Source organism: Mustela putorius, unplaced genomic scaffold (genome assembly GCF_011764305.1).
Source record: "Mustela putorius furo isolate JIRA1106 unplaced genomic scaffold, ASM1176430v1.1 tig00000174_pilon_pilon_pilon, whole genome shotgun sequence".
Classification (NCBI taxonomy): domain Eukaryota; kingdom Metazoa; phylum Chordata; class Mammalia; order Carnivora; family Mustelidae; genus Mustela; species Mustela putorius.
In genome coordinates, this window is record NW_025421304.1 from 6,883,539 (window position 1) to 6,954,984 (window position 71,446).

General features: G+C 46.1%; 1 protein-coding gene and 1 long non-coding RNA gene across 8 annotated transcripts in view; one reads left to right on the forward strand and one right to left on the reverse strand.

The window, feature by feature from the left end:
* LOC101677709 overlaps positions 1-3,744 on the forward strand; it is a 7,500-nt gene extending 3,756 nt beyond the window's left edge. The window contains exons 2-3 of one of the 2 annotated variants that reach the window (XR_001181646.2): positions 1-1,307; positions 2,429-3,744. The exon at positions 1-1,307 is cut by the window's left edge and continues 2,810 nt beyond it. This is a non-coding gene — a long non-coding RNA (uncharacterized LOC101677709). The remainder of the gene's footprint in view (positions 1,308-2,428) is intronic. The other variant, XR_006605568.1, reaches the window with a different exon arrangement.
* A 22,708-nt stretch (positions 3,745-26,452) lies between these two features.
* On the reverse strand, positions 26,453-35,576 carry POP4 (POP4 homolog, ribonuclease P/MRP subunit). Of its 6 annotated transcripts, none has more exons than XM_013062880.2 (8): positions 35,343-35,574; positions 33,034-33,086; positions 31,276-31,499; positions 29,886-29,963; positions 29,659-29,720; positions 28,183-28,345; positions 27,936-28,037; positions 26,453-26,983 (listed from the first exon to the last, which is right to left on the reverse strand). In XM_013062880.2, the coding sequence occupies exons 1-8, from the start codon at positions 35,347-35,349 to the stop codon at positions 26,893-26,895; spliced, it is 780 nt and encodes a 259-aa protein (XP_012918334.1). In that variant the 5' UTR covers positions 35,350-35,574; the 3' UTR covers positions 26,453-26,892. The 6 variants fall into 6 exon arrangements, with proteins under 6 accessions (XP_012918334.1, XP_012918335.1, XP_044931950.1 ...); XM_013062881.2 differs by lacking the exon at positions 35,343-35,574 and adding an exon at positions 34,920-35,334; XM_045076015.1 differs by lacking the exon at positions 31,276-31,499 and having other exon boundaries at positions 35,343-35,576.
* Between the last annotated feature and the right edge of the window lie 35,870 nt (positions 35,577-71,446).

The window sequence follows — 71,446 nt, forward strand, 5'->3', positions numbered from 1 at the left end:
TTATTCACACCTACTTTCTTGAAGAGGGTAAAGCCGAGAGGCCTCTGACAGCAGGGGATTGTGAGGTTCCATCTGGGTCATGCATTCATTCCACAGTTCCTGGACACTGTGCATGGCCAAGCGGTGGAGGCAGAGATCAGTGGGGCAGGGCCTCTGCCCTTGGGAGGCTCGCAGTGGATCAGGGTACAGAATTGTGAGAATATGTTCATCCATGAGGAGCCAGAACTGCTCACTCCGAGCAGAGGGCATCTCAGGGGAGAACTTCTAGGTTGGATACCACATCTTGGAGCACAATTTTGGCACCAAAAAGTCAGTCCTTGTGGCCTGACTGGCAAAGAACTCTTCATGTGCTGCATTTAAGGCAAGACAGGAATTTTAGGGACCGGGAGGATGGAAGCTAGAGAGAGAAAAGGAGGCCCAGTTCGTGGTGTGGGAGAGGTTAGCGGAGGCTTTCTGGCTGAGGAGTGGGCCTGGGGCAGCTGAGAAAGGCTTCCAAGGACAGGGGCGGGTGATATTCCATTTGAATTACTTGCTGGACTGCCCGAGATGCCCCACGTTTCGGGCCGTCACCCCTCAAAGCTTCACGAAATCCACACCTTTGCTGGCAGATGCGAATGATTATATACAACTTCCACGGCGGCCAATGTGGCAACATCTGTCACTTTGAGAAAGGCACCGGCCTTTCTGTCCTGCTAGTGTTCTCCTAGAAACTTATTCTTAGACATTATTGTATTTGTGCAAAAGGATATATGCTCATATGTATTCATTGCAGCTTCACTTACCATAGGAAATAATGGGACAGCCTAAATATCCATGGACAGAGAGCTAGTTAAATCATGGACCTCCACAACGTGGCAGGGCTCAGTGCAGTGAAAGGGAGGAAGGCAGGAACCTATGACCCGATGTGGAAGGATTTCCAGGACCTATTGAGCGAAAAGGTAAGGTGCAAAGTGTGTGTATACGTGTGACTTCCTGCATGAGTATGTGTGAAAATTATTGCCGGCACAGTTGGTGAGAAACTGGTCCCAGCAGTTTCCTCTGGGGGGGCAAACGGGCGGTGTGGACCTGTGGTAGAGGGACTCACATCTTTTACCCTTGCTGATTCCTTTCCACACTGTACAGGTGACCCTGTGTAACCAGCAGAGATTGTGGAGATGACCGCCTGTGACAGTCCACCCTTCAGTCTTGCTGTCTTGGATCACTGGCTTCAGGGGAAGGCAGCTCCTTGGACCTGAGCTTGGTCGAGCAGCCCTGGGGAGATGGCCGCCTAGTGAGAAACCTTTGCAGCAGCTGGCCAACCCTGTGAGGTATTGTCTGGCCCCCGGGAAGCTCTGAGGAGACTGCAGCCTAGAATGACATCTCAATGGCAACCTTCTGAGCGACCTTGAGGCAGAACCATCCAGCTAAGCCCCTCCCCAACTCCTCACCCACAGTAACCATGTGACATACCAAATGCTTATTGTCTCAAGTCACCAAATTTTGAGACAGATTGCTGTGCATCAGTTTGTTCTACGTGCTTTTATTCCTTCTAGATGTTGTACCTTGTGCATCTGTGTGTGTCCAGACAGTGGACAGACCATCATGCTGGTCATAATCCTAACTATCTACACCACATCGACTCTGTGTGTGATACTTCAGGGTGATCAGCACTGGGTAGTTGTGGGGTGCAGAGGTGGGAACCAGTGTAGAGCAAGGAACCCTTCCTAAGTAGAACTCCCTGTAAGTGCTCAGTGAGAGGGGAGAGGAGGCTGACTTCCATGTGTGTGTTTGTGTGTGTGTGTGTGCATGCGTGCGTGTGCAGCACAAAGCAGAAGCTTCATACCAGCTGCCTGCAAGTCCACAGACCCTTTCAGTTTGGCTGGCATCATGGATTTTAAAACCTGAACTTGACATCCACCAGATTTGCTAAAATTGTTAATGTTGACGATGTCAAGTGTTGGCAAAGACATAAAGCAAGTGGATTTTTATAGGTTGCTTGGGGGAGTATAAATGGACACAAGTGCTTTGGAAAACCCTTTGGGAGAGTCTACTGAGCTCAAGTTTGAGCTCAAGTTTACTCCCAAGTGTGTATCGGAGAGGAGAGAGGCCATGAGTCCCCCAAAGTCAATGTGCAAGAATGTTATTCATAATAGTAGATTAATCAAAGCCAAGGAGGGGCTCATTGAAACCTCTGATCCATAACCAATCATCCAGCACAGGTGACAGCCTGAATTAGTGACTGGTGTCTGAGGTGGGACAGGGTCAGTCTTCTGGGACTGGGTCCTTAACCTATAGGATCTGATGCTGTCTCCAGGTAGATGGTGCCTGAATTGAGCAGAATCGTGGGACACCCAGCTAGTGTCTGAGAATTGCTTGTCTGGGAGGGGGTGGGGAACCCATACCTTGGAACTGGGTGCAGAATGTTAATGCCCTGTTCATCCTGCTGCAGGGATCATGGTGGATGGATGGTTCAGAAGCTGCTTTTCCATGCCAAGACCCTACTTCATCCAGGCTGCTCCCAGCCGACGTCTGAGCATGCAGGGTGCCAATACTGGTCTGTTCCCGTGAGATATGGGACCTTGGGCGATGTATTAGTTTGGGCTGCTGTCACAAGTTATAGACAGGGAGCTTAAGAAGTAAAAAAAATATATCTGACCCTCCTGGAGGCTGGAAGTCTGAGATCGGGTGCCATCATGGTTTAGTTCTGGAAGAGCCTTCGTCTGGGCTGTAGACTGTCGTCTCTTCCTTGTACCCTCACATGGGGGAGAGGGCTAGTTAGCTCTCTGCCCTCTTCTCATGGGGGCACTAATCCCATTCATGAGGGCTCCACCCTCATGACCTGTGTACCTCTGAGAAGACCAGATCTTATCACATTGAGATTAGGTCTCAACGTATGAATTTTAGAGGCGACACACTTAGTTCATGTCAGGCTATGTTGGCTTGGGGATTCCCCCATTAGCCTGGTGAAGCTTCCCTGGCACTGTTCTGAAGTTTGAGACTTTTTCTACCCAGCTCTTCTTTCTTCCTCTCTTTCTGGATGTCCCACCAGCAGAGTAGTCTGCAGGCTCTCCCTAACTTTCCTGGAAACCTCTTCTTTATCCTTCATGGTCTTCCTTCCAATTCATGGGCTGCATGTCTGCTCCCATCTTAGTGTCTGCTTATTGGAAGACCCCAACTAGACACAGATGTACCAGTGGTCCCCCCACCACCCAAGACCCCAGCCTCCAGACTCTTCAACATCTCCAGACTCTCTGTCTCTGCTCTGCCCTCCTTTTGCTTCCTGTTTTCAAACCCTCACCTCTCTTCTCCTTTACACTTGAGGTAATGGAAAAGCATTAATTTCTCTTCACATCTCAGGGAAACTTTTTTCTCTTTTTTTTAATTAGAATTTTTTAAAAATTAGTTTTTAATTTTATTTTTTAAATGAGATATAATTGACATATAATATTGTTATTTTCAGGTGTACAACATAATGATTCAATATTTGTATATATTGTGATCAATATACTGAGTCCCACCTCTTTACTTTTATTTTTGTTTACTTTGGTTTTGGTGTCAGATACAAGAAATCATCACCAAGACTGATACCAAGGAGCTTAGCACCCGTGTTTCCTTCTAGGACTTCCATGGCTTCAGGTCTTACAGTCAAGTCCTTAATCCATTTCGAGTTAATTTTCATTTATAGTATAACACAGAGGTCTAGTTTCATTCTTTTGCATGTGTCTGCCAAGCTTTCCTACACCATTTATTAAAGAGATTGTTTTTCCTGCATTGAATGTTCTTGGCTCCTTTGTCGTAAAATAAGTGATCATTTAGGTGTTAATTTATATTTGCACTCATGATTCTGTTCCACCGATCTATGTGTCTGTTTTTATGCCAGTACCATACTCTTTTGATGACTATGATTTTGTAATATAGTTTGAAATCAGGGAGTTTGATGCCCCAACTTTATTTTCCTTCCCAAGATTGCTTTGGCTATTGGGAGTTTTCTTGAAACAGAAAAATCATCACCTCTCTCATGATGCATTCTATTCCTGTTTCTTGAGAAAAACTCCAGGGGGCATTTCTCCAAAAAATGGCTCATCAAATTTCTGTGCTTAGGCTCCACAAAAAAGGATGAGGAGGGACAGTGTTTAATGGTGCTGGAAATAACTACATGTCCAAATGCAAAAAAACCAACTTCTAGCTCTATCTCATATCTTATACAAAAATGTACTAATGATGGATTGGTGATCTAAATGTAAGGCATTGAACTGTAAATCATGTAGAAGAAAAAATTGGGAAAATTTTTGAGCTTGGGCTAAGCAAAGAGTCCTCAGATAGATATAAAAAACATGATCCAGAAAGACAAAAAATGAAGAATTGGACTTTGTCAAAATTCAACTTTTGTTCTGTGAGATATACTTTTCAATTCAAAAGAAAAGCCTCAGGCTACGGGTGTGTATTTGCAAATCACATATCTGACAAAGGGATATATATTCAGAATATATAAAGAACTCCAAAAACTGAACAAAGAGGGAAAAAACTGTCCAATACAAAAATGGTCAAAATATTTCCATAGATGCTTTATCAAGGAAGATATAAAGATGGCAAATAAGCATGTAAGAAATTTTCAACATCTTTAGACATTAGGGAAATGCAAATTAAAACCATAACAAGATGTCACTACACACCTATTTGAATGGCTATAAAAACCAAAGCAAGGGGCACCTCGGAGGCTCCATCAGTTGGGCATCTGGCTTCAGTTCAGGTCATGATCCCAGAGTCCCCAAATTGAGCCCCGCATCGGGCTCCCTGCTCAGTGGACAGCCTGCTTCTCCCTTTCCCTCTGCTGTTCCCTCTGCTCATGTGCTCTCTCTCTCTCTGCCAAACAAATATATAAAATCTTAAGGGGTGCTTGGGTGGCTCAGTCATTAAGCATCTGCCTTCAGCTCAGGTTGTGATCCTAGCGTCCTGGGATTGAGCCCCGCATCAGACTCCCTGTTTGGCAGGAAGACTCCTTCTCCCTCTCCCACTCCCCCTGCTTGTGTTCCCTCTCTCGCTGTGTCTCTCTCTGTTAAACAAATAAAAACTTAAAAAAAATTAAAATCTTAAAAAATAATAACTAGCTAACTAACGAACGAAATAAATAAATAAAATCTTAAAAAAAAAAAAAAAGAAACACCCAAAACAAACAATGACAATACCAGGTACCGATGAGGATGTGGATCAGCTGACACTTTCATACTTTGCTACTAGGATTGCAAAATGGTACAACCATTTGAGAGACAGTATGACAATATCTGGAGAACTTAAACATACTCTCACCGTATGGCCCAGCAATCTCAATCATGCTTACTCAGGAGAAATAAAGACTTTCATTCACACCAAACCCCTTAACAAAAGCATGTAACAGCTTTATTCATTGGGCCAATTGGAAATGGCCCAATGGCCTTCAGGTGGTGAGTAGATGAACAAACTATGGTATATCCATACAGTGGAATGAAAGGGAGCTCAGTCCTCCTAAGGCACAAACTTTCACGGACCCAGCAATAAGGCTGCATCACGAGGGGGTTGTGCTAGAAGAAGAATCCAAGACTCAGAAGTTCCATCCTGCATGTTTCCATGGATAGGACATCCTGAAAGGCAAAACTATAAGACAAAGACCTGACAGCGTTGTTTCTAGTTAGGTGTGGACTGACTGCAAAGGACCAATATGAGGGTAACTTTGGGAATTTTGGATGTGCTTTCAGATTCTCATTGTGGTAGTGGTTGCAATGTCTACCTTTACCAGAACACATGACACTAGCAGAATGACATTTAGTGTAATTTAAAAAATAAAAACAAGTATTAGTAAAATACACAGTTGTGTAATCTGTAATTTCGATTCTCCTAGCACGTAGAACATTTCCCACATTAGTTCTTCAGATGGTTGCCAATTACACTGGAATTTGTGTGTGCGTGTGTTTCAAAAGTTTAATGTATTACATTTTTTTTTTTTAAAAAGGCAAAGTCTGGGAGTTGGGGTTTGGCAGCCATCTAGGTATTAAAGGAAATCATGCTGGAAAACTTCCAAGTTGCCTATTGTTAGAGAGGATGAAAAAAAAGTCCAGCTCAGTCTTCTGTTTTCAGGAGCTTCTTACATTCAGGGGGAATTCTTCAGCTATTTCCTGACTGGGAGGCCAGGATAGGAACTTCACTCCCCTTCCTTAAGCCCCCAGAGGGAATTTCCCAAGTAGAGCCTCACAGTCTCCCTCCTCCAAACCCTGAGAAGCAGAAGGCAGAATAAATCAAAATCAGTCCGTAAAATCAAAGACAACTACAACGACAACAAGCAAAACCTCACACACCAAATGAAATAAAATACAACTAGGAAGAAACAACAAGACCAAACAATACAAAAACCAACCCAGGCATAGAAACAGCCTTACGAAGGCCTGGGCAAAGTAGCACGCCAAAATCCTCCTAAAGGGGGAACTGGAGTTATGAGAAACAAGATTCAGAAATGAGCCTCGTTCTTAACACTGCCCTGACCTCTCTCCCCAACCCCCAAAGCTGTAATGGGGAAGAAAGGGAGAGTAGGAGCCTGCTGGGACAGTGATACCATCCAATCAAAGACAGAAAGACTGAGGCCCTGAGTGGCTCAGGGAAGAGATGCAGCAATTATTAGCGGCCTCCACGCCCCCACAGTCTCCAGGGACTTATGGAGGCAGATCGGACCACCTGGCCTTGCGTTGATTTTTCCTGGCTGGGAAGCACAGCTAGAGATGGAAGACAGAACAATCATGTCATATCACTTTAATTTTCTCCAGCCACACATTCCTCAGGGACTCAGAAACGGATGGCTGCCTCTGGGTCTGACCAAACCTCGGAATGTCTTCCCACCTAGAGCTGCCCTGTACTTTGATTTCCTTTGATGATAATGAAAAAAAAAAAGAATTCTAGACCCCAGAGGCAAAACTGCTCCTATTTCCCACCAAAGTCAGCCCTGAGCTGTACCCAGGACCTACTTGCCCTTGTCCACCTGTTGATGGTGGGAACTCACCATCCCAGCTGCTTTGCCATCCAGAGCAGGCATTGCCTATTTGGTATCCAGGGGCTTTGCTTAGAGACTCTGGCCAGGTCCCTGCAGGAACTATAGGGGATCCAAAAGTCCACCAAAGGGAGAGACATTAACCCATCGCTGAAGCCCCCCTCACCAGATTGCCAGCTCACAGGGTTGCCTGACGTTATGGTATTAAGAGAAGAAAGTACAGAGAACTTAAAACACCTTTGCACTACATAAGGGCCCTTTACAAAGTGTCTGTGAGTGTGTGTGTGTGTGTGTGTGTGTGTATTTGTGGGTGTGTGTTAACAAAACTTTAAAATACTGTAAAACAGACCAAAAAAAAAAAAAGGCAACAACAACAACAAAATCCCCCAAATGCCTCATAAATTTAAATTGCAAGGTTTAAAAGTATGGAAAGAACCTAAATGTCCATCAACAGATGAGTGGATAAAGAAGATGTGGTATATATACACAATGGAATACTATGCAGCCATCAAAAGAAATGAAATCTTGCCATTTGCGACAACGTGTATGGAACTAGAGCGTATCATGCTTAGCAAAATAAGTCAAGTGGAGAAAGATAACTGTCATATGATCTCCCTGATATGAGGAAGTGGTGATGCAACATGGGGGCTTAAGGGGGCAAGAGAAGAATCAATGAAACAAGATGGGATTGGGAGGGAGACAAACCGTAAGTGACTCTTAATCTCACAAAACAAACTGAGGATTGCTGGGGAGGGGTTGGAAGAAGGGGGTGGGATTATGGACATTGGGGAGGGTATGTGCTATGGTGAGTGCTGTGAAGTGTGTAAACCTGGCGATGCACAGACCTGTACCCCTGGGGATAAAAATATATTATATGTTTATAAAAAATTAAAAATTAAAAAAAATTGCAAGGTTTAAAAAACCAAACAGTGCAGCACGCAGAGGCTTACCTTGCAGTCCCTCCCTCATCTCCTGTCCTCCCCCAGCCAGCCACTTGGCTTTTTTTTGGCTGGTTTGTAAGCACCATGCAGGCTTGTTAAAGCCTTGCCGTCAGTCTCAGCCAGACCTGCATGTTCTGAGTCCCTCAATCCCACGGGACTGGGCATGAAGTTAAAGACTGAATTTGCAGTGTTTTCGAAGAAGAGATCAGCAACCCCTCAGAGCATGTGGACTAGTGAACCAGAAGCGTTGTTTCTGTCCTGCATTGTGACCAGGAGTGATTTTGGAATATCTATGTCCTGTTTAAGAACATGGGTCCCTTTTGGTTTTCATTCTCTTGTGCTAAACTGCCCTCAACTCCTTGTCCCCTTGTCCCCACCCTTCGTGACAGGAGCACTGGCCACATGGGGCTCTGGCTGCAGTTGTGGTGGATTAGACACAGGGTTTCACCTGGCCAAAGGGGGTTTGACTATCTAGAGTTCAAACCTTCTTGCTAGTTTTACATTCTGTCCTGAATTCATCCTTTAAAGCATAGAACAGATTTTCCCAATGGGTAGTGCTGCATCTAACTAAAACCTGGAATTTATTTATTTGCCTTTAGGTTTGGACTATTTCCCAGTTCTGAGCCCAGAAGGCAGTTTCCTTTTCAAGGTCATAGCATACAGTTGGGTAGGTTGTTCACTGCACGAAGAGGCTCAGCAGCGATGAGAGAGAGCCAACATCCAACCTTCACTGCACTTTATAAGCTGTGTCCTATAGGCTGCACCGGCCCAGAGGGGGTGCCCTTTTTAAGTTGTTAGTCTAGAAAGGGAATTTGCAGAGGATGGAGATTCTTTTTCTATCCACTACCCACAATAAAACCCCCTTCCAATTATTGTAGGCTTTGACGTTAGATAAAGCAACCCTTGATGCTTTTGTGGGCAGGTCATTCTCCTGGGTCTCTTGGAGAGCAGCCTGGAGATGGTCTTCATGAAATTCATCCTTAGAATCAATGGATCTTGACTGGGGACAATTTCTGTCCCCAGGGACATTACCCAATGTCTGGAGACATTTTTGGTGATCACAAGTTGGGGTATTCCTGTCTTCAGTGGATAGAGGCCAGGGATGCTAATAAATATCCTACAATTCACAGGACGGCCCCATAACAACAAATTGTACAGCCCCAATGTCAACAGTGCTGCTGTTGAGGAACTCCATCCAAAATGAACATAACAGAATCATCAACTAAAGCAGATTGTCCTGTTGCCATTCTAGGTTCCTGGCTCATTGCCAACTGCAACCACGATGGCAGCTGTCCCCATGCCTATGTCTACGCTTATTTCCCCTTCTGCTGCTGCTGCTGCCCAGCTCTTAGGAAGGTCTCACCTCCGTGTTGGAGCCTTGGCCTGTGTCCTATCTCGGGTCAGAGTGCAGGGAGTGACCAGAGCCCTTCCTTATTTCCATTGCCTTCAGAAAGGGCTGCAGGAGACAGTGAAGCCCCCCAGGGGAAGGTGAGTGGGGGGACAGGGGCAGGAAGGCTCAGCTGCCTCCACCATGTTGGTCTCCTCACCCTGCACCCACCTTGCATCTCCAGAGTTGGACCATTGGGGAGAGCTGTGGTTTCCACGCACACCTGTAGCCCCTCAAGCTGCTCCTTCCTGAGCCCTCAGAGGCTTGGAAGCCCAAAAGCCCAATACTGGATTTTGGAGTGGTTCTTTGTCGTTAGTCACACTCTCCTTTTCCACCCACAGCATCCCTTGTGGTCCCCGGTCCTGCTTTGTGGCTCAGAGTCCTGAGTCTTTCTGTGACTTGGCCTCACTGGAGACATAGGCCCTGAGGACAAGGGCCTGGGGCCCAGTCCCCATATGCACACCCACAGTAATTGTTTCCGTTGATTTGAATTTCCCCTTAGAAGCACAGCTAGAGTCAGAGAACACAATAGAAATGTTCTGAGGCCAACTGCCTCCCTCAACCACACTCCATAAATATAGAAGCTGTTTTCTCTAAGAAGTATCCTTTTGACTCTTGACTATCTAGAGTTCAAACCTTCTTTAAAAGCACTGGCGTCTGTCTGCTATTTATGGGACTTGTTTCCCTCTGAGGTCTTCTACTGGAGAAAGAAACCTCATGTCCACACCTCAGCTCATGGTACATGCAGGGTTTCCTGCTTATCTGAGGACAAAAGTTCTCAGAGAACAATCCCTTAATGAGGGTCAACTCACAATCACAGAAAAATAAGAAAAGGAAAAAGTAACTGCAACTTCAAAAATGAGATAAAATTCTCAAAGTGTTTATCTTCCATTTAACAAAACATAGGTCACGCTTGCAACTGCCCAATGTTCTTAGAATGATCAAAGCTTGAGTCACGTTGCTTTGGTGAAGGCATACGTTTCTGGACACAATCTGTGATTGCTCAATGTGATATCCTTCGCTTAATGTGTGACTCTTCTTTCTTCGTCATAAGAGTCAAGTTTTGCAAACACATTTAATTATTTTATCAATTTTCTTTTTTTAAAAAAAGATTTTATTTATCTGAGAGAGTTATATAGAGAGAACATAGGTGGGGAAGAGGGGGAGAGGTGTGGGGCTCGACCCCGCGACCCCAGAGATCATGACCTGAGCCAAAGATAGAGGCCCAACTGACTGAGCCACCCAGGTGTCCTTATTTTATCAATTTTCTGAACCCATTGAAATTGAGATCATTCTCTTTTGAAGCACTTGTCATATTATTAACCTAAATGATGTTCTTCAACTGTTATCTGGTCTATTTTTTTTTTTTTAATGAATTGTTCATTTTATCAAAGTGAGACAGTCTTTTAAAAAGGATTTTACCTTGAATTCTATTTTTTAAAGCTAATAACATTATACTCTACCCTTCCCATTCTTAGTGTTTGCTAAACAGCTTTTAGGCACACAAATATTGCCCAAACAATCTTTTCTGTTGTTTTAACTTACATTTTTTTTTTCTAGCATGAAAAGATAGTGAATTTCTCATCTAAAAACCACCTTCTTCATCCCCATTCTCTACCTCGGTACCACAGGGCACAGCACCAAGGCTCTTCCTAGTCCATCCATCCTCAGGGGAGTCCCAAACAGACCTTATGGTCCCCACAAGCCCCACAAGCATGACCTCCGACTTGCAGGTCAGAATTGCGGCCCCTTAAACATGTGTTTGATCAGAATCCTCTTAAGGTTCAGGCAGCTCTACATTAACAATAGTAACACCATGGAGCACCTGCTGGGCCTTTCTGTGCTCTAGGCCATGTGCCAAGTGCTCTGGCTGATAGTTCACTCGAGCCTGGCAACATCCCAACAAGGACAGACCCATGATCAGCCCCGTATTTCATCTCATTTTGCACTGGGAAAAGGGAGGCTCAGAGAGTTTACAGGACTTTGCAAAGCCATCCTCTAGAGAGTAGCAGAACGGGCGCTCTCATCCAGGGCTGTCCGACCCAAAGCTCTTGCTCCTGGCTGTTTACATGTACGAAGGAGCCCTTACCTTCCCTGGGTTGGCCTCGGCTTCTTTCCGGCTGCTTCTGATTTCCCACTCGTATATTGTATGGATGGTCCTAACGCTTGTCCTAGGGATTCCTGTCTGACCCTGCCATCTCTAGGTCTCCCAATATTGCCTTCATCTCGTTAGTGTAGCTCAAAGGTAAGTGGGGTCCCACGTGGCTCCGTTTGTGTGTGCGTGTGGCAGTCACAGAAACATGGAACCACAGTCACAAAGTACTTCAGAGAACTTCCAAATCCAGGCTCAGATGCTGGAGGAAATGTTACAGGAGAAAGCACGATCTCACAGTCCAGCAAAGGTTCAACACTCCTCCTCTCCATCACCACTCCTTGTGCCTCCTAACACAGTGACAGCTCCCCAAGACTCCCTTTCTCCCCCACTCCCGTCTCCTGGCCCTCCAGATTCTCCCTGACACTCAGCCAGACGCTGCTGTTCCTTTTCTTCCTCATCTTTTCCCATCGCAGCTCTTTATCCTGCGACCAACCTCCCCTCTCAGGTGTCTTCAGTTTTCTCTTTTCCTTTGTCTACTGCCCAGATCCAGCATGTCCAACGGTAGGTCATTGTCTGACTCAGAAAGTGAGACTCCTTGCCCTGGGAGAGAGAGAGAGATTGATTGAGGAAGGTGGAATACTTTTCATCTCTGGGGCACCAGTGAGTTCTGAGCTGGCCTGAGAATGAGGCTGATGGCTTGTCGCTCCTTGCAGGAGAGGAGAAAATGTCTCCAAGTCAGATTTCCTTGCATCCGCCCCCCTTGCTTCTCTGTTGAGACGTCCTATTCCCCGTGCACAGGACCCACTTATTTGGAAAGCTGCCAGCACCCACCCAGCCTGGCAGGCCACCCCTGGGTTCCGCCGGGAGCAGGTGTGGCGGGGGTGGGGCGCTCAGGCCCCATGGCTGCCCTGACAGCGTTTACATCTTCTCAAAGCAGCCAAGCTCCCCTCCCGCCTGCAGACTTTTTATAATCGCAATAAGACAACTCTGGGGAAGATCATCTTGTGGGAACTCCGGGGAGTCATCATCTAATCACGTTCTGGGCTGATTTGAGGCACTCATCTGGACCAAATGCCTCCCCAACACCCCGGGAGCGGCTTTATGAGGCAGCAGCCAGGCCCCATCGAGCCTTATTGCTTAATTAAAAACAAATTCCTGAGTAATTTATTTTTCTGTTTTTTATTATTTTTTTATTTTTTGTCTTCCCATAAAGCCGCCAGCCACACAAAGGATGAGGGAGAAGCCCGGGAGTTGGGAAAGGAAGCGGAGATTTACAGCTCTGGCTGCTGAGTTAGCCACCTTGGCTCTCACTCGGGCTTGACATTAAACCATTAAATGAAAAGCCTTCCTGGGAGGCTGGGCCTCTAGGGTCTTAGGGAGCAAAGAGCAAAGAGGCAGGCCTGTGGGCGGGACACCTGCAGTGACTACCTGATACCATCCCTCAGCCCCTGACCTCGGGGTGTTGGTATTATTGCTCGGGGCTGTGCCAGACCCTCCAAAATGCCACCAGCTAATTGGGCTTTAATCTGCCTGTCTTGGGCTGTTGGAGAAGCCAGTAGTGGGGCCTGGCCCCTGCTTTGGGCCCTCCAGAGGTGTGATCTGCACCCCAGGCAGACCTGCCCACCACACGTGAGGTGGCTCTGGTCTCGGGTCCCTCCCTGGGACAGGAGGGACAGATTCCACTTGTGTTCCAAGGTCATAGGGGGATCCAGATGGACAGAGGTGCCAGAGAAGCTGGGGTTCCCTCCTACTCAGAGAAGATGAGGAAGACCGTTTCAGAGGAGTTTTGGTTTTAAACAGAAGACGAGAGTCCCAGCTTCCCCAGAGGGGCTGCGAGAAGGGAGGTATTCTCTTACTTCTTTGTACCAGGACGCACCAGGGTGCACAGCCTCGGGGAGAGCCAGCAAACAGGGCTGTGTGCACTCATGCCTGTAGGAGTGCTGGGGCAGGTGTGCATGTGTGTGGGTGGGTGTCAGTGTGTGTTTGCACAGGCCCAGATGTCCCTGTGCCACATAATCTGGGGCCAAGCTTCAGGGGTTCAAATCTCAGCTCCACTTGGGCAAGTGACAACCTCTCTGGGCCTCAATTTTCTTATCTGTTAAATGGGAATAATGATAGCATTGACCTCACCAGGTTGCTGCGAGGATGAAAGGAGTTAATATGTGCACAGCACTCAAAATAGTGCCTGGCAAGTGCTTCCTAAGTGTTCGTACACCTGTGAGCATGTGCAGGTGACTTCTTAAAAATTACGTATAGAGAAACCTCTCCAACTCAATTCACATTTTCCCATAGACCTTCATTTCAAAAATTAGGGACGAGACTTCTAGAAGAATTTTGTCCCTATGATAAACCAAAATTGCCAAGAAATAGGGGCTGATCTTCACAAAACAAGTCAGTATTTACGCAGAATGAGTGCCTCATATCAGGTTCAAACCAGGGATCAATTGTGCTTAGAACTGAAAAGAAAACAGAGTTCTTTTGCCTACTGCAATTCTGAGAGCCGAACCCCTGGAATCGCGTCTTCTACAGGAGAGCGGAGCCCCGAGTGTGCCCCTTCTCACTCTCCTCTCCTCCCACGTCCATCAACACTTCAGAAATAAGAGCCAAGTGGCCAAAATCAGTTCTGGGAAGATTGCAATCAGGAGCGGAGATCTTAAGCCACTTCAGAAAGGGGGAGCCTTTCTGGGAAACGTCAGGTTCGTTCATTAGCATCTGCAGAAAAACATGCCTGAGAAGAAAGTCTGCATGAATCTGAGGTCTCAGAAGGGAAGGCCTGCCTGCTGATCACAGGGGGCACCCCAGGGACCCAAGACGGGGGAGACCCCACAGAGTGACCATCAGCAAAGGCGGGCCGCTGGAGGGTCACTGAAGTGATTGCTTAGTTTCCTTCTCTGGGAAGCCTCAGGTGGACTACAATACCCTGTGGGATTTGTGGGGGTTGGTGGAGAAAGCAAGGAGTCCGAGCCAGGCTTCTGGGGTCCAAATCCCTGCCCCACTCTTCTTCCCCCTGGATGTATCCCTCCCCTCCCGGCTGTGGGGTTGGTGAGGACTTGACACAACAGTGATATTGCCATCCTCATGCCCAGCCTCCTCATTGAAACCAGGCACCGCAGGCCGCAGGCCTGCCTATGCTTACACAGCTTTATCTACTACTTTTGTAAGCCTGGTAACCTTTCTCCTTTCTGGAAGAAATTCCTATTATCTTTGGGGAACTCCACCTTTCTCTCTCTCCGGTCCTTTGATTCAAGGAAGACGGACCAAAGTGTCAGCCCAGAGATAGACATGAGTCTGGACGACCAGAGCCCCACATTCTCTAGCAGCATAGAGCAAAGACACAGCAAGAGAGAAGCAGTCCTATAGATGGTTCATCCTCTGGATCAAGCCATCCCTGAAGGCTGTTCTCTTCTGACACTTCAATTAATGGTGGTTTGGGGACATACACATGATCCAGTCTAGGCCAACGAGAACCCAACACAGGCCCTTGGCTTGCAAGTGGAAATACATATCCTTGCACTGGGAAGTTCAGGCTGCTCACACGGGAACCAGATACTTCCCGCCATCCGTTGGCAGGATGCTGAGTGAGAGTAAGTAGACGTGGAAGAAAATATAACTGAGGAGGAGAAAGGGAGACTCTGGACAACACCGTTGGGTCCCTGAGACCAGCCCTGTCTGAAGTTACAATTGCCCCACCCTTTCCAGTTGCAGGAACCATTATCCACCCCTCCCCCACCACCATTTCTTCATAAGCCAATTTTGAGTTTGGTTTCTGTACTTCAACTGGCAAATGCAGTTGACCCTTGAGCAATGTGGGGACTAGGGGCGCCGGCTACCTGTGCCGCTGAAAATTTGTGTATAATTTTGATTCCTCCAGACTTAGCTACTGATAATCTCTTGCTGACCGGAATTCTTATATAACATAAACAGTTGAGTAGCACATATTTTGTATGTTATATGTATAGTATACCATAGCCCCATAATAAAGGAAGCAGGGGAAGAGAAATTGTTATTATGAAGATGTAAGGAAGAGAAAATACATCTACAGTATCATTCCATATTTATGGGGATAAAAACACATGTAAGTGGACCTGTGCAGTTAAACCCATGTTGATCAAGGGTGAATCATGCATAATTCAATCCTGCTTCACTTTCTGACTGGGAGGACAGAATCTGTCTCTGTGTCTCTGGGGTGTAGGTTCCTCATGGGCAAAGTTGCTTTAAAACCCTCCAGGAGTTGCCTGAGGAAGAAATGTGTCCATTACATTGATCGGTTAAGATGTTTTCAGCTACAAGTAGCAGAAACTCGAACCTACGTCGGCTTAGACAAGAAGGAGTTTTATTTCACATCCCAGCAAGCTAAGAAGTAGAAGAGTCTGCTGGGTTGTTGACTCAGGGGTTTGGCCTTGTTGCCCAGGATCCTGTTTCTCCCCGTTCCTCTGCCCGGGGTCCCCAGGGTGCGAGCTTTCCCTCAGACTGGCCTGGTTTCAAGGTTGCAGCTGATTTCCAGGCTTCCCTCCCCTATCCAGCACCATCTCGAGGAGGAAAAGGGACTGACTGGCTGTCTTTCTATGCTTCATTCCTACGAACAAACTGCTCCCTTACCACCAGTAAAACTTTGTAACCGGATAAATGAGGTTACACAGCTGTAACAAGAAAATCTCAACATCTCAGGGACTTTAAACATCAAAGCTTTACTTTTCACTGACGCTACAGGCCATAGCAGGTCAGTAAGGGGCTCTGTTTCCAAACCCTCTCAGGAACCCAGGCTGAGGCATCGGCTGCTGTCTTGAACGCTGTTGGTGATTGTGCCCAAGGGAAGAAGGTTGGAGGGTCTCGTACTCACAGTCAAACACTCTGGCTTAGAATGACACACATGGCTTCCGCTTATGACTCATTGACTTGGGTTAGTTTTATGGCCTCACCTGACTACAAGGAGACCAGGAAATAAATATTTCACTGCCCAAAGTGGGGGAGAACTGGAAACACTGGACAGATAGCACAGACAATCAGAACAACAGCTCTCATGGTCTGGCATGGAGCCCCATGCCCCTCTCTACACCAGTGTCCGGCCAGGCGAGCAGGATGACCGTGCTGGGCCCAGAGCAGTTGTTGGGATGGGGCACGGAGGCTGGCCAGGCAACCCGGAGGCCCCGGCGGCCTGTGAGTGCACCTGTCACTAGTGAGATACACATGGTGAGGGTATTGTCAGAAGAAGCCAGAGAGGGAGCTGTGGGGAAGATGGTCTTAGCCCACATCATCTGTGTCCTGAAGAGGGTGAAAGCTAGTTTCAAAATGCACATGGGAGCTTGGCTGACGTCGACCCCCTGACGGCACCCGGGGTGACCATGGGAGTCCCCACAGCAGGGGCAGCAAGGCTGCTCCTGCCATTGGTCTGTGTGTCCTGCCTGTGCTCACCAGGACGTTTCAGAGCAGGCAGCTCAGGGACTGTTTCCGTCAGGATTCCGTCAGACGAGCAGAGCCACTAGGAGATTTTGTGTCCTTAAGGATTCGTTATAGAGATTTGACCTTACCACATGTGGGAGCTGGTTAAAGAGCATACATGCAGACTCTGCTTCTCTGCCAGGGCCTGGAACCCACAGCCTGAGGGGCAGGAGATAGGGAGGGAAGGAAGGAGGGAGGGGAAGTGGAGGACACAAGGACAGCGGGGACCTGAGAGGCTGGCTCCGCATCAGCCCCTCCTGGGCTCCCAGCCTCCCATTTCACCCATGAGGGTGTCCTCCAGGAGGTGCTGGCGCTCTTCTTCATGGCCCAGGGCCAGAGAAGCTGAAGGAGGTCACAGCCTCAGCTGGAGGTGTTGTGGGCCAGGCTGCTGCCCGCATCCGTCCCATGACCCAGCAGATCTGCTGAATGTGAGCAGCATCAGCACCTGGAACCCTGCACCGACCTCTAGGACCCTGAGAAGGACCCGCTGCCGGCACACTTCCGCCTCCCAAATCAGGGCAAGGTTCCCTAAGGGCCCACCCAGGCTAACTGGGAACAGGGCTTGGGAGAGAGTGCTGGGAAGTATGGGTCCAGCTGGGGTGAGTTGCCATGACATCAGTCCGTCCCATGAACCCTCTGCTACATGGCACCTGTTCCCTCCTTTGAGAGCTCAGTGCAGTGGACGTGTATTACTATTATTACCGCCAGCATTATCCATCCTCCCTTCTTTTAAAGACAGCACCTTGGTGCCTTTGGAGGAGCAATCTCTTTCCCCCAGTTAATCCACATGTTGTCAGGGCGGGAGCATGTGATCCAGGCCTGGCCAATCTGCCCCTCGGATGTCTGAGCCAGAGTCTGATCAGATGGTCAAATGAGGGTGAAGGAATTCTAGGAGGGGAGGAAGGGTACCAGGAAGAAACATGTCCTTCCTTCCAACAAGATTTCAGCTAGACTGAGAGAGTGTGAGCGTTGAACACGCACCTTGCTGCTGTGAAGAGAGAGCCTGTCTGAGCAAGGAGGCAGCACAGAGCAAAGATACAGCCAGAGAGAAGAGGTCCTAAAGACATTCATCCTCTAGATCAAGCCATTCCTGAAGGCAGTTCTACTCTGACTTTTCAATTATGGGGGACCAATAAGTGCTCCCCTTCAGTAATTTACACTGGGATTTATGTTACTTGCAACCAAAGTAGTTCCAATGGATACACTTAATGGCCATAGACAAAATCAGTGTCTCTTGGTGTGACAGCTCTGGGACAGCTCTGATTTCATGGGACCATACTGGAGAAGAAATATGCACCACAGTGCTCCTGAGCTAGAGAAGATCATGGGCTTCTGCAGAGGGGGGGACAAATCAGGAGCGGGTAATGGAGGAAGAAGCCCAGGCTGGCGTCCTGCTCTCTGCCTGACGATCCATGACACCTTGGACGGCCCCTTCCCTCCTCCCAGCACCGTTTCCTTATGCACACACCTGTCATCATCTTTATGCCAGGGGCTGGTGCAGAGCTCCCTAGCTTAGACCCAATCTGGTACTCCTTGTGTCCAGAGACGCTCATTTCTACAGAGAGCTGAAGGAAAACGTAAGGCAATAAAATGACCAGATGTATGTGTGATTCGCTTTGGTACTTTATCCTACAGGCTCTTCTACTTCGTGAAGAGAGAGAGAGAGCCCTGATCATCACGGGATATATTGAGTGGAAGACTCATTCGGGTTGTTTGGAAATGACTTTTAGGAAACAGCCCCATGCACCCTCTGCAAGGCATGCTGGGAAGGGCTCCAGCCTGTGGATGGGCCAATTGGTAAGGGTGTCAAGAGACACCTCTCAGAAGCACAGTCCTGCCACAGAAGTGGCCCTGAAATGACCACACCAGCCGTGGGCACGCTCGCTGATTCACTTGCTCATTCTCTAAATGCTGACATTGAGCCCACCTTCGTGCTGAGCCCAGGACTCCAGGGTGGATTTCTCAGACTCCTGGTGGGGAGACAGCCATGTGTTTACTGCGTAGTGCAAAGGGGTATGGCAAATGTGGGTACCTGGTAGTGCAAAGGGGTATGGCAAATGTGGGTACCTGGTATCTGGGCTCTGGGCGGAGAGGCCTTGAATATTGGGGCCACATTTCTGCCATGACAAGGCACCACAGATGGCAAAGCTCAAGCTCTCAGGCTGGCTCTCGGAGCTCAGGAACCAACCATTCAGCAACAGAAAGAGCCAGGACAGAGCATAACCTAATGAGACTTACTCTGTGCCTGGCCCTCTTGGCTTCTTTCTACATGGGATAGATATTCCTATTTTCAACAAGGAACCCCGGACTCCCAGAGGCCAAGTGACTTGCCCAGGCCCATGCGGTGTTTGAGCTGGGAATTGAACACAGATATTTCTACCACTGAGTAAAAACCTACAGATACCTGGGTCCCGCACCCAGGGATTCTGGTGTAGTTTTAGGGGATGAGCTCTGAGCTTTGGTACTATTTGAAAAACTCGCTACAGGGTTCTACTATGTGGCCAGGGGTGAGGAGCAGGGAGGGGACTGACTAAGACAGACTGCCTGGAAAGGCCTCTCAGAGAAGGTGGCCTTCAGTGTGATCCTTGTCCCCCCAGGAGCTAAAACGAGCTGGATATTGAACCAGAGAGAGCATCCTAGCAGGGCTGGAGTAGGATGGCCAATGGTCCCGATTTGCCTGGGACTGTGCTAAACCTGACTGTTCCCAGCAAACCTGGCCTGCAGCTCCAGGATGTGGGCAGGGGGCAGTCTGGAGGAAGAAGGCCTGGCCTTACAGGCCTCAGAGGATTGTATTAAGTGCAGAGACTAGGGCACAGGCTCCTGGGCCTCCCTGCCAGAAGCGCGAGTGTCTCTTGCCCCTTGGGCTTCAGGGCACAGCTGAAACTTTGGGTCTGAGGAAAGCAGCTGGGAGGGAGTGTCTCTGGTTCGGGGACTGGAGCCCGAGCCGCCTGACTCCTGGGGACTCATGAGCACTCTGTCTTCATTATGTAGGGCCGTGACTTACCTGTAACTCAACCAAGCCAGAATGGGGCTGCCCCCATAAATGGCCCTGGAATGGGGCCCGGGAGGCTGGCAGGGCCTCCTCAGAGAAGCATCAGCCTCTGTGAGCGGACAGTAACTCTCATTTGCATTAATTAGGCAGCCATGTAATAGAATGTTCAATAGTTATTGCGGTCTTTAAATTCCGCAGCAAGCACCGCTAGGAGCCAGCAGCTGGCAGGGGTCCTGTCTTGCAAACCAGAGACCTGTCCTCACCCTGGAAGATAGTGGGGCTTGAAATTCAGAGGGAAAGGGAGCCCTATGGGTTCTGATTTGGGGAGGGGGCCTAGCCACACCTTGGCTGGGTGATCCTGGAACGGGGGATCTTGGTCAGCACATAGGCCAGTAAGGCTGACTTCTTGGGGGATATTCCAAGGCTCCACCAAGAGTGTGGGCTTGGAGGGGACAGCTTTGACAAGCGACAGGTCCCATGTGTTTGGAAGAGGAGACGGGACACTGTTGAACTCCGCGTCTTCAGATGAGACCACGTGGTAAACCTTGCTCCTTTTGCTTTATTCAGGAGACTTAAACTTAACAGATGAGGACACTGAGGCACTGGGAGGTGCTTGCCTAAGGTCACAGAGCCAAGCCAGTGAAGGACACCCCGGGGACGTGCCCACACCACTCCCCATCCCTGGCCCAGCTCTGCCATCGTCCTCATTTCTGACCCTGGACTCCTTCCTCCTTCCTTACCTGCCGATCCGCCCACCTGTCCCCTCTTCTTTTCTCGGAGAAGACCTCAGTGGCTTCCCCTACCTCCTAGGCCCCGCTGGTCTTGCTCTCACCCCCTCTGTGTATCAGCCTGGCAGGCTGGGGTCGACCTCTGCTCACCCAGCTGGACTCCAACCTCACAGGCCACGTGGCTGTGAGTGGATGGTCAGGTGCAGACCTAGGGGGAGGCATGTGAACCCAAGATCTTATTCGTGGGGTGGTATATGCACCCCTCAAACCTGTTTCTGTGTATCCCTGAAGCCGACACCGTGGGTCAGGCCACAGATGGCCCTCACAACCCTCAGCCGCCTTACTGGTCTCCAGCCCTCACTCTGGCCCCTCCCTTCCCTGGCTTCTGTCACCCTGCCCAGTGCCCCAGGCACTAGCTGCCAGTCCCTGCTGTCCCCTCCAGGCCCTACTTCCCACCTCAGGTTCCTCTGCAGGGGGTCCCTTTCCTGCCTGAAGCCCACTCAGCTCTCTGGCCTCATCTTAAAGTCACTTCCCAAGGGAAGCCTACTCTACCTCCAGACCCGTCAGGTTCCCCTGACATGGGCACTGTGTCCCTCCCCAGCCCAGCCCACACCCCTCATGGCCGCCGTTACCAGCACTCATTGAGAGCCTCGTGCGGACCAGGTCTGTGGCAACCACTCCTTTGTGACGGGATTGCTGACGTCATAGTCCCTGGAGGTCCAGGGCAGAGAGGTGGGAGATGTTAAGAGGGTGAATTTCAGGGCATAACGCCCCCGTGAGCACTTTGGGTTTCCCTGCTAGAAACCCCTGATTCTCAGGCAAGAGCCATGACGGTAACGGGCATGGCCATCGGAAGCAAGACACCAGCACAGAGAGACGCTTCCCTTTCGGATGCGAGGAAGCAGCCACACCGCGGACTCAGCGGGTCATTGACAAGCACAGTTTTAATCCAAGTGTAACACACACAGCAAGGTCACGAACCCTAAACTACAGCCCGATGAGGTATCCGCCAGTGAGGTGCTTGTGCTCCCAGCCCCCAGCCCTGGACCAGCACACCACTGGTTAGCGGCGGTGTAACTAGGAACTGCGTTCTGCTCACACCCCTTCCAGGGAGATGAAGAGCAACCAGGGGTGCTTCTCCTTCTCCTTCTCTTGTGGGGACAGCCACCACAAGGCGGATGTCCCCGGAACAGAGGGGCAGGCACCTGTAGCTCCCTCCCTCTCTCCTGACAGGGGCTGCAGTTTAATTCCTGCAGATTCAATGAATCTACCGTAAACACCACACTCAGCCTTGTCCCTTGTGGTTGAAAATGAAAGTCAAGAGTAATTTGACTTTGAACTTGGTTTTCCTGAGTGCCAGGTTCCTGATTGAACTCAGAGACTCCAGGCTGGGTTGCCCAGCACCAGCCCCGCCTGCCTCCCCCTGCACCTTGGGTCCAGTGGGTAAAGTTGGAGATGACAGAGGGGCTTTGCCACGCCTGCTGCAGGTCACAGCTGCCCGCAGTGTGTAAGCTCTCACCTGGCTGGGATGCGAGAAGAACCCACACGGTGTCCAGGAACTGCTGCTGTCTGGGGCACCTGCCTGCCTGAAAGGCTGGGGTGGCCTGGGGGTCACAGGACACGGTGCTGTTCTGCTGTGGAAAGCCACAGTGGGGGAAGGCTTCTGTAGGGGCCAGATGGGGGTCACCATGGCTGGGTGTGGCCACCCTTAGCTACCATTAGGGCCACACCCTCGGCTCGCTGTCAGACTAGAAGTATTTAACGGAACACTTAGTACATGGAGGGCAGTGCTCTAAAGGGCACTGAGGGACAAGGGTTGCAGGGGTGGACGAGCCAGGCCAAGTCTTGGAGTTCATGACGCGTACGTTCTGCTGGAAGAAAACAATGACCCAGCAGGGAAGGTTACTGACAAGCGCTGTGTCCAGTGTGAAGTGAGGTCACATGCTAAGGGACCGCTGGGGGACCGCTGAGAGGGAGGCCGGCCAGCGGTGCAGAGCTGAGTGCAGAGCAGATGTCTGAGTGCAGACATCCATTAAATACCATCCATTAATACCGCACCCTCTTGCCTTGTGCTCACAGGTCCCGGGAAGGTGGGAGTGGTCTGAGAGGGACAGCGCTGTGGAGAAGGCACGGGGGCAGGACACTGGGGAGCTGGGAGAGGCAGGCTGGGCTTAGGTCCTGGGGGGCCCTTGATGACCCTGGTCAGACACTGGGTTTAGTTCTAAGTGTACTGGGAAGTCACTTGTAGGTTTTGAGGAGAAGAGTGACACAATTGGAGTCCTGCTTCACAACGGTCACCTGAGCTGTGGTGGGGCCACATGTGGAGGCAGGGAGGCACGAGGGGTGGTGGGAGGGTGGGTGAGAGCCGGCGCAGGGGAGACAAGGGAGAGCCACCAGCACTTCGTGAGAGACCGGCTGGGGGCAGGCGCCAACACCAGGCAGGGGTAGGAGGCCTCCTGCGTTTCTGACCTAAATGGAGAGACAGAGGCTGTTCACGGAGATGGGGTCGAAGCGGAGCGTCCTCGTGGGAGAGAGTCCTTGATTCTTGCCCAGCCTCTTCAGGTCAGGAGCCCGTTACACTCCCAGGGGTTTGGTCAACCAGCCGTGGTTTCCACTCCCCCGGCAAATGTTCACTGAGCACCCATTCCAGGTCAGCGAGTGCTTCTAGATCACTGGGGACACATCAGCCATCAAAACAGAGCCACCGTGAGCTCAAAGGAGCTCCCACTGGAATTAGGGGAGGCCGACAAAGCTCCAGATTCGGCAGTGGGGTGGGGGAGAAGCAGGGCTGCCAACACGATCTTCTGAGTCAGGTGTGTGGGGGTTGTGGGTGGGACCAACTGAGGGGAAAGGTGAGGAGTCCAAGGACGGAGATCAGGGCGTTCCAACATTTAGAAGCTCGGAGGAGGAGGAGGAGGAGGTTCCATAAAGGACAGAGAGGGAGTGGCCGGGGGGGGGGGACTGTCAGGGAGTGTGGGGACACAGGTGCCTTAGGAGGGAGGCAGTGGTTAACAGTCAGCCGCCCTGAGAGGCCACCTGGGATGTGGAGATGGGGAACCCAGCCCTGGGTTTGGGAGTGTAGTTCACCCGAGGGAGACTGCTCCGCGGAGTGGTGGGGAAAATGGGCCACTTCCTCCCCTCTTACCGCACTCCACCCCCCAGCCCAGCCCAGCCTGCCCCATCCTGGTCTGTCCTGTCTCATGTCTGTTCCATCTCAATGCGGGGCATGCGGAGACCCGGGGTTTGGGTCCCTCTTCCTCCCTCGCTACCTTCTCCTCATCAGAGCTCGATCTGACAGCTCAGCAAGCGCCGTGTGTGGGAGGTGCACGAAGGGGAGGCCAGGACACAGAACGGCTGAGCCCGACCTGGGGCCTCGTCCGTGCTGCAGCCCTGCTGGGGACACCAGCCCCCACACTCCTCTGTGCAGCCCGTCTTTGCGTCTGTCTACTTAGCAACACTCGTCCTTCACAGCTCAGGAAAAACTACCAAGAATGTTATTGACTCTAATTTTAATTTGTCTAGCACTCTTGTTAATGATGTCTATTTAAGACATCCATTAAAGGCCCACGAGGTTAATTAAATGGACAATTCCAATACAGTTCTATTAGAACCCCCCATCAAATTAATATTATAGACATTTAACAGATGTCTTAATTAGACATTATAGCTAAGAAATGCAAACTAAATTAAAATGAAAGCCATTGTCCAGAAAGACAGCTTTTTACCATAATTTATGGGTTTTTGGGGGAATGTTCATGTTTACTCTTCAGAACCTGAGAGATCTGTCACTGAAAATCTTTTCCAGCATCCGGAAAACCCCATCCCGAGAGTCCCAAATCTCAAGTCACAGTCCAGGTGTCAGAGCTGGAAGACACTTGCGCCACCATCTGGGATCCACGATCCTCACACTTCAGTGACCGGAGGAGCCAGCTGGGGTCTGACAGACCCACGAAGTCGTCTAGGCCCCTGGAGTCTGACAGCAGCCCAGGAGCTGGCTGCTTCGAACGGGTGTCCTGGTGACACTGATGCATGTGCTGGAAGTCCCAGGATCCCCCTTCAGGAAACCCTCATCTGGTCTCATGGCCCCACTTGCCAATTGGTGACACGGAGGCCCCCAAGCATGTCAGGACTGGGCGAACGGGTCAGCAGGATTCCCCACCTTGCCCCGTCCCAGGGGCTTACAACTTCTCTAGCACCTCTCCCCTCCCACGGAGCCAGGCAGGACCTGAAGCACCTCCTGTGGGTTTGGGATCGGTAGCCAGAGCTCTGCCACCCGCTCCTACCTTCCTTCCTGCTGGCCCTGACTCTCATGGGCAGGCGCTGTCCTGGGGCCTCCATGACTGCTCTGCCAGCCTGGTCCTGAGCCTCAGGACCTCTTCACATCCCACGGCAGCCTGGATCGAGCCCCCTCCTCCAGGGAGCCTCCCTGTCCACCCTGCCCCGTGTGTGCGTCTCCTCCCCCACCACTGTCCCTGTGCCTGAAGGGAGGGAGACGGAGGAGCTCAGTGGTTTGCAGAAGCGAGGGAAGCCGGCAGTGGAGAGGCCGCTGGACCTAAGCTCCTGGCTGAGCCAGTCATGGGACCCAGTGTTGCGGGCTCAGGGCTCAGGGCCCAGCCCCTGGACCAGCTGAACCGGCTAGTGGTGCCAGCAACCTAGTCAGGGCTGCAGGCCGGCCAGGCCAGTGTCTGAGGACGGGAGCCAGGCTGGCTACTGCAGCCTTTCTGAGGGGCTCTGCTAGGGGCTCCTGTTCTGGGTGGGCAGCTCCACCACTGTTCTGGACTGAATCATGTCCCCACAAATTCTGTCAAAGCCCTCATCCCCAGTGTAACTACACTGAGAAACAGAACCTTTAAGGGGACAATTACAGTGAAATGAGTCATACAGTGGAACCCTAACCTACAGGATGGGTGTCCCAATCAGAGGAGGAAGAGACACCAGATGGCTATCCTTCCCTGCAGGTGTGCACTGAGGAAGGCCACACGAGGACACAGCAAGAAGGGGCCAAGGAGAAGGCTCTCACCAGACCCCAGCCAGGAGGGCACCTTAAACTCGGACTTGCAGCCTCTGCAGCGGTGGGGAAGGATGTTCTGTTTACACTGCCCGTCTGCAGTTTGGTTAGGGCAGCCCCAGCTAATGTAGCTAACGCTTCCCCCTCCAAGTGCTTCGTCCTTTTCTTCCCCTGGAGGGGTTCTGGCCTGTCCTGTCCCTGCAGGAAGGCCCGGTCCCCCACACGGAATCGGTACCGGGGAACGTAAAGGGCCCACGGGCCCACTCACTTTTTGGAGAACAGTGGGTGCCTGGGCTGATGTGTCCTGGCCTTGTGGCTCCTGAGTCCCATCCCCAAGTGGTCACCATTCTGCTGCTCCGTGGGCCTCTCTGGTTCCTCCAGTGCGTGAGACCAACAAGTGAGGCTGACGTAGCTGTCTCCCACAGGCCTACACCTCCAAGGCTACAGCTCTACTGGGGCAGTGGAGGTAGGAGCCCGGACTGCAGGCTACCAAGCACCCTCCACAACCAGCCCTGTGCCACAGCTGTGGGGACGTGGCCAGCCCTGGTCCACCGCCGGAGGCCTCAGCCTTGTTCTGGGGAGCAGCTGGTGTGGCCTTATTAGGACGTTCACCGAGAGCCAGTATCCCATCTGGCCTGGGCCCTCAGGGGCACAGTCCTCAGGGCACAGGACCCAGTGACCCCAGGTGGGCTGTGGGGACAACAGGGCATCCTGGAAACAGGCGGGCAGTGGCAGCTTCATGGCAGGTGAGTGTTCTTGTCAAGTGTCCTCGGGTAAGTGGGGAGAGAAGGCTACTAATGAAACTACCATTTACAGAGAAACTTGAGTCTAAGCCATGAAAAACATTTCACAAGCCAAGTGGCACCAATGGTTCTGGAAGCAGTTGTATATTTACACGTTGGCCACCATTTCCCTAAAGGGGGGTGGGCAGGAGCAGGTGGATTAGGGAACCGTAGCATCAGGCTGTGCCTGGCGTGGCACATTCGGATGGGCGGAAGAATGAGCCACTTCACGGGGAAGGCAGCGACTTCCTCAGTGGGAGCAATGCATACCCGTCATCACCTAGAAACAGACACTCCTCCGTTCCCTGACTTTGCTCAGTTAGGCGCATTTCTTCCTGGATGATGAACTATTATTAACTCCGGTGTTAACGGGCTGGGGGTGATCTAGAACCAAAACCAGCTCAGCCGTGTCTCTGCTGAAAGGCGGGCACACAGGTCTTCCCGGTCTTTGGGGTCCCAAACAGCCGTCTCCGCAGCAGAGAGCTACAGGTCAGCTGTTCCCTTTGCTTTGAATTTCTTGGCAGATCGCTCACTTGACCGAAGCTGGAATTTGCTTCCATAAATGTAGGAGATGAAGCCATCGATTTCCACTGCAAACACACAGTTTAGCTTGGGGATAACTGAAAAATAAAACAGGAGAAAAAGGACAAAGCAAAAAAAAAATCCTGACGGTTAAGCTCACACTAAAGCACAAGACCTTCCTAAAATCTCTGCATTAGAACATAAGCTAGTAAGGAACGGAGAGTCTGCAAAGCTCAGCAGCACAGGACGACAGGGCATTTTTCTGCCATAAGACCGATTTATTCAGATTTTAAATAAAACTCAACACTAATTTTTAGGGTCAAAGGCTCTAAGCCAAACTCCCAGAAAAAGTGCAAGAAACAGGTCTCCCAGCATGGTTTTCAGACTAACTCATGGCTTTATGCCGTGCGTGAGGGCACCCACACACCACTTTCTGAGGTTTAAAATGAGACAAGAACATACAAGGAAACTGAAGCAGAGAGAGAGAAAACAACAACAAAAAAAACCACAAAAACACCTCCAAAATAAAGGAACAAAAAACTCCCATTGTGGTTTTGCAATCTCAGAATCTCAAGAGCCCAGGTGCTTATGCTCTTCTTTGCCAGAACAAGGAGCTCTGGCACACCCAGCAAAGGAGGCTGCACTTGCTTTCCTGGAACCCAGAGTTACCAGAAAGGGCCAGATCCTGGAACCCCAGGGACAAGCACTAAGCTAGTTTCCCTCAGGGTCTGCATAGCTCCACTCCTTGGCGCAGGGCAGCAGGTTGGGGCAGGGGAGGGTCTCAGTCATGGAAACAGACCCTCATATCTGGAAGCACAGCCCAGCAGCCCTCTCTCCAGTCCCATCTGGCTGCGGCTGCTGGCTGGGCTCCAGATGCCCTGGGGAGAGCCGTGAGGGCAGGGGCGCTCTCAGCAGGCATGGGATGCAGGGTCAGCAGGGATCTGCAACCTGTGCTGACCAGAGAGGCCAAATGGACCCACTGAAGCCACGAGGAAAGGGCCGATGAAGCCGGGGAGGCCACAGGCCACATACCCTGAGACAGTTCCGTACCTTTCAGGCGGTCTTCTTTGGTGAGGATTTTGAAAACGTGCTTTGTTTCCTGTAGGAGAATTCCTGTAACACCCACATAGGACGGGCATTTGGATTTCGTGACTGCAAAGGAAAAGGGCATTCAAGGCCTCAGCCTCGGGGGTGCTGGGCAGCCACAACCAGTTAGTGGGTGGGGGTGGTGGGGAGTGGGGGGCTCCTCAGCTGGACAGGGACCAAGCTGAATGAGTCTGGGGTCCCAATCCCTTGCCTATGGCTCTGGAGCCTCTGGGCTGTTCTGACAAGATGTCCTTTGGGGGGTCTGCAGCCACAGGGGTCTTGGGAAGGACTCTGGAGCCAAGAAGTCACATGTGTGTCCAGCGCCACCAAGATCCACAGGTTGCTGGGATGGGGCCAAGTCTCAGCGATGGGATCTGAAGGAACACCAGCGCATCACATCCTTCCCATGACCCACCAAACTCTGGCCAGAATGGGATCTTGCTACAGGCGGTGAAGCAGTGACTGAGGCAAACTGCCACCACAGGCAGCCGGCCCCTTGGCTCTCTTGACCCATGGCCCCATGTAGCCTCTAGACAAGTCACCAAGCACCTGCCACGTGCCTGGCACCATCGGAGATCAGTGCTGGGTGTGAGAGTGATTAAGACTCTTCTCGGCTCTGCTCTCAAGAAGCTGATGTTCTAAAGGTAGGAATATGTGCCACACCAGACAACTGCATTTTCTGATCGTGATAACTGTTATGAAGAAATACACAAGGTCATGGAGAGAAGGTTCACTGTTCGTGATGGTAGGCCCTGGGGGGAAGTGACGTGTGAGTAGGGGCCTGAATACTGAGAAGCAGTCAGTCTGTGACACACAGAGCTCTGGGCAGAGGGAAGGAACAACAACAAAGGCCCGATGAGGGGCCAAGCCTAGTGTGTGAGAAGCAGAAAGCAGGCCGATGTGATTAGACCTGGTGCTCAGTAGAGCCAGAGGGTCCTTTTAGACCTAGGTAAGGAAGCAGAAGACAAACATGGCCCGAGTTTTGGTCTAAAACCTTCCTTCGGGCTGCCTGGTTGGGAAGAAGCAGTGTGCCAGCAGGGAGAGGGCTAGGCAGCTTCTACCAGAATCCAGGGGCAATGGCGGTGGCTTGGATTTGGGAGCTAGGATGTGCTGATGGATGGTGCTGAGGAATCAGGGAAGAAGAAAGGTGTTACCGCCCAGGTTTTGGGTGAACAACCAGAGTAAACACTGGTACCATGAACGGAGCTGGGAACACCAGGGCAGGGGCTGATGTGAGCAGGCTGGAGTTGTTCTGGGTATGGACAGGTCGTGATGCCTGCTGGACAGGGGGCCAGCTGTGTGCAGGGCGGTTGGATGAATGACGATGCTCAGGAGAAGGTCTGCCCTGGACATGACAATGGGAGTTGGGGGAGTCCATAGCTGAGACTGAAAGCAGGGGAAATGGGTGAAAGGGACTCTCTGCTCAGGGCTGAGGACACATGCCAGCAGCTGCTGTGCCCCGTGGGAGAGCAGCAGGGGTCCCTGTGTGGAAAGGCACACAAGCCATTTAGAATGTATCCAGAAAGTGGCCAGAACTGGCTCAGGTAGCAAGTCCTCTCCCACCCTCAACACTGGTGATCTGGAAACGTCCACGTGACAAGCAGTGTGTCTAGCCCTGTGGCACAGAGCCATGCTGCTGAGTGATGCTGTGGGTGTTTGGGGGACCGTGGGCTCATAGGCGAGGTACCTGAAACGAGAGCCCCGTGAAGATCTGCCTTCAACAGCTTGGTCTGAATCATGTGCGGCTGCCTAGAAGGTAAGCAGAAGGCCTCAGAGTTGACCATGAGCGAGAGTTCTGAAGGGGCACACAGGTCTACAAACTTCTGCAGCCAGCTGGCTCTGAAGGTTGCATTCACAGTCATCGTAAGCCTTGGGTTCTGCCCCAAAGGGCAGGGTTGCAGACATGCAACTCACGTGTCTGGCTTGAGACCACCGCACAGGTCCCGGATATACTGCTTCCAGAGTTCATGTAGAGGGAGAAAAAGACTGTATCTGTGGCAAAGGTAGAAAGAAGTAAAGAGTTAGGCGACCTGAGCTTGGGATTGTGGGCTCAATAGGGCACAGAGCTCAGCCTGATGCCAAGGACCCCTACCTGGGTCATGGGGAACTAGTGCAGATCCTAGTTCCACAGCAGATAACCTGACAGACAACTTCGTCCCTCTCCTGAACCTGTTTCCGCTGCTAGAACCCTCCTGGTGCCCCTACATCCTTCCTGCTGGCTACATGCAGCCTGGATGGCCAGCACTCCAGCAGACCCCTCACACCACAAGGCACCCTGCACAGATGGGAGCAGCCAGGTGCTCCCAGGGCAGCACTGCCCAAGTCTCGCACACCAGCCCAGGGGGCAGGACGTGCTCATCTGGACGGCTTTTCACGAACTAAACTTATATCTTGCTTCACCATTGCTCTCTGAGATCATCTGCTACAGGAGCCAACCCTGAGGGGAGCAGAAAGGAGCTGCAGGCTGCCATACACGTCCCCACTTAAGGGACCAGGTGTGTCTGAAAGGTAGGCCAGTGTTGGGATGCCAGGGAGAGAATCTCAGAGGCTTTCCTCTGGGGTCATTATTATGGGTCCTGGTGCCTCATGGGGAACCTGTTATAGGAAACTGTTGGGAAACCTCAGGCTCAAACTCAAAGTGGGTTCTACCTGTGTAGACACCAGCAAGGGAAACCTGGGCAGGCAGTGGCCCCTTCCTCCACCTGCAGCGCAGCTCTCTTTGCAAGCGGGGTCCCAGACACAGTGACTGACTGTGTCTGTGGGAGGCTATTTGGCTGCAGCTCTTGGAGCAAGATCTACAAACCGGCCGATGACAAGCATGTGCAGAAGCATGACCAAGCAGGGATGCAGTGTCAGCTGGAGGGAAGAGCACGTCCTCCCAGAGTGATGCGTCCCTTTCAGAAACTTCTGAAACATGTGGGCAGCATGTTCTTTGGCAATAAACCCAGGGGATGATTCTGCCTAGTGCTAGTAAAAGCTATAAAGAGTATATAGTAAGATCCATCAGTTCCTCTTTCTCTGGGAAGGCCGAAAGACAAACAGCCTGTTGTCATGGGTAACAGACTCACTTCCGGTAGGGGCTCATTAGTTAAGGCTAGGACAGGAGCCAGACAGTCAAAGAGCAAGAGCCTGGCTGTGCCTTGCTGTGAAAGCCAAGTGCAAACCCAGCCTGAGTTAGTAAAGGGAGGCTGCCCCCTTGTGGCTGCAGTGGGAGAAGCTCTCTTAGCTTCAGGGGAACTGGGTCTCCCAAAGACACCCACTCCAGGAGAAGGAAGCTGCCTTTGGGAGAAAGGCCCTGGCATACCTCTGCTGCTCTGGCTTAATGTCAAAGAGGTGCAGCTCTCTCCTCTGCCTAGCAGAGAGGCCCTTGGATTTCTTTCTCTTCTCCTTGCGCTTCCGGCGAGTGGCGTACTCCAGGACCACAGCCTTGCGTTGCAGCTGGTCCTCCCGGGCCTGCTGGCTCATGTGGGGTGTGCTGCGCTTCAGGAAGGCCCTCACGAAGGCCTCGGCCTGCTGGGCTCCCAGAAGCTGCATGGGGACAGGGTGGCACAGCGCCCACTGTTCTGGTGGGGGCAGCCCCAGGCCCCAGGCCCTCCTAGACACCGCAGATGGGATGCCTTCCCTGACCCATCTGTCTCCCGACTGAGCCCCACACAGCTTCTCATCTGTTGAAGATGAGCTCCCCACAGCTGTCCAGATGTGAAAGGCACCCTCAAATACCAATTCGGACACCAATTTGCACAAAACAACCACATCAAAATTCAACTTCCTACTATACATCTCTGAGGTTATTGTGAAGGGATTACAAAGAAAAAAGCCCCAAACCCTTCACATTAGGAAGAACAGGCTTCTCTGATCTTTGGCAGGGTGGAAAGCTTGAGAAATGTATGCTAACAATACTTATTCAGTCACGACCAGATGAAGGCAAGCTATGGCCTCAAAGGGATTATCCTAACACTTGGCGAAACAGTACCACCTGATGCCCCAGGGTGGGCCACACCTTGGGGAGCAGGAATGACATGGTGCCCAAGTGGCAATCCCCTTTACTTGGGTTTGACCCCATGGATGTGTCATGGCTACTCGCTAAGTCTGTTCCCGCAGCACTTGGGGAAGAAGTACCAGTGCATTTCAGCCTCCTGGGTTCACTTTCTCCCAAGAGCACAACAGCACTTGACCGTGACTCAGCACAGACTCCTAGCACATGTGGGCAAAAGAACTGCCCTAATAGTGTGAAATTCCTGAGAGAACTCCAAATGTCACTGCCTCTCATGTGGGGAGTTCCACTGGTCTACTCCTCATTCAGCTGCCTGCGTCCTAGGTCGGCCACAGCCCAGGCAGCACTGTCTATGCAGGTCCTGCCTCTTGGCTGGGGATTTCCTGACCCCCTGCTGCACTAAGCAGGCTTTTTACCCTGGGAAGCTAATGTGTCAATAATCACACTCTTCCTTATGGAGAAGCAGGCGGTGAAGGGATGATGTGATACACTCGACCTTCAAGGCAGCTCACAGTCAGGAGGGCAGTCAGCTTCGACTTTGCACCTTAGATACTAACTAAAGATTCGTTATCGCCATTATTATTACCATGACATGGCAATTACTTACTTTTTTTAAGTACCTAAGTGGCCTTCTTCATGAAGAAACCAAATGAAAGTGTATCAGTCTTTCAGTCCCCAGTGGAGCTTCTGCCAAACTGACAAAGCATGTTGGCAGCATCCAGATATAACAGAAATGCCACTTAGGAAATGTGATCGCCTGCCCTCTTCAAGAGTGAAGGGGGCACAGTGACAAAGCCAAATAACAGTGCTCATCAGGTGGGCATAGCCAGTATCCCCTACACAGTGGGAGAGGACACAGGATCAAGAGGTCCCAGTTAACCAAACAAGGGAAAAAGAGGCCAGCATCTGGAAACAGGCCATCAGAACAGCAGATCTCAATGGAGCCCAACACATCTACTGGAAGGATGAGGAGTAAGACATGGGAAGGACATCTAAAGCAGTGTGAGGGGATCGAGCCATCCTTGTCATCACCTCTGCTGCTCCCCGACTTCCTGCCATGTATTGTACCTGAACGTCGAGCTCTTTGGCCTCTTTCTGAGAAAAGGCATGGTAGATCACACCTGGGGGATTCAAACAAACAAGATATGACCAATTCAGGTTCGGCATGACTATAAGACTCATGACTTTTCTAACTATGAAACTAACTATGGTTATTTAGAGGTAGGAGAAGACAGGAATGCTACAGAGAGCACAGACTTCTAAGCTTTCCTGGATGCCTCTTATTCTACCCTTTTGTCACCCACCCTAAGTTTCAAGAATGTGCTTTCAAACAGTGTTTCTCGGGATGCCTGTGTGGCTTAGTTAGTTGAGTGTCCAACCCTTTATTTCAACTCAAGTCATGATCTCAGGGTCCTGGGATTGAGCCCTGTGTCTGGTTCTGCATTCCAGGCGAGTCTGCTTGAGAATCTCTCTCTCCTTCTTCCCCACCCCTGTGAGTGCTCTCACTCTCTCTCTCTCAATTAAATAAATAAATCTTTAGAAAGAAATATAAAACAATGCTTCTCAAATATTAATTTATGTAGGAAACTCTAGGTTCTTATTATATGTAGATACTTGGGTCCTACTCCCAGATCTGGCATCTCTTTCTTTTTCTTAAGACTTTTTAAAAAATTCATTCACTTGAGAGAAAGAGAAGAGAGAGCCTATACAAGCAAAGGTGAGAGTCAGAGAGAGAAAGAGAAGCAGACCCCCCCCCCCCCACACACACACAGAGTAGGGCTTCTGAGAAAGAAACTCCCCACTGAGCAGGGCATCTGATGCAGGGCTCCGTCCCAGGAACCTGGGACCATGACCTAAGCTGAAGGCATAGGGTTAACCTGCTGAGCTACCCAGGCGCCCTCAGACCCTGCATCTCTAACAAGTTTCAGATGCTCCTGCAGGTCAATAGACCACACGAGGAGCCGACTGGTTTAATCTACCGCAGGTTAGGGCCTTGAACAGTCGCTCTGTAAGTCTGTGTAACTCATAATAACGTTGTATCACAGAGCTTCCCAGGACGCAGATGGTTGCAAATATTACATTTTGTTGGCTGTAGGATGTTTAAAAAAAAAAAAGACTTTTCACATTGCAATATCTATGAAATTGGGGTGTATCATACAATAGATGGTGTCCTACACTGATAAAACACAGTAGGTCTTTCTTCAAGCTCAAAATATATATAGATCAATGTGCTTTCGACCTCTAAAAACTCCACATGTCTGTTTCTTACTTCATGTGTGTTAAGAAAAACATGGTTCTGGGGATAGAGTACAGGTGTAAATGTAGTAAGTTTAAGACAAAGGCCTGGTTTAAGGGTCAAAAGACTAGAAATTTGGTTCACATGACACTCTGTAAATTCCATCCCAGCTCGCTTGTGCTTCCTTGAGTACATCTGAACAAGCAAACCAAAGTGTTTATATTATATAATATACACAGTATATTATATTATATACATATCATATTATTATATTATATACAGAGTCTGGTTCTCCTTCAAATGCTAGAGTGGCATTAAAATCTGTTTCTAAAGAGCAACCCCAGGAATGACTTTGCTTCACCTGTCACGGGTGCTCCAATTAGACTTGGAAGTCTTTTCTGGAACAATCCACATCTAACAGTTACTGAGCACTCATTACTTGACATGCACCTGGCTAAGAGCTACACATTTTATCTCATTATATTCTCTGAACAATCTTTATTCCTATAAGGCACATGAGAAAACTGAAGCTCAGATTTGCTGAGACACATAACTTGATTACAGAGATAGGAAGTGGCAGTGGTGGATAGGCACATACTGGTCCAAAGACCAATTTTAACGGTGTCTACACTCCCCTGCTTATAACTGCCCTGGGCGCTTGCTCCCTCCCTAGGCACGACTCTTCTCCTCTCAACTCCCAAAGTCCGGGGAGGAATACCATTCCTCAGTATGCTCCCAGCGCTTTCCACCAGACAAGGGACGTTCACAGAACAGCCGGCGGGGCAGGAACCACCATCAGCACCTCACAAAAGGGGAAACCAGGTCGCAGAGAGGATCGGAGCCTTAACCACCGTCAGCAGGTGGCAGGCAGCGGCCAAGTCGGCCCAAGGCCCTCGGCCCTCCTTTAGCACACTGAGCGGGCCCCAGGGGACCTGCCGCCAGCTCTGACATCAATCTTCAGCGCAGAGACTGCGCCAGGCCAACGGGGACTCCGGGCCTCGGTTTCCCTTATGCAAGGCGGGACAATTCCCCTAGCAGTTTCAGTCGGTCTCCGCTGCGAACCGGTCCACCTACCAGCACCAAGTTCCCGACCCTTTACATCCCACCCCTCCCCGGCTCACAGGCCATCAACCTCGCTTACTCTTCATCCTCCAGCCGCTTCCGGTGCGTTCTGATGACGTTTCCTGCAGGCGCCCCTCTCTTTACCTCTCTTCACTTTTCTCAGCAGCCCTCGGCCATCAAAACTCTCGTTAAAGTTTGGGCTGGAGGGAGGTATTGTGCCCGAGCTCGCGCGCCACGCTAAGTCGCCAGACTGACACGCTGCAACTCTCACCTGGAGTCGCATGCGCGCGGTGGCGTCTTCTGTGACGTCACTGACGCGCGCCGATCTAGGTGGCGCATGCGCCGGGTGGCGGCTCCGCTACACCATGGGCACGGCTAGACTGGAAGGTGTCTATGCTTCGTGGGACGTTCTCAGCTCCCGTGTACTGTAGGCGCGGGAAGGCCAGAAACCTCGGGGCTGTGGTTCGGGCGTGTGGACTGCTTGTGAAGAGCTGGAGCAGAGCAGGGCCAGTTGACCCGAAGAGGACTCCGGGGACTTTGGGTATCGGGGGGACTACGGAAGTGGGACAAAGATGGTGGGAATGAGGTCCATGGGGTCACTCATCAGCCGTGTCTGCAGAGTAGCCGAGGCCCTGAAGTTGGCATGGACGGCTTAGGCTCTAGTTTTGTCCTTCTGCTAAACTAGCTGTGTGACCTCGCTTAAGGCACTTCCCATATCCAGCGTCCCTTTTCCCATCACTGTGAGTTGGGTCTGATAGTCTGAACGTTTTCTTGAGACCCAGAATGTTAGTTTCTGTCAGGAAGTCAAAAGGCAAGGATCTGATGCCCATTGTTCTGGGGAAAGGTCAAGAATTGCGGCTGGGAGGCCAGTGCAGACGTCTCCGAAGTGACCTGGTGTGCAGCACGGTGCAGCCTTCGTTTCTGCGGAGTGCGGGTCAGGAGAGCAGTATAGCCCCTCCACTTTAAGACAGTGGGTCAAACTTCCAGTAAGGTATAAACTCCTTTTAAGGGAGCAGGAATTGTCTAGGAACCCTGAGGTTTTATGTCCACAGATCCTAGTTTGGGAAACATTGATTTAATTGTTTTTGGGTGGTGACCTTGAGCCATTTTGATCATCAACATAGGACTGCAGGCTCTGGAATTCAGTGGCTATCATGTGCCTTGTCGTGGTGAACGTGAACCTTGTATGTATATTAACGTCAAAATGGAATTACATTTAAATGTATTGCGCTTGTAGATGCATGAGAATAGTTAGGGGTCTATGGGAGTAAGCTTGAAAAACTGCTCTTGGGGACCCATACCATGTGAACTACCAAATATGAACTTTAAAAGAGCAGCATGAGACAGCAGAAGATAGTAAGAGCCAACTTCAGTGCTGTAGTCTCAAGGGGGCCCTTTTGAGAGAAACTTTGTGATTATTGTGAGCAGAGGGAGGCAGACATCTCCCTTCTTGAGAGCTGCTTTTTTAAGGGTTATTAGGACTTTTTATCTCCCAGTGTACCCCTTCTGAAGTAGTCAAGTCAGCTGGGAGGACTGCCAGTCTTCCATGGAGTTCCCTGCTTGTGGTGGGGTGAGCACTGAAAACTGCAGTTAATTTACGATTCCATGATCACTAAATGGTTTTTTAAAAAAAACAAACAAACCACTCTAGTATCCTGGGGAAATAAATGTCTGTGTATGAAGATTGGTACCTGTCCTTACAGATATTGGTATTATTGTGATTATTGTTTACAATAGTAAAAAGCTTGGAAATCGCTCCATATGCAACAAGAGTGAATTAAATAAATGAAGTATGTGCTAATTAATTAAGAAGGTTAATTAAATGCATTGCAATCACAGGGTAAGCCTCAAAAATTCAGATTCCTTAACATCCCTGGAAATTCTTATTTAGTATGTGGGTTCTAAGAATCTGTATTTAAAAAAATTTTTTTTTCCCAGGTGATTTAGTTTTGGGAACTATTGTATGGTACATTTATAAAACTTAATATGGTAGAACACCACATAGCCATTAAACAAGTTACAAGTTTTAAAAGGTTTACAACATATTAACACAAAACTAAATATACACAAACAGGATTGAAAAGACAATATAGAGGAAGTTTTTAATGGCTGCTTTAGTGAGCTTATAAGAGATTTTTCTTTTGTCTATTTTCTAAATTTTATTCAGAGAAAATAAGGCTTTGTTATTTTTTTCTTTTTATATCTATGAATGCTAAACTTTCAGACATGGTTACACATGTGTTTTCCCACTAGTGGCTCTGTGAAACTTCCATAGGAAGTCAAAGTTCAAGAGCAGTATTGAAATGATCATCGCCTTCCCCTCGAACAACTTGTGAAAGATTTCAAAAGTGCAGAAAAAATGGCAAGAATTCTACAGTGAGCACCCATATGCTTTTAAGTTCTATAGTTTTATATTTTGCTCTCATTTGACAGGTTTCTTTTGATTGCTGCTTTAAGATGGTCAGGCTGTTAGATTGAATACTCAAAAATTTTCTTATTTAAGCTCAAAAGATTAACCCTCAACTACTATTAAATAAGTGCATATCTAGGAAAGTTGGGGTCTGGGGCACTTGGGTGGCTCAGTCATTAGGTTTCTGCCTTGGGCTCAGGTCATGATCCTGCGGTCCTGGAGATGATCCCTGCATCCGGCTCCCTGCTTTGTGGGAAGCCTGCTTCTTCCTCTCCCATCCCCCCCTGCTGTGTTCCCTCTTTCTTTGTGTCTCTTTCTGTCAAATAAAGGAATAAAATCTTTAAAGAAAAAAATATTTAGGACCTGCCTTATAAATAAAAACACAAATATGGCATAGAGTGAGATGATGCCTATGTTACAGGAGAGCCTGCGACAACACAGTTGGACAGGACAGCCATCATTATCTGTAGTCTCATAAAACTGGCATAGTCCCTGAGGCTCAAGATTAAGAATGTCTCTCACCCCTTGGTCTGTCTGTTGGTCCAAATGTGGCATATTGATTGACAAGTGGTGGTGGTGGTGGTGGGAGGGGACCTGGACACAGTGGCACCAGCAGTCATTCCTCAGGCTTCATAGTGCTGTAGGAGATTCTCTGTGTGACAGAGAGTGAGGAGAGTAGGCAGTAAGGTTCCAGTTCTAACGCTGGACATTCCTGCCAGAGAAGCCCTTTCCAGCTAGGTGATTGGGTGTTTTGGCTAAAAGAATCAAAGAGCTGATGCTCCTAGGAAGATGAGATACCAGCCCCTCTGGCCAAGAGACAGCACTGAGCTCTAAGTCGATTTAAAGCCAACCATTTACAATTCCAGACAGCAGGGACTACAATGCTTAGCATGTATGGCCAAATATCAGTTTCTGAAACCCAGGTTTGTCAGTCTTTCAAAATCCAAAGTCACTCTTCAAGGCCACTTTGATCCCAGATGTCTAAAATGCAAAGTATAGATTCTTCCAGTTCCCTGAAGAACTTTCCTTCTCAGCTGAATCCACTGAGGAAAGCTCATTTTTGCTTTTCATGGTAGAGTGTCTGAAGAGGAGGCTTTTTGGGACCTAAGAGATCTCCTTCACTGGACTCAAGGGGTAGTTGCTGAGTCATTTGAAGGATTTGCAGGGAAACCTCTGCAGGCTTCATACAGCATGTATCCATGCAGCTCACACTCCCCCTCCCTTGTTCTGACCTGTGCTCAATGTTGGGGAAGCAGCCATGGACTCCAGGCCTAAGAGCTGTGTGTTAACATGTCTGAGTCCATTCTAGGCCAAAATATGGGAAAGTGGGTGGGAGAAAGGAGCTGATATAAAGTCACCCAAACTGGAATTAGGACAAGGCTAGAAACCTGGGTTTTCTGCTATTTGAGTCCCAAAGACCTGCTGGAGGTAGGGGACAGACTTCCCTTTCAAGATATTTGAAGCAAGAAGGGGACCTGAAACTGTTTAAATATCTGATTTAGTGAAGAGGTCAGGCCCTCAGCATAGCTGCCTGATGGGAAAAGGTGTGAGAGATGGGTCTACCTTTTAATTTCCTTCAGTCTCTGTTCTTTAATACACAACATATAGCTTAAAATTTGAAAAGCAGTATATCTGCAAAGAGGCAGGAACTGTCCCCCAAAATCAAAAGAAGAAATGTCACCAGAATATGCCAGAAATGTCACCTTTACAATGCTGTTACAGGAGGAGGAGTCTTAGGTGTCAGCATAGGACAATCCTGAACTCACCTGTTCCCATGGACACCCTGAATCTATACCTACATGCAGAAGAATTCTTGCTGAAGAAGCAACCAAGGGCAGATGGAACAGCTGCTGCACAATGAAGGATAGAGGGACCACATAGATAATGGCAGGAGAAATGGAGACACAGTAATGTTGGGGACCCCACTCATGATGCCATGAACTATGATAGGGACAGCACCGAGGGACCCAGGTTGCCAGATCTGTGGCAAAGCAACATCTCCCCTCCTCTCAAAACAACAACAACAACAACAACAACAACAACAAAAACCAGTGGTTTCAAGGGCAATTAGACTATAAGTAAGGAAACACATTTACTAGTACGAGAGGGTCCACCTATGTTGGGGAGCAACCTCTGGAACTGTCTCTGCGCTTGGCAGCACTGGCGATCACCACTTATGTTTCCTCTCTGTTGATAGCACAGATGGGAGCAGCACCCAGACATTCTGGCTGGCCCACCACCTCAGTGAACCTTGGCTCCTAGCCCACACTGGCTCTAGCCATTTCCCCTAAGAGGCCTGCCTGCCCATGCTCTCCCCAGCTTCAGCCATCCCACCAGCATCCCACTATGCCTGTGGCATAGAACACCCTGAGGCCCACTGGCCCATGCCCACTTCAGCTGCAGTGGTCCCACAAGTGCACCCCCTACATGGAGGGATCCAGCCTGTATCCACCTCAGCTCTATCTATACTGCCAGGGTGGCACCAACCTGGAGCATTCCAGGACCACCTGGGCCATGCTTGTTCCACTTTCAGCTGTTTTGCCAAAGTGGCCCCAGTATGGAGTACCTTGGAACTCATACTAGCCCCCATACTAGCTCCAGATGTTCTGTCACCATGGCCCTATGGAGCATCACAGGAGTACCTGGCCTGTCTTTACTCCCGTTTTCATCTGTCCTGCCAGGGTGGCTCTGAGTTAGAACCCCTGGAACCTTTTGGCTCATACCTACTACAGCTCCAACCATCTCAGCAGGGTGACCCTGGACAAAGTGCCCAGAAACCACCAACCTCTGCCTATTCCAGCTCTAGCCAGCCAGCCAATGTTGCCAGGCACATGTAATCTACACAGGGGACATTCCTACACAAGGCTACTCCTTCAACACTGGTAGAGTTAGCTGTTCTGCTTAATTCACAGAAATAAACACAAAATGAGGAGATAGGAATATGCTTCAAATGAAAGAATAAGGCAAAACTTAAAAAAAAAATGAACTAAATGATATAGAGATAGGCAATCTACCTGATACAGAGTTCAAAATAATGGTCATGATGATGTTTACCAGACTTTAGAGAAGAGTGGATGAACTCAGTGAGGACTTCAACAGAAGAAAGGGATAGATAGTATTAAAATAAACATCAATCAGAATCGAAGAACACAACAATAGAAATTACTTAGAGGGAACATACCTCAACATAATAAAAGCCATATATGACAAAGCAACAGCTAACATACTCAATGGTGAAAAACTGAAAGATTTTCCTTTAAGATCAGGAATAAGACAAGAGTGTCCACTCTTGCCACTTTCATCCAACAGAGTACTGGGAGTCTTAGCCATAGCAATCAGACAAGACAAAAATAAAAGGAATCCAATTTGATAAGAAAGAAGTAAAACTGTTACTATTTACAGACGACATAAAACTATGTATAAGAAACTCTAAAGGGGCGCCTGGGTGGCTCAGTGGGTTAGGCCACTGCCTTCGGCTCAGGTCATGGTCTCAGGGACCTGGGATCGAGCCCCGCATTGGGCTCTCTGCTCAGCGGGGAGCCTGCTTCCTCCTCTCTCTGCCTGCCTCTCTGCCTGCTTGTCATCTCTCTCTGTCAAGTAAATAAATAAAATCTTAAAAAAAAAAGAAACTCTAAAAACTCCACAAAAATATTAGAGATAATGTTTTCAGTAAAGTTGCAGGATGCAAAATTAATACACAGAAATCTGTTGCACTTTGACACACTAAGAAACTAGCAAAAAGAAATTTAAAAAATCTTTTTTATAATCACACAAAGAAGAATAAAATACCTAAGAATAAATTTAAGAAATTGTAAGACATTTACTCTGAAAACTATTAGCCTTTCATGAAAGAAACTGAAGGTGACAGACAAATGGAAAGATATATATGCCATGGATTGGAAGAATCAATATTCTCCAAATGTCCATACTACTGAAAACAACCTAAAAATTCAATGCAATTCCTATAAAATAAAATAGTTATTTTTCACAGAACGAAAACAAATAATCCTAAAGTTTGTATGGAGCCATGAAAGACAATAGCCAAAGTAATCTTGTGAATGAAGACAAAGCTGGAGGTATCACAATCCCAGATTCAAACTATATTATAAATTTACAGTAATCAAAACAATATGATAGTGGCACAAATAAACACATAGATCAATGGAACAGAATAGAGAGCCCAGAAATAAATCCACACTTATATGGTCAATTAATCCACAAGAAGAGGGATAAGAATATACAATGGGGAAAGAGCCTCTTTTCAATAACAGTGCTGGGAAAATGATACATATTTGCGTATGTACACCATAAACAAAAATAGATTCAAAGTGGATTCCAGATGGAAATGTAAGTCCTGAAACCTTAAAAATCCTATAAGAAGACATAGGCAGTAATCTCTTATATATCAGTCATAGCAGTATTTTTCTGGGTCTGTCTCCTCAGCCAAGGGAAACAAAAGCAAAAATAAACTATTGGGACTACATCAAACTAAAAAGCCTTTGCATAAAAAAGTAAACTATCAGTAAAATGGAAAAGCAATCTACTGAATGGAAGATGTTTGCAAATGATCTATCTCCTAAGGGCTTGATTTCCAAAATATACAAAGAACTCATACAAGTCAACACCAAAAATACAAACAATTCAATTAAAAAAATGTACAGAGTTCCTGAATAGGCATCTTCCCAACAAGATATACAGGTAACAACAACAACAACAACAACAAAAAACTGCCTAAGTTCTCCTCTAAGGATTTTGATGGATTTCTGTCTTATCCATTTTGAGAAGCTTCTGCACAGCAAAGGAAACAGTATAAAACTAAGAGGCAACCCACAGAATAGGAGAAGATATTTGCAAATGACATTGCAGATAAAGGGCTGGGATCCAAGATTGATAAAGAACTTCACAAACCCAACATCCAAAAAACACATAACACAGTCAAGAAATGGGCAGAAGACATGAACAGACAGTTCTCCAAAGAAGACATACAAGTGTCCAACAGACACGTGAAAAAATGTTCAACATTACTAGCCTTCAGGCAAATACAAATCAAAACCACACAGCGATACCAGCTTACACCAGTTAGAAAGGCAAAAATTATGCCAGTATCATGCTGTCTTGGTGATCACAGCTTTGTAATAAAGCTTGAAATCAGGTAACGTGATGCCCCCAGTTTTATTTTTGTTTTTCAACATTCCCTTAGTGATTCGGGGTCTCTTCTGATTCCATACAAATTTTAGGATTATTTGCTCCAGCTCTTTGAAGAATACAGGTGGAATTTTGATCAGAATGGCATTAAAAGTCTAGATTGCTCTAGGCAGTATAGACATTTTAACAATGTTTATTCTTCCAATCCAAGAGCATGGAATGGTCTTCCATCTTTTTGTGTCTTCTTCAATTTCTTTCATGAGTGTTCTGTAGTTCCTCGAGTACAGGTCCTTTACCTCTTTGGTTAGGTTTATTCCCAGGTATCTTATGGTTCTTGGTGCTATAGTAAATGGAATCGATTCTCTAATTTCCCTTTCTATATTTTCATTGTTAGTGTATAAGAAAGCCACTGATTTCTGTACATTGACTTTGTATCCTGTCACATTGCTGAATTGCTGTATGAGTTCTAGTAGTTTGGGGGTGGAGTATTTTGGGTTTTCCATATAAAGAATCATGTCATCTGTGAAGAGAGAGAGTTTGACTTCTTCATTGCCAATTTGGATACCTTTTATTTTTCTTTGTTGTCTGATTGCTATTGCTAGGACTTCTAATACTATATTGAACAAGAGTGGTGAGAGTGGGCATCCTTGTCTTGTTCCTGATCTCAACGGGAAGGATGCAAGCTTTTTCCTATTGAGGATGATATTTGCTGTGGGTCTTTCATAGATAGATTTGATGAAGTTCAGGAATGTTCCCTCTATCCCTATACTTTGAAGCATTTTAATCAGGAACGGATGCTGGATTTTGTCAAATGCTTTTACTGCATCAAATGAAAGGACCATGTGGTTCTTCTCTCTTCTCATATTAATTTGTTGTATCACATTGATTGATTTGTGAATTTTGAACCATCCTTGTAGCCCAGGGATGATTACCACCTGGTTATGGTGGACACATAGACCAGCAGTGGAACAGAGTAGAGAGCCCAGATATGGACCCTCAACTCTATGGTCAAATAATCTTCAACAAAACAGGAAAAAATATACAGTGGAAAAAAGACAGTCTCTTCAATAAATGGTGCTGGGAAAACTGGACAGCTATATGCAGAAGAATGAAACTCGACCATTCTCTTACACCATACACAAATATAAACTCAAAATGGATAAAAGACCTCAACGTGAGACAGGAATCCATCAGAATCCTAGAGGAGAACGTAGGCAGTAATCTCTTCGATATCAGCCACAGCAACTTCTTTCAAGATATGTCTCCAAAGGCAAAGGAAACAAAAGTGAAAATGAACTTTTGGGTCTTCATCAAAATCAAAAGCTTCTGCACAGCAAAGGAAACAGTCAAGAAAACAAAGAGGCAACCCACGGAATGGGAGAAGATATTTGCAAATGACAGTACAGACAAAAGGTTGATATCCAGGATCTATAATGAATTCCTCAAACTCAACACACACAAAACAGACAATCATATCAAAAAATGGGCAGAATATATGAACAGACACTTCTCCAATGAATACATACAAATGGCTATCAGACACATGAAAAAATGTTCATCATCAGTAGCTCTCAGGGAGATTCAAATTAAAATCACATTGAGATATCACCTTACACCAGTTCGAATGGCCAAAATTAGCAAGACAGGAAACAACATGTGTTGGAGGGGATGTGGAGAAAGGGGGAACCCTTTTCCACTGTTGGTGGTAATGAAAGCTGGTGCAGCCTCTTTGGAGAACAGTGTGGAGATTCCTCAAGAAATTAAAAGTAGAACTTCCCTATAACCCTGCAATTGCACTCCTGGGTATTTACCCCAAATATACAGATGTCGTGAAAAGAAGGGCCATCTGTACCACAATGTTTATAGCAGCAATGGCCACAGTTGCCAAACTGTGGAAAGAACCAAGATGCCCTTCAACGGACGAATGGATAAGGAAGATGTGGTCCATATACACTATGGAGTATTATGCCTCCATCAGAAAAGACGAATACTCAACTTTTGTAGCAACATGGACGGGACTGGAAGAGATTATACTGAGTGAAATAAGTCAAGCAGAGAGAGTCAATTATCACATGGTTTCACTTATTTGTGGAGCATAAGAAATAGCATGGAGGACGTGGGGAGTTAGAAAGGAGAAGGGAGTTGGGGGAAATTGGAAGGGGAGGTGAATCGTGAGAGACTATGGACTCTGAAAAACAATGTGAGGGGTTTGAAGTGGTGGGGGGGTGGGAGGTTGGGGTAACAGGTGGTAGGTATTATAGAGGGCACGGATTGCATGGAGCACTGGGTGTGGTGAAAAAATAATGAATACTGTTATCCTGAATTAAATTAAAAAAATAAAGAAAAATAAAAAAGAAAGAAAGGCAAAAATTAACAATGTAAGAAACAACAAAAATTGGCAAGGATGTGGAAACATGGGAATCCCCCTACACTGTTGGTGGGAATCCAGGCTGGTACAGGCACTCTAGAAAACAGTATGGAGGTTCTCCAAGGTGTTAAAAATAGAGGTACCCTAATACCCAGCAATTGCACTGATAGGTATTTACATAAAAGATACAGATGTAGTGGAAAGAAGGGACATGTTCACCTCAATGTTAATAGCAGCAATGTGCACAATAGCCAAACTGTGGAAGGAGCTGAGTTGTCCTTCCACAGATGAAAGGATGAAGAAGATGTGGTCCATATATACAATGGAATGTTACTTGTCCATCAGAAAGGATGAATACCCACATTGCATCTGTATGGATGGACCTGGAGGGGATTATGCCAAGTGAAATAAGTCAAGCAGAGGCAGACAATTATCATGTGGTTTTACTCATATGTGGAACATAAGGAATAATGTGGGAAGGGAGGGAAAACTGAATGGGAAGAAATCAGAGAGGGAGATGAACCATGAGACTCTTGACTCTGGAATACAAACTGAAAGTTACAGAAGGGAGAGAAAGGTAGGGATGGATTAATTGGGTGATGGCTATTAAGGAGGGAAGATCCTGCAATGAGCACTGGGTGTTATACGCAGCTAATGAATTGTTGAGCACTACATCAAAAACTAATGTACAATACATTGGCTAATTGAACATAATAATAACAAATAATAATAAAAAGAAATACCATAGGACCCAGTTTTCCATTTCTGGGTGTTTACCTAAAGAAAACAAAAACAGTAATTGAAAATTAGTGTTGAATATTGCAGCATTATTTACAATAGCTAAGATATGGAAGCAACTCAAATGTCCATCAGTCCATGAATGGATAAAGAGTATGTTCAAGTTGAATTTTGAACAATGCAGAGGTTAGAGATGCTAAATCTCTGCACTGTAGAAAATGTGCACCTGTACTCTTTGCAACCCCAGAACTTAATTACTGAAGTCTCCTGTTTCCCAGGAGCCTTACTGATAACATAAAGTCAATAAACATATTTTGTAAGTTATGTATATTATATACAGTATTCTTACAATAAAGTAAGCCAGAGGAAAGCAAATTACTTAAAAATTAAGGAGTACAAAATACATTTAAAGTACTTCATTGTATTTATTGAAAAAATCAATGTATAAATAAACCTATATAGTTCAAATCTGTGTTGTTCAAGAATCAACCATGATATACAATGGAATATTACTCAGTTATAAAAAAGGATGAAAACTCATGATTCTCAACAAGATGGATGGATCTAGAGGGTACAAGGGTAACTGAAATAATCGAACAGGAAAAGACAAATACCATATGATTTCATTTATATGTGGAATCTAAAAAAAGGCACAGAAAAAACCTGGACTATTAAATATAGAGAACAAAACAGTGGTTCTCAGAGAGGAGGGAATGTGGAGAAATGGGCCAAATAGGTGAAGGAATTAAGAGTTACAGACTTCCAGTTACAGGATGGAAACTACAGAGTAGGAAATATAGCCAATAATGTAACAATTTTGTATGGTTACATATGATGGCTATACTTCCCATGGTGAGCATTTTGTAGTGTATAGAATTGATGAATCACCATGTTGTACACCTGAAACTAGTATCTTGTAGGTCAACTATACTTCATAAAAAATACGATTGTAAGTACATTGAATAACTTAGAGGAAAAGAGGGACAAAGTGGGTAAAAAGAGGAGGAGTTTCAGCAGAAAATTTCCATAGCTGAAAAATATTTTCAGCATTTCCTGTGACGGCAGGGTCTACTTGTGCAAACTTAACCTTTTCATAACTATTCAGGCTATATCCCCAGACCACACACACTTTCCTTTTTAATCATTTGATAAATAGATATTTGTCTGTTGAGAGCTCTCTGGGCCCCTGTGTCTTGCTTGTTAAATGAAAGGTGCCCTGGGGACACTTACCCGCCCCCCTGAAGCCCCTACTGCCGTACTGGAGAGAAGTCATCTCCCAGGAAATGGTCTCTGTGAGCTCTGGGTCCTGAGAACTGTGTCCCAGAGCCTCAGGCATCTGTACATCTGGGATGTGGAGCTTGCCAGCTGGAGAATAGCTCCAGGGCCAGGCTGGACTCTGAGTCATTTTCTGTCTTCTCAGTAGCCAAGTCTGACCTCATTACTGAGGGTCGTTCGTGTTTGTCCATGAAGTAATAGGAGGACCAGCTCCACTTTATCCCCGGTGCTGGCCTGCAGAGCAGTCAGGACCTGAAAGGGGACAGCAGCCTTCTTTGGGAGCTTGAAGGGGCTCCTCCATTTATCACAGTCCTCTGGACCCAGTGGAGACACCAGGGAGTTGTGAGGGTATTGATGGTAGATTCATCTCTAGCACTCCTGGAGGCCTGCTGGTCTTTGCTTTTGGTGCACTGATGGCTGTGAGGGAGACCCCCACACCTGGCTCATGGCCAAGAGCAGAGCCCAGCCCTTTTGACACAGGGTTGGGTGGTCTGAGGTGCCAATGACAGGACTCACTTCAGATTCTTGACAAACATTGAGTCAGCTGTGAAATCTCTTTTCCTATATAATGAGGTTCTTTGATGCCTGAAGAAGAACTGATTTTAAATCAACCATTTAGACAGGTTATATTGGCATCTGTTATTTATTGGTTTGCATTTTGGGGAGGAGGAAGGTTTTAGAATGTTAGATAGAACACGAATATAACATGCTATCTTGGGTCCTCAGCTGCATACCCCAGTGTGTCACGAGATGGCAGCCTAACGCAAGGATTGAGTCAGTGGCTGGCGGCCTCCTCCAGAGTCTTGGAGTCCTTTTCCTCCAAGCCTGTCAAAAACCCGGTTTACCATCCACTTCAAAGAATTGCAGCCTGGGTACTAAAAACCACGACCATCCAGGAGATGGGGTTATTTCTCTCTAAACAATGTAGCTTGATTCTGATCAACACTTTCCCTGCCAGAACGGATGGTGACCGAGTTAAGTGGTTTAAACAAGATAGAGATTAAAAGGAGAGAAGAATGATGAGATCCTGGGGAAGAGACGTGATTATGGCTGACATTCAGAAATTGATGGCACAGCAGGTGAGGAGCAACTCTGCTCGCTGGATTTCGGGTAGATTGCAGCGAGTTCTAGGTGGGGCTGCTTAGAGGAAGGTGCAGTGGGGTTTGTTTTTTTGGGGAAGTGCCTTTTTTTCTTTTACTGTGGAATGATTTTCTGTCCAGTGTCCTTGTTGTTACCATAGAGAGAAACACTCCTACCCACAGAGTAAGTGATACAATATGGGGTAGTGATGTTTAGATATGGGCTCATGAATTTCATGTGATAATTGTCCTTTTCTTACTTTTTTTTTAAAGATTTTATTTATTTATTTGACAGAGAGAGAGATCACAAGTAGGCAGAGAGTCAGGCAGAGAGAGGCGGGGGCGGGGGGGGGGAAGCAGGCTCCCTGCCGAGCAGAGAGCCCGATGCAGGGCTTGATCCCAGGACCCTGAGATCGTGACCTGAGCCGAAGGCAGCGGCTTAATCCACTGAGCCACCCAGGTGCCCCGACAATTGTCCTTTTCTGTGTTCATTAAGACAAAGGGAGCTCAAGCTACTTAGCAAAATTGCTACCAATTAAGTTTTATTATTTTTATAATTTTTTTGATGTTGGACTATCTGGTGACATTTGTTCATGACATCTGGGTTAGGAAGAATTTGATTGTAGTTTTCTCTCCTCATCAAGGGACAGCAAGTGTTTATGGAGGGGAGGCAGAAGGTGGTGAGGGCAGTGGAATGGGATGCTACCCCTTGTTATTCCAGGCTGCCTGTGGGAATTGCGGGATCCACAGTGTGGGAATCCCAAGGACATGCAGAGAGTGTCTTTGAAGAGATGCATGAATGACTGTGTGTCTGCAATCCACTGAGAGGCACAGAGAGGGGCTGCTTCATGCTTAGACAGAAGAGGTTACTTCCTGAGCAGTGGGAATCCAGGGGTACCATAAAATGTCCCTGTGGGTACCCCCACTCATATAGTAACAGGAATATTCCTGCTTGGAATTCCAATGGGGAGTCATTCCTTCAGGGGAGCCTTGCTTTCTCCAGAGTTTTATTTTGAAATGTAAACACTAATTGAGGGTAGTAAAGAAACTCTGCCATGTTACAAGTGAGCCCCTCACCTGGCAGCTGAGTCTGGTCTAAGGAGTCAGAATGGGATGGGGATGGGGACAAGGGAGGAGATAAAAAGTGAGTTGGCTCATTTCACCCTTTTGCCTTCACAGTGAAAACGTACTTAGAATTTTCATCTGATGGAGCACAGTCCTTAGAGCTTGACTTATTTTGGTTGACTGTAACTGGGGAGAAATAAAATGTTTTCCTTCTTTATTATTTCCTGGCCTTGCTTCCACTGAGGATCTTGATAAAACTGTATGCAAAACCACTACAGGTGGAGGTGTGGGTAGCCCTCCTATGCCTGCCTCTTCTTGTAAAGTGGGCCACCTTGCTTCACCTATCTATTCCAGGCACTAAGTTCTGTGTGCCCCAAGGCTGACTGCTTTAGGAGGTGATTCCCCCTCCCTCTTGGAGACACACATGATTTCCTTGAAAGAACAGAGCACAAATTTCTCATTGTGCATGAAAGTTATCTGTTCTTATGCAGAGTCCTGAACAGAGAACCAGTCCTGGGGTATAGGTGTGCTGCATTGGAGGTATATAAATTCATACAAATGCTGAGGCCCTTCCTTTATTTTTCTTTCATTAGGTAATTGATCAATAGAATTGATCAGAAAAATTATGCCTTGTTAGTTATATTCTCAGATGAAGATCACTTATTCTTAGTACATCAATACCTGCATCAGGCACTAATTGGAAGGGATAAAGCTGTGCAATGTGTTACTGGATGAGACCTGGGAGAGCCACACCTTCAAAAAGTTACCAGGAAATTTGATTTTATCAACTTATAATAAAACGGAAATTGTACCTGGTGGATCGAGATTTAAAACTGTTCCAGTCCTTTACATGAATTCTAATTGATGTTCCCTAGGCATCCTTTCTGAGAAGGAAAAATGACAGAGCTGGGGGCAGCCCCTTCTCCTTGTGTTGTAGATACGAGCCTCCCCTACCGTCCCCTCCAGCATACATTTTCTTTTCTAAACCCCATATCTTGTCATCATTGGGGGAAAACTTTATTTTTTAAAATTTTTTATTTCTTTTCAGTGTAACAGTATTCATTGTTTTTGCACCACACCCAGTGCTCCATGCAATCCATGCCCTCTCTAATACCCACCACCTAGTTCCCCCAACCTCCCACCCCCACCCCTTCAAAACCCTCAGATCGTTTTTCAGAGTCCATAATCTCTCATGGTTCACCTCCCCTTCCAATTTCCCTAAACTCCCTTCTCCTCTCCATCTCCCCTTGTCCTCCATGCTATTTGTTATGCTCCACAAATAAGTGAAACCATATGATAATTGACTCTCTCTGCTTGACTTATTTTACTTAGCATAATCTCTTCCAGTCCCGTCCATGTTGCTACAAAAGTTGGGTATTCATCCTTTCTGATGGAAGCATAATACTCCATAGTGTATATGGACCACATTTTCCTTATCCATTTGTCCGTTGAAGGGTATCTTGGTTCTTTCCACAGTTTGGCGACCATGGCCATTGCTGCTATAAACATTGGGGTACAGATGGCCCTTCCTGTCACTACATCTGTATCCTTGGGGTAAATATTCAATAGTGCAATTGCAGGGTCATAGGGAAGCTCTATTTTTAATTTCTTGAGGAATCTCCACACTGTTCTCCGAAGTGGCTGCACCAACTTGCATTCCCACCAACAGTGGAAGAGGCTTCCCCTTTTTCCACATCCTCTCCAACACATGTTTTTTCCTATCTTGCTAATTTGGCCATTCTAACTGGTATAAGGTGGTATCTCAGTGTGGTTTTAATTTGAATCTCCCTGAGAGCTACTGATGATGAGCATTTTTTCATGTGTCTGATAGCCATTTGTATGTCTTCATTGGAGAAGTGTCTGTTCATATCTTCTGCCCATTTTTTTTTTTTTTATAGGATTGTCTGTTTTGTGTGTGTTGAGTTTGAGGAGTTCTTTATAGATTCTGGATATCAACCTTTTGTCTGTACTTTCATTTGCAAATATCTTCTCCCAATCCGTGGCTTGCCTCTTTGTTTTTTCGACTGTTTCCTTTGCTGTGCAGAAGCTTTTGATCATGATGAAGTCCCAAAAGTTCATTTTCACTTTTGTTTCCTTTGCCTTTGGAGACATATCTTGAAAGAAGTTACTATGGCTGATATCGAAGAGATTACTGCCTATGTTCTCCTCTAGGATTCTGATGGATTCCTGTCTCACGTTGAGGTCTTTTATCCATTTTGAGTTTATCTTTGTGTATGGTGTAAGAGAATGGTCGAGTTTCGTTCTTCTACATATAGCTGTCCAGTTTTCCCAGCACCATTTATTGAAGAGACTGTCTTTTTTCCACTGTATATTTTTTCCTGTTTTGTCGAGGATTATTTGCCCGTAGAGTGGAGGGTCCATATCTGGGATCTCTACTCTGTTCCACTGGTCTATGTGTCTGTTTTTATGCCAGTCCATGCTGTCTTGGTGATCACAGCTTTGTAGTAAAGCTTGAAATCAGGTAATGTGATGCCCCCAGTTTTATTTTTGTTTTTCAACATTTCCTTAGTGATTCAGGGTCTCTTCTGATTCCATGCAAATTTTAGGATTATTTGCTCCAGCTCTTTGAAAAATACCCATGGAATTTTGATCGGAATGGCATTAAAAGTATAGATTACTCTAGGCAGTATAGACATTTTAACAATATTTATTCTTCCAATCCAAGAACATAGAATAGTCTTCCATCTTTTTGTGTCTTCTTCAATTTCTTTCATGAGTGTTCTGTAGTTCCTCAAGTACAGTTCCTTTACCTCTTTTGTTAGGTTTATTCCCAGGTATCTTATGGTTCTTGGTGTTATAGTAAACAGAATCGATTTTCTAATTTCCCTTTCTGTGTTTTCATTGTTAGTGTATAAGAAAGCCACATATTTCTGTACATTGACTTTGTATCCTGCCACATTGCTGAATTGCTGTATGAGTTCTAGTAGTTTGGGGGTGGAGTCTTATATGGAGTTTTCCATATAAAGAATCATGTCATCTGTGAAGAGAGAGAGAGAGTTTGACTTCTTCATTGCCCATTTGGATACCTTTTATTTCTCCTTGTTGTCTGATTGCTGTTGCTAGGACTTCTAATACTATTTTGAACAAGAGTGGTGAGAGTGGGCATCCTTGTCGTGTTCCTGATCTCAACGGGAAGGATGCAAGCTTTTTCCCATTGAGGATGATAATTGCTGTGGGTCTTTCATAGATAGATTTATGAAGTTCAAGAATGTTCCCTCTATCCGTATACTTTGAAGCGTTTTAATCAGGAACGGATGCTGGATTTTGTCAAATCCTTTTTCTGCACCAATTGAGAGGACCAAGTGATTCTTCTCTCTTCTCTAATTGATTTGTTCTATCACATTGATTGATTTGAGAATGTTGAACAATCCTTGTAGCCCAGGATGAATCCCACCTGGTCATGGTGGATAATATTTTTAATTTGCTGTTGGATCCTGTTTGCTAGGATCTTGTTGAGAATCTTAGCATCCACATTCATCAGTGATATTGGTCTGAAATTCTCCTTTTTGGTAGGGTCTTTGTTTTGTTTGGGGATCAGGGTAATGCTGGCTTCATAGAAAGTGTCTGGAAGTTTTCCTTTGGCTTCAATTTTTTGAAAGAGTCAGGAGAATAGGTGTTATTTCTTCTTTGAAAGTTTGGTAGAATTCCCCAGGGAATCTGTCAGGTCCTGGGCTCTTGTTTTTTGGGAGGTTTTTGATCACTGCTTCAATCTTATTACTAGAAATCGGTCTATTCAGGTTGTTGATTTCTTCCTGGTTCAATTTTGGGAGTTTATAGTTTTCCAGGAATGCATCCATTTCATCTACTTCCTTTGTGTTAGTTGTGACCTCTCCCTTTTCATTCATAATTTTATGAATTTGGCCTTTTTCTCTTTTCTTTTGGATTAGTGTGGCCAATGGTTTATCGATATTATTGATTCTTTCAAAAAACCAGCTTCTAGTTTCATTGATACGTTCTACTATATCTCTGGTTTCTACCTCATTGATGTCTGCTCTAATCTTGATTATTTCCCTTCTTATGTGTGGAGTTGGTTTGATTTGATGTTGATTCTCCAGTTCTTTTTTTTTTTTTTAACTTTTTTTTAAAAGATTTTATTTGTTCATTTGACAGACAGAGATCACAAGTAGGCAGAGAGGCAGGCAGAGAGAGAGAGAGAGGGAAGCAGGCTCCTTGCTGAGTAGAGAGCCCAATGCGGGACTCAATCCTAGGACCCCGAGATCATGACCTGAGCTGAAGGCAGCGGCTTAACCCACTGAGCCACCCAGGTGCCCTGATTCTCCAGTTCTTTCAGGTGTAGAGACAGCTGGTGTGTTCTGGATTTTTCAATTTTTTGAGGGGGGCTTGGATGGCTATGTATTTCCCCCTTAGGACTGCCTTTGCTATATCTCATAGGTTTTGGACTGAAGTGTCTTCATTCTCATTGGTTTCCATGAATTGTTTAAGTTCTTCTTTGATCTCCTGGTTGATCCAAGCATTCTTAAGCAAGGTGGTCTTTAGCTTGCAGGGGAAAACTTTAAGTTGAGAAATGACAATTAGCTGTGTCAATTGCAGAGAAAGCCAGAAATCATCTACCAGCAAAGGCTTTCAGGGTCAGAGTATAACATATGGCCTTTTTTGTGACTTTTTTTGTGTGTAGTTTTTGGACAGCTGACCAGGACGTGGATCAGAGAAGATTTGGCTCCTAGATTCTGGGAATCTGGAGTGTAAGAGCTGGGGCTGCAGTTGCTGACTTGACCTGTGATGAATGAAGCGATGCAGAGGAGAAGGAACCAACACAAGTAGAAGGCCCAATTGGGTCATAGACTCAAGTCTGGTCTGGATTCTCAGGCACTGAACAGGAGAGATTCCTTACCTGTGACCTCTTTATAGCACTTGCCTGATATTGAATTGTAATGGCAGAATGTTTTATTATTGGGCTTGGGGCACCTTAACATTTCCTTTTTCCAACTGTCTATTTGACTTTAAAACAATTCAGGTGGTTTTCAGCACAAATTATTGTTTTGATAACCAAGTGTCATTTTAATGGAACCAAATGGTCAAGAAATTAGGTTTAAAAGTAATTCAAAGGGAATATAGTCAGATGATTTGACCAATTTGACCATCAGGGTACATTCAGTTTTTAAGAGGAGTAAGGAGGGTACCTGCTTCCTTGAGATTTTATAAATGAAGTAGCCAGCTACCTACTCTAGATGATGTTGGTATTCCCCACCCAGGGGCAAGAGGCTGAACTAGTTGGTGTTCAAGGTTCTCTTGCCTTGAGGACTTGAGTTGTCCATGAGTATTGTATGATAAATTAGTAGGTGTTGTGTGTACTGGGAATTTGGAGGTCGAGACCCCAGACTAAATTGTGTCTCTCCCACCCAAGATTCATATGTTGAAGCAACATATGAATGAAAAACTGTCTCCCAACATCTCCACAACCCATGTCCCAATTTATCTGTCTTTACCGTTGCCTTACACTGCATGCTCAGTCATGACAAGCTGCTTGTCTCCCTGCCTCATGGGGCTGCTAGTTTGAGATGCTCTCTTCCGCCCCAGATACTTCTTGCTCATGCTTTAGGGTTCAGCATGAGTGCATTGTCTATGCACTGAGTTAGAAACCCTCCCTGGAAAGCTTTCTATGGAAGACCATGAATTCCTTGATGAGGAATATAGGGTGTGGCACACTTTTCCAGAGTTTAGAGCCTTTCCTTGGTTTACCATCATTGCCACTCTAAAGGATTGAAGGCAAATTCAGATGGAAGTGTGGCTCATCCTTCCTAGGGCAGGAACCCTGCCCTAGCCAACTGCAAGCTCCCTGAGGATGGAGCTCTGTGTTGGGCACCTTGGCAGAATAGCCAGCAGGTACTGGGAACAGGTTAGTTCTCCATGATGGGTGGGCTGTTCTATGCTGTGACTTGGCAGGGACACTGCTGGCGGAGCAGACATGCTGCTGATCTGTGCTGCAGTGAGGTCCTTTCTCAGACATTGAGGTTGCCTGCTGGACACAATTCTCTGAAATTGTATTGGCCTGTGGACTCTTGCAAGTAGCTATAATCTCTGCAAGAAGCAGCCCCTAAAATACACCAAATTTGTTGATATCTGGGTTTAGATGTTTTCTATTAATTAAAAAGCTGCATTTTCTCATTTTGAATTATGGAAGGTAATTTTTGGGAGAAGGAAACACAGGTGTTCACAGATCATCTGCCCTATGGAGGACAGAAATTCAAGTTCATCTGGCAAATGTTTATTGAGCATTTATAGTATGTGGGGAAATTAGGAGGTAGGAAGTGGGTGTTAATGACAATCTGGTCCCTGAACCTGAAAGCTTCTATCCAACAGGATGGATTATGGCACTGAGAACAAGTCCTGCAAATACTGGATAACCAGGAAATAAGTCTTGTTTGCCTGCATCTGGAAGTGGAGCTATATTATTTATTTTACTGCATAACAGATGACTCCAAAACTGTCTTTTAAGAGAATATTTATTATCTCAGTTTTTGTGACTCAGGAATTTGGGAGTCGGTTAACTGAGGAATTCTGGCTCTGGGTCCATCATCTTGTAGCCCAGACACCAGTCACAGCTTTAGTCATTTGAAGGACTGCCTTGGGCTGGAGGGTCTGCTCCCAAGAATGGCTTGTCCACATGGATATGGTCAGGGAATTTTGGTTCCTTGCTGTGTGTGTCTTTCCATGGGACTATTTCACTATCTTTCACAAAATATCAGCTGCATTCTCCCAGAGTCAGTGAGAAAGCAAATGAGAAGCTACAGTATCTTTTATGATATACCCACCAGAGACATTATCATGTCTGCTATATGCTATTTTTTAAATATACCCAAGCTATTTTATTCCATTTTCAAAATTTTTCAAATTTTCTAAAAAGGCATGATTTCCCATCATAAGAAGAAAAAACTAAAACAGTACATGTAATAAGATTAAATATCAGTAATAAGAAAAGGAAGTCGAAATGTTGCAGTTTATAATTATGTATAGATTGGGTCTTTTTTTAGATTTATTTTTTTATTTATTTTCAGCATAAGAGTATTCATTATTTTTTCACCACACCCAGTGCTCCACGCAATCCGTGCCCTCTTTTTGGTTGCACAGGTCAGTCCTCCTCAATGTGGGAGAGACAACACCAGAAGACAGGGATCATTGGGGGCCATTTTGGAGGCTGGCTATCAGGGTTATCTCCTGCTAGCAAAGGGACCTAGGAGTCCCAAATGTCCCTGTGTCTGTTCTCACTCCTGAACAAACTGACAACTTCTTTGGAGACTACTGGAACTTCTGCCTCAGGCTGCAGGCAGCAGTGGGAGCTCAGAGTCTGCTCTGGAGATATTGCTTATGTCTGCTTGTGATCACAGAGATGCTTCTGTTCCAAAGAATTTTCCTGGCTGGGCAATGAGAGAAGCAGCAGGTGGCTGTGCACTCTGTTCACCCTCTGAACTGGCTTTTTTGTGATGGCTCTCTTTTCTCCACTTTGCACCTTCAGTACAAAAGCTTCCTCAGCCCTTCATCCAAGGGATGGTGGTTCACCTCTCTCAAAAGGAAGCTTTTGCACTGCTGACCTGGATTGTTCTCAGCAAAAGTAAGATGTGTTTTCCTCCATAACACAAGACAGTCAGCCCTTAAATAAAGTTTATTTAATAAAGGAGTTAGTTCCAGTCAAGTTCTTGAGATGGAATTATGGGTTCATTTGAAGCAAAACTGAAGAGGCAGTAAGATCAAAGGTCAAGCAGAAGTAAATGAACCCTGTTTTCTAAGCAGATGTTGCACCATCTAAAAGATGCAGCTTCTAGAATGACAGTTTCATTTTCCAAGCTTGCAGCTCACTGTCTCTCTCCTTCTCACACATACTATGTAGGACTACCTTCCATCACACACAGATGCACACACAGGCCATGGCTCTTTGTGTCTGTGTTCCATTTCTGGAGCAGACCCTCCCAGAACTGATGCCCTGAGAGATTCATGTAGGGAACACTAATTGTTGGTCTCTCCCAGCATGCATTTCTCTCCCCCCTCCCTCCCAGGAATAAGGTGACTGTTCTTCACTTCTAGCCCATGTGCGTTCTGTGAAGGTGAGGCCATCCTGGCTCACACAGTCAGCATAGTGAGTCCCCCTGGACCTGGTGATTGGTTCCAAATGAGCCTATGATTCAGGCCAGATCACATAGAACCAGGAGTCAACTCCAGAACTTTTGTTCAGCTTGTGAACTTGCTGCCATTAACTTATCACAGGTAACCTGTCCACCAGGTAACCTGGGAGGACTCTGGAATGAGATGCAGCCAAAGCTAGCCCTATAAATTCTCTTTTGGTTTCAACCAATTTGGATTGCCAAATATTCTATCAATATGATACACTTCTGAAATGTAGAAATCAGGTGGTTGTACCTCTTCTATGTGAAACTTAATGCTTCAGTGCAGATGCTACGGAAGGTGGATTTCGTTAGTATATTGTCTGTGTCACACCATTTGGGTGATCCAAGGCAGTCCTGAACTGTGGCCTTGAGCACCACGTTCTGATGTCCACTATTTCTGCATTGATAGGACTTACTGCCACTACTGCAGAGGATAGGTCTCAGAGTTGCCATCTTGGGCTGCTAGAAACAAATTTAAGGTTTCTTTTCAGGCTATCATAGGCTGACATGTAACCTGCCCATGTGTTGTCAACCTCTCTTGGTGAAGAGGGAGACCAGTACCTGGATTTCAGACTTGCTCTCTCTAATCTGCTATTTTCCTGCTTTGGCACTCATTCTCTTTGCACAGAGCCAAACCCTTCCCGCTTCCCATCTCTGGGGATCTTGCTCCATCAATTATCCTCCTCCTTCCATATCTCGGGCTCTACCTGTCCACTTCATTTTCTTCCTCAGACTCTGCACAGATTGAAGACTTAGATACTGAACAGAAAGTGTCCCCTCCCCTCTTAACACCTTGGTCCTGCCTTACACTAGCAACTAGTATTCTTCCCTTTTCAGCCAATCTTCTTGAAAGCATGGCCTGTACCACTTCTGCCTACCTCATTCACTCATCTGCACTTCAGTCTTCTCTGAAGTCTGGATCAGTTTTCCATACTGGCAAAACCAATGAAACAAGCATATACAAAGTCACAGCACAGGACGTGTTCATTGCATGGGTGGCATTGTGCCTGTGTAAGCCCTTCTGACATTGATGCTCTGGGCCACTGGAGCAAGGACACTTGGACCCCTTCAGTTTCTTGAAACTCTTCAAGCCCTGAGTTCCAAAACTTCATTCTTTGCTGAACTTCTTTCCACTTATATCTTTCTTCTACTCCAACATCATAGTCTCTTTTGTGCCTACCCCGCCCCTGTGGGTTTTGTATTTAAGATACTATCCTTCCTCCACTACAAGTGCTCTCCAGTTGCACTTATGGTCTTATTTACTAGCTGTATGCGCTTGCTCCCAAATAGTTATCTCTGGCCCCAACCTGTCCCATAAGGTGAGTGAGTTTCAGGAAAGGAAAGTCCAAACAGGGCCCAGTGGTTTTCCCATGATGAGGAGACTGGAAGATTCAGGGGGGGGCAAAGTAGCTAGCGTTTCCAGGTAGACTACCAGAACAGGGTGAAGAAAGAACTGTATGAAGTGATGGAGGAGAGAGAGGGGGGGGGTGGAGTGAAAAGATAGGAAAAGAGGGAGAAGAGAAAGAGAGAAAACACTCTGGACTCCTTCAGGTTCCACTCAAGTCTTCAGCTGATTGCCAGTCAGTGCATGAATGTGAGGAAACTACTTGAGGAAACTGAAGGAACCACTGGAAATAAGCAAGTAGATCAATGTGTCCAGAACTCATACAGGGCTGGAATAAGTTTTGTTCCCAACAACAAAAGTGGAAAAGTCTTGCAATACACAGAACATCAGGAAAAATAATAATTACTCCACAGTTTTAGATAAAATGTACAAATTTATTGGAAGACACAAATTACTAAACCTTACTCATGAAAAAAGTAGATAACTCAAATAGTCCAATATCTATTAAAGAAATTAAACATATAGTCAAAAACCTTCCCACAGGGGGATCTGGCTGGTTCAGTCAGTAGAGCATGCTACTCTTGATCCTGGGTTCATGACTTCAAGCTCTACGATGGGTGTGGAACCTATTAAAAACAAAACACAAAAAAACAACCAACACAACAACCATGACAAACTTTCCATAAAAAATCCTCCATGCTCTGGTGGCTTTAGTATAGAATTCTACCAATCATTTAAGGAAGAATAGTGCCACTTCAATCCAAAGTGTTTTAGAAAATTGAAGATGAAGGAAGACATCCTAACTTATTCTATGAAGGCAGAATTGCCATTAACTTCAAACAGATAAGGACATTATAAGAAAAGAGGACTTCAAATTAAGATTTCTCATAAACATAGAAATATGAATATTCTTAACAAGATTTTAGCAAATTGGATCCAACAAAACATAAAATAAAACTCCCAAACTCATTCTATGAGGCCAGGATTATGTTGATCCCAAAACCAGACAAAGACTCACTCAAAAAGGAGAATTACAGACCAATATCCTTGATGAACACAGACGCCAAAGTATTCGCCAAGATACTAGTGAATAGGATCCAACAGTACATTAAAAAGATTATTCACCATGACCTTGGGTGGGATTTACTCCTGGGCTGTAAGTGTGCTTCAACATTCACAAGTTAATCAACAAGATACATCACATTAACAAAAGGACAAGGGGGAGTTAGAGAGGAGAAGGGAGTTGGGGGAAATTGGAAGGGGAGGTGAACCATGAGAAGCTATGGACTCTGTAAAACAATCTGAGGGGTTTGAAGCGGTGGGGGGTAGTGGTTGGGGGATCCAGGGGGTGGGTATTTGAGAGGGCACGGATTGCATGGAGCACTGGGTGTGGTGCAAAAACAATGAATACTGTTATGCTGAAAATAAATAAATTTTTAAAAAAGACTAGAACCATATGATCCTCTCAATTGACATAGAAAAAGCATTTGACAAAATATAGTACACTTTTTAAACATTATTTTTAAATTTAAATTCAATTAGTCAAGATATAGTACATCATTAGTTTTTGATGTAGTGTTCAATGATTTCTTAGTTGCATAAGAACACCTGAACACACAGTTCTCATCATATCGCTGCCCACCTTAATGCCTATCACCCAGTTACACCCCCCCCCCCACCAATCTCCCTTTCCACAACCCTCAGTTTGTTTCCCAGAGTCAGGAGTGTGTCATGGTTTGCCTCCAGCTCTGATTTTTTCCCCTTCAGTTTTCCCTCCCTTCCCCTATGATCCTTTTTGCTATTCCTTATATTCTATATATAAGTGAAACCATATGATAATTATATTTCTCTGAATGATTTATTTCACTTAGCATAATACCCTCCAGTTCCACCCATGTTGGTATAAATGGCATGTATTCATTCTTTCTGATGACTGAATAATATTCCATTATACATATGTGCACCACATCTTCTATATCCATTCAGTGGTGGAACGAATATTTTAACAATGTTTATTCTTCCAATCCATGAGCATGGAATGTTTTTCCACCTCTTTGTGCCTTCCTCAATTTATTTCATAAGTGTTCTATAGTTTCTAGAGTACAGACCCTTTATGTCCTTGGTTGTGTTTATTCCAAGGTATCTTATGGTTCTTGGTGCTATTGTAAATGGGATAGATTCCTTAATTTCCCTTTCTTCAGTCACATCGTTAGTGTATAGAAATGCAGCTAGTTTCTGTGCAGTGATTCCATATCCTGTCATGTTGCTGAATTGTTGTATGAGTTATAGCAATTTTGGGGTGGAGTCTTTTGGCTTTTCCATATAAAGTATCATGTTGTCTGTGAAGAGACAGAGTTTGACTTCTTTGCCAATTTGAATGTCTTTTATTTTTTTGTTGTTTGCTGATTTTAGGACTTCTATCACTGTGTTGAAGAACAGTGGTGAGAGTTGGCCTCCCTGCCATGTTCTTGATCTTAAGGCGAGAGCCCTCAATTTTCCCCACTGAGAATGATATTCACAATGAATGATATTCATTTGCTAGATGATTTTTTTAAATTTTTTATTTTTTTATAAACATGTATTTTTTATCCCCAGTGTTACAGGTCTGTGAATCGCCAGGTTTACACACTTCACAGCACTCACCATAGCACACACTCTCCCCAATGTCCATAACCCCACCACCCTCTCCTGACTCCCCTCCTCCCAGCAACCCTCAGTTTGTTTTGTGATATTAAAAGTCTATTACGGTTTGTCTCCCTCCTGATCCCATCTTGTTTCATTTATCCTTTCCCACCCCAACCCCCCCATGTTGCATCTCCACTTCCTCATATCAGGGAGATCATATGATAGTTGTCTTTCTCTGACTGACTTATTTCACTAAGCATAATACCCTCTAGTTCCATCCATGTCATCGCAAATGGCAAGATTTCATTTCTTTGGATGGTTGCGTAGTATTCCATTGTATATATATACCACCTCTTCTTTATCCATTCATCTGTTGATGGACATCTAGGTTCTTTCCATAGTTTGACTATTGTGGACATTGCTGGTAGAAACATTTGGGTGCATGTGCCTCTTTGAATCACTGTGTTTGTATCCTTAGGGTAAATACCCAGTAGTGCAATTGCTAGGTCATAGGGTAGTTCTATTTTCAGCTTTTTGAGGAATGATATTCACATGCTGATTTCCAGAGTGGTTGCACCAGCTTGCATTCCTACCAACAGTGTAGGAGGGTTCCCCTTTCTCTGCATCCTTGCCAGCATCTGTCATTTCCTTACTTGTTAATTTTAGCCATTCTGACTGGTGTGAGGTGGTATCTCATTGTTTTGATTTGTATTTCCCTGAGGGCGAGTGATATGGAGCATTTTTTCATGTGTCTGTTGGCCATCTGGATGTCTTCTTTGCAGAAATATCTGTTCATGTCTTCTGCCCATTTCTTGATTGGATTATGTGTTCTTTGGGTGTTGAGTTTGCTAAGCTTTTTATAGATTTTGGATACTAGCCCTTTATCTGATATGTCATTTGCAAATTTCTTCTCCCATTCTGTCAGTTGTATTTTGGTTTTGTTCACTGTTTCCTTTGCTGTGCAAAAGCTTTTGATCTTGATGAAATCCCAATTGTTCATTTTTGCCCTTGTTTCCTTTGCCTTTGGCAATGTTCCTAGGAAGAAGTTGCTGTGGCTGAGGTTGAAGAGGTTGCTGCCTGTGTTCTCCTCAAGGATTTTGATGGATTCCTGTCTCCCATTGAGGTCCTTCATCCATTTTGAGTCTGTTTTTGTGTGTGGTGTAAGGAAATGGTCCATTTTCATTTTTCTGCATGTGGCTTTCCAATTTTCCCAACACCGTTTGTTGAAGAGGCTGTCTTTATTACATGGTACATTCTTTCCTGCTTTGTCAAAGATGAGTTGACCATAGAGTTGAGGGTCTATTTCTGGGCTCTCTATTCTGTTTCATTGATCTTTGTGTCTTTTTGTGACAATTCCATACTGTCTTGATGATGACAGCTTTGTAATAGAGCTTGAAGTCCGGAATTGTGATGCCATCAACTTTGGCTTTCTTTTTCATTATTCCTTTGGATATTCGAGGTCTTTTCTGATTCCATATAAATATGAGGATTATTTGTTCCATTTCTTTGAAAAAAAAGGATGGTATTTTGATAGGGATTGCATTAAATGTGTAGATTGCTTTAGGTAGCATAGACATTTTCGCAATATTTGTCCTTCCAATACAGAAGCATAGAACATTTTTCCATTTCTTTGTGTCTTCCTCCATTTCTTTTATGAGTACTTTATAGTTTTCTGAGTATAGATTCTTTGCCTCATTGGTTACATTTATTCCTAGGTATCACATGGTTTTGGGTACAATTGTAAATAGGATTGACTCCTTAATTTCTCTTTCTTCTGTCTTGTTGTTGGTGTAAAGAAATGCAACTGATTTCTGTGCATTGATTTTATATCCTGACACTTACTGAATTCCTTTACAAGTTCTAGCAGTTTTGGAGTGGAGGCTTTTGGGTTTTCCACATAGAGTATTACATCATCTGCAAAGAGTGATAGTTTGACTTTGCCAACTTGGTTTGGCAAAGAAGAAGTCAAACTATCCTTTAATTTTATATCCTTTAATACTATCCTTTAATTTTATTTTATTGTCTGATTGCTTAGGCTAGGACTTCTGGTACTATGTTGAATAGCAGTGGTGATAATTGACATCCCTGCCATGTTCCTGATCTTAGCAGAAAAGCTTTCAGTTTTTCTCCATTGAGAATCATATTTTCAGTGGGTTTTTCATAGATGGCTTTGATGATAGTGAGGTATGTGCCCTCTATCCCTACACTTTGAAGAGTTTTGATCAGGAAGGGATGCTGTACTTTGTCAGATGCTTTTTCAGCATCTATTGAGAGTATCATATAGTTCTTGTTTCTTTTATTAATGTATTGTATTACACTGATTGATTGTGGATGTTGAACCAACCTTGCAGGCCTGGAATAAATCCCACTTGGTTGTGGTGAATAATCCTTTTAATATAGTGTTGGAACCTACTGGCCAGAATTGTGGCGAGAATTTTCGCATGTGTTTCATCAGGGATATTGGTCTGTAATTCTCTTTTTTGATGGGATCCTTGTCTGGTTTTGGGATCAAGGTGATGATGGTCTCTTAAAATGAGTTTGGAAGTTTTCCTTCTGTTTCTATTTTTTGGAACAGTTTCAGGAGAATAGGAATTAATTCTTCTTTATATGTTATGTAGAATCCCCCCTGGGAAGCCATCTGACCCTGGGCTTTTGTTTGTTTGGAGATTTTTGATGACTGTTTCAATCTCCCTACTGGTAATGGGTCTGTTCAGGTTTTCTATTTCTTCCTGGTTCAGTTGCGATAGTTTATATGTCTCTAGGAATGTGACAATTTCTTCCAGATTGTCAAATTTGTTGGCATAGAGTTGCTCATAATATGAACTTATAATTGTTTATATTTCTTTAGTGTTGGTTGTGATCTCGCCTCTTTTATTCATGATATTATTTATTTGGGTCCTTTCTCTTTTCTTTTTGATAAGTCTGGCGACGGGGTTGTCAATCTTATTAATTCTTTCAAAGAACCAGCTCCTAGTTTCATTGGATTGTTCTATTTTTTTTTTTTTTTGGTTTCTATTCCATTGATATCTTTTTTTTATTATTTTTATTTGATTTATTTATTTTCAGAAAAAGAGTATTCATTTTTTTTCACCACACCCAGTGCTCCATGCAATCCGTGCCCTCTATAATACCCACCACCTGGTACCCCAACCTCCCACCTCCCCACCACTTCAAACCCCTCAGATTGTTTTTCAGAGTCCATAGTCTCTCATGATTCACCTCCCCTTCCAATTTACCCCAACTCCCTTCTCCTCTCTAACACCCCTTGTCCTCTATGATATTTGTTATGCTCCACAAATAAGTGAAACCATGTGATAATTGACTCTCTGCTTGACTTCTTTCACTCAGCATAATCTCTTCCAGTCCCATCCATGTTGCTACAAAAGTTGGGTATTCATCCACTCTGATGGAGGCATATACTCCATAGTGTATATGGACCACATCTTCCTTATCCATTCATCCGTTGAAGGGTATCTTGGTTCTTTCCATAGTTTGGCGACCGTGGCCATTGCTGCTATAAACATTGGGGTACAAATGGCCCTTCTTTTCACGACATCTGTATCCTTGGGGTAAATACCTAGGAATGCAATTGCAGGGTCCTAGGGAAGCTCTATTTTTAATTTCTTGAGGAATGTCCAAGGATTCTCCAAAGAGGCTGCACCAACTTGCATTCCCACCAACAGTGTAAGAGGGTTCCCCTTTCTCCACATCTTCTCCAACACATGATGTTTCCTGTTTTGTTAATTTTGGCCATTCTAACTGGTGTAAGGTGATATCTCAATGTGGTTTTAATTTGAATTTCCCTGAGGGCTAATGATGATGAACATTTTTCATGTGTCTGATAGCCATTTGTATGTCTTGATTGGAGAAGTGTCTGTTCATATCTTCTGCCCATTTTTTGATACGTTTGCCTATTTCGTGTGTGTTGAGTTTGAGGAGTTCATTATAGATCCTGGATATCAACCTTTTGTCTGTACTTCATTTGCAAATATCTTCTCCCAATCCGTGGGTTGCTTCTTTGTTTTTTTGACTGTTTCCTTTGCTGTGCAGAAGATTTTGATTTTGATGAAGTCCCAAAAGTTCATCTTCCCTTTGTTTCCTTTGCCTTTGGAGACATATCTTGAAAGAAGTTGCTGTGGCTGATATCGAAGAGATTACTGCCCATGTTCTCCTCTAGGATTCTGATGGATTCCTGTCTCACGTTGAGGTCTTTTATCCATTTTGAGTTTATCTTTGTGTACGGGGTAAGAGAATGGTCGAGTTTCTTTCTTCTACATATAGCTGTCCAGTTTTCCCAGCACCATTTATTGAAGAGACTGTCTTTTTTCCACTGTATATTTTTTCCTGTTTTGTCAAAGATTAATTGACCATAGAGTTGAGGGTCCATATCTGGGCTCTCTACTCTGTTCCAGTGGTCTATGTGTCTGTTTTTATGCCAGTACCATGCTGTCTTGGTGATCACAGCTTTGTAATAAAGCTTGAAATCAGGTAACGTGATGCCCCCAGCTTTATTTTTGTTTTTCAACATTTCCTTAGCGATTCGGGGGTCTTTTCTGATTCCATACAAATTTTAGGATTATTTGCTCCAGCTCTTTGAAGAATACGGGAGGAATTTTGATCGGAATGGCATTAAAAGTATATATTGCTCTAGGCAGTATAGACATTTTAACAATGTTTATTCTTCCGATCCAAGAGCATGGAATGGTCTTCCATCTATCTGTGTCTTCTTCAATTTCTTTCATGAGTGTTCTGTAGTTCCTCGAGTACAGATCCTTTACCTCTTTGGTTAGGTTTATTCCCAGGTATCTTATGGCTCTTGGTGCTATAGTAAATGGAATCGATTCTCTAATTTCCTTTCTGTATTTTCATTGTTAGTGTATAAGAAAGCCACTGATTTCTGTACATTGACTTTGTATCCTGCCACGTTGCTGAATTGCTGTATGAGTTCTAGTAGTTTGGGGGTGGAGTCTTTTGGGTTTTCCATATAAAGTATCATGTCATCTGCGAAGAAAGAGAGTTTGACTTCTTCATTGCCCATTTGGATACCTTTTATTTTTCTTTGTTGTCTGATTGCTGTTGCTAGGACTTCTAATACTATGTTGAACAAGAGTGGTGAGAGTGGGCATCTTTGTCGTGTTCCTGATCTCAACGGGAAGGATGCAAGCTTTTTCCCATTGAGGATGATATTTGCTGTGGGTCTTTCATAGATAGATTTGATGAAGTTCAGGAATGTTCCCCCATCCCTATACTTTGAAGCGTTTTAATCAGGAACGGATGCTGGATTTTGTCAAATGCTTCTTCTGCATCGATTGAGAGGACCATGTGGTTCTTCTCTCTTTTCATATTAATTTGTTGTATCACATTGATTGATTTGCGAGTGTTGGACCATCCTTGTAGCCCAGGGATGAATCCCACCTGGTCATGGTGGATAATCTTTTTAATGTGCTGTTGGATCCTGTTTGCTAGGATCTTGTTGAGAATCTTGGCATCCACATTCGTCAGTGATATTTGTCTGAGATTCTCCTTTTTGGTAGGGTCTTTGTTTTGTTTGGGGATCAGGGTAATGCTGGCTTCATAGAAAGAGTCTGGAAGTTTTCCTTCTGCTTCAATTTTTTGAAACAGCTTCTGGAGAACAGGTGTTATTTCTTCTTTGAAAGTTTGGTAGAATGCCACAAACCCACCAGCATTTGAATCTCAATTTTGCCACTGAGTAAGTATATGATTCTGAAAACCTTCTTTCTTCTGTAAAATGAAAATAATAATAGAGATCCTAAAGGATATTGTGAATGAAATTATCTAATGAACATAAAGTGTCTGGCCCTTATGCATTTTATTATCTCCAGTTCTAGATTTCTCTTTGGTATTCTGTGCTAACAAAATAGTCTGAAATATGAAAAAGTTATATCATCAAATGTTTTCATTGCTCTAGTATTCATAATATTGAAAAACAGGAAATAACCTGAATGTCCAGCCATAGGAGAATGGCTAAGAAACCAGAGGAGGAGAGAATACTAAACATCCATTAAAACTTAAAAAAATAATGAATACTGTTATGCTGAAAGTAAATAAATTTAATTAAAAAAAACTTATGGTTGCAAAGTATTCTCAATACTATAGAAAAATACACATGGAAAACAACAGAAGCAGGATGTAAGGGTCAGATACATTGTATATTCTTGACTGTATAAAAAGGGGGCAATGAAATATTAAAAGAAAATACTCAAAAAAAAAAAAAGAGTAACAACAAATTACGGGCCCTTGCTGTCAAAAATCTAGATTTCAGTCATAGCTGGATCCAGGGGATTAAACAATATTGACAGGAATCTTTCTTGCTTTGTCTCTAGTTTTGTCTTTGCTGACTTCATTCTCAGGTAGAAGGTCCCCATGTTGTGGAAGAGATGCCATCAGCACTTTCAGACTTAACTTCCTGTTAGTATTTGCCCAGATGAGACTCCTTGTGGGAGTCCCAGAGGTAAGCCAGACCAAGAAAGAGGTGCTGTGGCTGAATTTGGGGATGTCCCTTTTGCTCACTGTCCTCTTTCCTTTAGACTAGGCAGTAGCTTCTGACAGAGCCCTGGAGACCACACCTGCAGTCCCTGCTTTCTCCACCCACCCCCCACCAAGGGGTACCCCCGTCTATTCTGGTTCTTTCTGCTAATGACCATACAGACCCTTGCCCAGAACCCCCAGCCACTCTGAGGGCCTGGCCAGTGTGGCTTCTGGGCATCCAGCACACACCCTGCCTGGGGAGCTGGCCCTGGGAACATGACATGCTCCTGTCTCACTGGGGACCAAGATTGTGTCAAGGCCCTCACAGTCCCACAGTAGAGGAGGTGTAATGTGGGGAAGTCACTTTATACACATATCCTAGCCTCTGTCCTACTTCTGTACTCCAGATTCTAGAAGCCACAGTGCTCTTTTGAGTCAGACCAGCATGCTCATCTAGAATGCAGGCTCTGGAGACAGATGACCCGAGGTGCTCGCTGTGTGACACTTTCTGTGCCACAGTATCCTCATCAGTGATGGGGAGCTACTGGTAGGGCTTCTGTGAAGACTAACTGAAGTAACTCAGCAGGTGCCTGGGATGTAACGGGTGCTCCCCACACATAAGGTGTGACGAAGCGAGGGGCATACTGGGCTGAGGTTTGGTGACAGCTTATAGTAACAAACTCCACCATCCTAAAACATGTAAAACATGTACCAACTGGGGATTGGGACCAGGCTTTGAGCTGTGAGATTGTCTGAGTTCCTGGGGTCAAATCAACATCAAACCTGGGGTCCCGGATCCACCTCCTCATCCTTCGCTGAGCTCCAGGCTCCAGGCTGAGCAGCACATCCTTGCCCTTGATGAAGGCACACCGCTTAAGGAGTACACCCACACGAGGAAGGGGAGAACACCCACCTTTCTCCTGGAGCATTTAGCCTCTGGGGCACACGGCACTTAGGGTGACTCCCCATTTCCACTTGCACACTGGGAATGCAACAGCAGTTGGATGATGTGGGGGGCCCACACCATGAGCTCCAAGCATCATTGGAAAAGGCCCCAGGGACACTGTAAGTGATATCACTATTACGATTGACGCTAAAATTCTCGACAAATGACTGTGGATCTGCAGGTGAGGAGGAGTCTTCCTTCCTGGGGAGAGATTTGAGGGCTGGTTTAAGAGCCTTTTGGAGCCACTAGGCCCAACAGAGGGAGCAGGCTCTGCAGAAGCCTTCAGGAGCAGAGCAGTTGGGGCTGGGAAGTCTTTTGATTATCTACATCTGTTTGTATGGAAAATTCTGGGAGCTGCGGAGGGGAGAGGGAAGTGTAAACAGCCAGAGGCGGTGGCCTCCTCACCAGATTGTTGGTCAGGCATGGGCCACACAGACTTGGCCTGGGCTCTGCAGCAGGGGGTGCTAAGAGATCTGAGAGCAGAGAGCAGAGAGCAGAATGGGACCCAGGAGAGGAATCAGGACTTTATGCCCTTGCTTGTGCACAGCAATAGAAAATAACCCTGGGAAGTGTGAATTGATTGGCTTGGTCATTGTGCTTGGGACTGCCCCGGCCTCCTGGTGGGCTGGGGGATCCAAGGCCTGTCCATAGCAGCAGAGGCCATAGTCCTGTGGGCAGGGTGGGATTCCACGCAGGCCCACTCCACTGATGAAGCCCTTCCTGCTGTTCTGCACCCAGGGTGCTCTAAGCAGTGCTCTCTTTTGGCAGGTCCTGTCTGTAGCTGGCTGGGCTATCTGCCTGCCTGGCTCTGGGCTTCTCACCCTCTGTGGTTGGGGTGGGCGTGTCCTTGCTTCCATTGCATCTTGTTGCTGCTTCCTGCTGCAGGAGGCTGGGTCTTAGTGAGGGCTGTGGGACGTGCACAAACACGTTTGCAACTGCCCCTAAGAACAGTGTACTACTTAAAATAAAACCCCTGGGAGCTTTTACTAGTTACCAAGCACATTTAGATACAGCCTTAAGAAAAGCACATACTGGCAACAGGCCTTTAGGGGAGAGGATGATATATGGCCTTGAAGCTGAGCACCTGGGGATGCCTGATTCACTCAGGGTGGAATGCCACCTGCTTTTTGGAAGCCCAGCAGCTGGGAATGCCTGGCCCACTCAGGGTAGAAAACTGCCTGCTTCATTTTTCCTGTTGTATCCCATTTCTCCTCCCCAAAGCACCTGTAGCTCGTTAGATAAGTCCTTTGGATGTGCTTGTTTAACTATAAACTTTGCCCTCCTTCTTTTTTATTTACAAGGCTTATGATTAATGTTTGACCTTCAATGGCTCTTCTGTTGGTCATTGTTTCTAGCTAATAAAAGAGAGACTACGGCCTTGTTTGGGGCAACAGTCTTTTCTACTGTTGTCCCCTGCTCCCTTTCTCTTGCAGCTGACTTGTTTGTGCCTCATTCATTTCCCATTCACTGACTGGAAGTGGCAAGTGGCACCGGAACAGGGACCTGAAACGAAACCAGAGAAGAAGCCCCAAGGTGAGTTTTTGCACAGCCATGCCTTTTTCCTGCTGGTGACTTGTGGGTACTTATTGCAGGGTATGGGTAATCTAGAGAGCACAAATGATTATTGCCCTTATGTTTGCTTACTGAGACAGCTCCTAACGGCAGGAGGAGCAGAAGTCAGCGAAGGCCAACTCATGGAGCTTTTAAAGGTAATTAAAGAACATTGTTCCTGGTTCCCCATATCAGGGACTTTAGATTTACAAACATGGGAAAAGGTAGGTCATGAGTTAAAACTTTTGTATACTGATGGAAAACCAATTCCAATTACTATATGGCCTACTTGGACCCTCATTCACTCCATTTTGGAGTCTTTATGAACTCGATTCAGAGAGCGATAATGAATGTTCAGGAGAAACTAAAAAAGACGAACCTGAACAGGCCATCCAGGAGGAGAAAGAAATTACTAAGGCCATCATAAAGGAATATATAAAGGAGGAATCTCCTCCTCCTCCAACAACAGAACAAAAGGTGCAAATGGCAATGCCACCATCGGCTTCATCATTCTATAAGAAGGCACCATTTAATGAAAAAGATGAAAAATACATGCTATCAGCCATTCAAAAGACTTCCTTGAAGCACAGCGAGTGGGAGACCTGGATGCCTTACATTTTAATTCCCTGGTTATTATTAAAGTACATGTCCTTCCAGGACATGATCCTATCAACCCTAATGGTATCTATGAGGCCAAGCATGAGCCTTTTCCCTTCAAATTATTGAAGGAACTAAAACAAGCAGTACAAAACTATGGAGTTAATTCTCCATTTATAATGGGAATCATTCAAGCTATCACAGAAGGCAATCAACTTATTCCGACTGATTGGTCATTGTTAGCAGAAACAGTTCTATCTTCAAGTGAGTTCTTACAATTTAAAACATGGTGGCAAGATCATGCAGAAACAGCAGTTGCCCATAACAAGGCTAGTAATGTTCCTATTTCCATGGAACAACTCATGGGTGTTGGGCCGTGGGCCTGGGTGCAAGACCAGGTACTAATGAA

Coding starts and splice junctions, on each gene's coding strand:
- POP4 (XM_013062880.2), bottom strand. Junction 29,964..31,275: donor ATTAAGCCAGAGCAGCAGAG/GTATGCCAGGGC, acceptor CCTTTGCCACAG/ATACAGTCTTTTTCTCCCTC. Junction 28,346..29,658: donor TCACGGGGCTCTCGTTTCAG/GTACCTCGCCTA, acceptor GTGTTCCTTCAG/ATCCCATCGCTGAGACTTGG.